Raw genomic sequence first — 60,948 nt, 5'->3', positions numbered from 1 at the left:
CTCTGGCTCCTAGGTTTTGAGGTTCCTGGATTTGAACCAAACACAGCCCCGGCCAGCAACCCAGCCCCACCAAGGCACAATCAGCGAATGGTGCCCAGGCCCTGTTTCCGGCCCGCCCCTTGGCTCCACCTTTATGAAGAGGTGGGGAGGGGGCCGTGTCGCCATTCCGGTCCTGGGGTCCTGCCATCCTGCCTTTACCCCTCTTGCAGGTGATGAACCCTTGGAGAAGCTCTTACCTGGGGGCCACAGCTGGGAGGCGAACGTGGAGACCAAGCTCACTCCAGGCAGAGGTGCGTGGTGATGGCCCAAAGCCCCACCCCCTCCCCAGGAAGGGGTCTGATTGGTGGAGGGCTGCGGGGGCGGAGCAGCGCCAGGGGTATATAAATGCCGAAGTGGGGGGCTGGAGTCATGCTGTAGGTAATCCCCTAGCTCAGGTAAGGCTGTTTGGAGAAGGGTGGGCTGCTTGTGGGAGCCTAGGTGGGGGTCCCCAGATTGGCCACAGGGTGGTGCGCGGCAACTTCTGAGCCCCGGAGTTGGCGTCTCTCCCCGTAGCGTGGAAATTTTGAGGGGACCCCACCTCAAATGACTCTAAATGAAGGTATTGGTCTAATCACATCCCCCCTCCGGGCCTCAGTTTCCTCTCCGTGAAGAAGGGGGTCAGTGGTCCTTCCAAGTATGCTGCTTCGGTGTGGGGTGAGGGGGGAGTTGGGGGGGCCAGAGGAGCAATTAAACTCCTGGGCTTTGAGGGTCAGGCAGGCCCCACATTTAAGTGGCCTTGAGACTTCCGCTCCTCACTTCCATGTTTGCGCGATGGGCATTGACCTAGACCCACCTACCGAGATAATGCCCTTAAAGAATTTAGCACAGCTCCAGGCACTTAGGAAGCCCTCCACAGGGGCCCTGTTGCTGCTCGGCTTCCTCCCTGGCCGGGCCTGGGGTGCCGGGATGGAGTGGGGGCGGGTGTGTGCTGCTGCTGCTGTGGGCCCCAGGGACTCTGGGCTTTTCGGGCCTCCTCACCCCACACAGAGGCCGGTTTCTGTCTGCTCCCGGCCCCGCCCCGCCCCCCCACCCCGAGTCTCCACGCTCATCTCCCCACCTCCCGGAGGTCCTCTGTCAGGCCAGCCTCATCAACCCCCTGGATTTGTGGGGGGCGCGGAGGCTAGGTGCTAAATCCGGAGGCTGCTTTCTCTGCAGGCCGTCCTGCCCCGCGGCACCGGCTCCCACCCGCTGTGAGATGAGCGACACTCAAGACTTGGCCACTTCGCCCGAGGTTGCCACCCAGGTGAAGCTGGGGGGCTGGAGCGGTCCAGGTGGGGGGAGTGCATCTGTCCATCAGCGCCCGCACCAGGAGCTCCAGGCCTTTCTCAACCTGCTGGGTGAGTTCACTTGGGGGCCGGCATGGAAGGGTCTGTAGGGCCCGGCACTGATATCCGGGTGAGAGGTGGGATCTCACTTGCCCACGCTCGCCTCTGAAATCTCTGTCCCTTCCCTTCGCAGGTGACCCCAGTGTGGCAAGGGGAAGGGAGGGGTCCTGGCAGAATATGGGTTCAGCCAAGGCTTGGGCTATGGAGCCCTGAAGCCGCTCTTGTCTCGTGGGGGCCGATGGTAACCCCAGTCCACCGTCTCTCTTCTCTACCGCAGAGCACAGTTTCCTCCAGGAATTCCTTTCCAAAGATCCCTGTTTCCAGATTTCAGATAAGGTGAGGTGACCCCGCGGGAGTAGAGGCCCCCCTCCCCCCGCACCCCCCTGGGCCTCCCTGTAACCTCTCCCCCTTTCTGGGTCTGCAGTATCTTCTGGCCATGGTGCTGGTCTACTTCCGGCGCGCCAAGCTGAAGCTCAGCGAGTACACCCACAGCAACCTGTTCCTGGCTCTGTGAGTGGCCAGGGCAGGCGGGGGAGACGCTAGCTGGGGGTTCTGAGATGCTGGGGGGTGGGGGCACCTGCTCATGGCCTCGGCTCGCTGCCCGCCAGGTTTCTCGCCAATGACATGGAGGAGGATGTGGAGGACCCCAAATGTGTGATTTTTCTGTGGGCCCTGGGAAAACACTGGCATCTCCAGGTGGCGGATTTCCTGCACCAAAGGGATAAGCTGTGGGCCCGGATGGGCTTCCGGGCTATGGTGAGCCGCGAGTGCTGTGAGGAGGTGAGGCCCCGCCATCGTTCTGGGGTTGGGGGGGGCCACAGGGCTGGACCTCCCACCCCCCATTTACTATACTCTACTCACGCCAGGTCATGGCCAAGGAGCCGTCCCACTGGGCCTGGACTCGAGAGCGGCACCCCCAGCACGGTGGGGCTCAGAGGGGTCCAAGGGCCCAGGTCCTCCTGCCTGGGCCCCCCAGCCCCTCGCCACCTCCCTGTTCCCCCCATGGCCCGCCCCCTTCCCACAGCCAGTACCGCAACCAGCCCCACCCCGTGCCTGTCTTATCCAAGTGCCCATCCCCAAACCCGGAGTGGCGTTGCCCTCCCCTCCAAGCTTGTCTCTCAGTGGCTGAAGACCCCTTGGCGGGGGGCTTCCTCATCATCCCGCCCCCCCAACTACAGCTGGAGCCAGGCACCTACACTCTCCACAGTGAGTTGGGGACAGCAGCTGGGGCTGGGCTTGGGAGCCTAGGAGGCAGGTGTGGGGCCTGATAAAATGGGAAGAAGGGACCCAGGACCTGGGGTCCAACAGGCTTGGGCCCCTGTCCCAGCCCTGCCACCTCCCAGCTGTGTGCGTGTGGTAAGTTTCTTTTCTGAGCCTCTTCGTCCTTTCTCCCCAGTCCTCCCGAAGCCTCCACCGTGCCCTGGGCACTGACACTTGAAGGGTGAAGAGTAGCCCACTTGCTCGCCCGCTGACCCGAGGCCCACTAGCTATAGGCTCCCCCACCCCAGTCTTCTGTCCTATTGACGTCAGGCTGGCCGAGCTACCCAGGCTACCCGAGCTACCCTGTCGCCTCCTCCCAGATGTACCCACTCTGACCCTGTCCCCCCTAATAAACTCGTGTCCATAGGACACCGACTGTGCTTAGGCCCTGGCCTGGCTCCTTGACCCAGGGCAGGGGTGGAGAGGGAGTGGGAGGAGAAGGGGGTCTGCCAACTTTAAGCGCAGTGGTAGAGACTCATGAGTACAGGCTCTGATAACAATTCCCTTTTCCAGTGACGACCAGTCACCCCAGCGTCCCTTTCCCTTCTATAACATCACCTGCGCATGGTGTCGGTGAGGTTGAATGACAAGAGGTATTCTTTTTTTAAAGATTTTATTTGTCAGAAAGAGAGAGAGCACAAGTAGGCAGAGTGGTAGGCAGAGGGAGAGGGAGAAACAGGCTTCCCACGGAGCGAGGAGCCCCATGTGGGGTTCCATCCCAGGATCCTGGGATCATGACCTAAGCTGAAGGCAGACGTTTAACCGACTGGGCCACCCAGGTACCCCTGTTGTGAGGGTTGAGCACAGTAATCCTAGAAGTGTTTAGAAGTGTCTCAAGCATGGAGCTCAGAGGCAAGCCCTGGGTGTCACCAGTAGAGCGGATGGCCGCCTGGGGAAAGTCTGGAGGGGAGGGTGTGTTTGGGGAGCGGCCTGTCTAAAGCTGGTGAAATCCACCAGGGTCAGACAAGGGGATCTGATCTGTACACCATTTCCCTGCACACCGAGTGGCTCCCAGGAAGCATGGAAATGAGAAAGCTGGGAGATTGCAGGCATTAAAAGCCAACACAAGGGCTACAAAGTCCTTTTCATTTGTTTTTCAGAGAGGTAATAAATTCACGTGTATGTTTTAAATTTTGAACTAAGAGTTACCTCCTATCCCCGGTTCCCCTTCCAGAGAAAGAGTATAAGCAGACCTAACCAAATGTGGTATGATAAAAGAAAAAAATGTATGGATTTGGTCTTTGTCCCCAGTTCCTGGTCCAGAGTTACTAAAATCCTTACAATGTTCTGAGTCACAGGAGTGAATTGTGTTACTCACGTTGAGCCCCTTTGAACCACACCTGAGTTCATGATAATGAAGTGACTCCATGTGGGACCCCTCCTTGTCCCAGAAAAACAAATCAGGAGCAGGAATTTTCAGCTTCCCCACCTCCTGCAGGGAGGAGAGGGGGGTCTGGAAATCGGAGCAGTTCTGGATGGGTGGACACAGAGGTGCTGGGACGGCGGACTGCCTAGAGAGGGCACAGAAGTTCTGTGTCCTTCCCTGCCATCCCTTGTCCTAGGCACATCTTTTATTTGGCTGCTTCAGAGTCTTTTAAAATAAAACTCCTAACTAAAGTACTTTCCTGAGTTCTGTGAGTCTTCTACCAAATGATCAAACCTGAGGAAGGGGTTGTGGGCACCCCAGGTTTGAAGATGGTTCCTTATCCATACATTCCTTTTGACGGCTGTATAGTATTCCTCCTCACAGGCATACCAAAATGTTGTTTGTTCCTTATCCGTAGACATTTAAGTTGCTTCCAGAATTCTGCTATTCCAGATCGTCCTACAGAGAGTCACCAAGACTTTGTAAGGACATCATTATTCAAATGTGAAAAGATACCTGTAGTAGGAATTCTTAGAAGAATTGCCCCAAGGCCACACCAAAATAGTCATTTTTACAATTTTTGCCAAATGGCCCTTTGTAGAGGCCATGCACATACCGAGCGCCACCTCCAGCAGTGCATATAAAGGCTGTTTTCCAGAACATTCACCAATCGGTGACATACCAGGGTTTTTTTTAAGGTTTTATTTATTTGACACAGAGATGGAATTCAAGTAGGCAGAACAGCAGACAGGGAGAGGGAGAAGCAGGCTCTGCACTGAGCAGAGAGCCCGATGCGGGGCTCGATCCCAGGACCCTGACATCATGACCTGAGCCGAAGGCAGATGCTTAACCGACTGACCTACCCAGGCACCCCGATGTACCAGATTTTTTTTTTAATCTTTGCCAAATTGCTAAGTGAAAGATGGTCTCTTGGTGAGGTTCCAATTTACATTTCTTTTGAGTGAGTTCAAGTTCATACGATTAAGAGCTGTTTGTCTTCTCTCTGAACAGCCCTATTCTTTGTCTGTTTCTCCCATTTTTTGTTTCTGATTGACATACAAGGGCTTGCGGGAAAAATAGCCCTTCAGAATGTCGGTTGTAAGTATTCAATTTCTTGCTGACTTTGCTGGGCAGGTTTTTTAATGTAGTAAAATAAGGGTTGGGTTTTTTGGTTTTTTTTGTGGCTTCTGGATTTTGTGTCATAGTTAAAAAGACCTTTTCCACACTGAGATGACTAAAGAATCTTTTCCCTTAGCTCTTAGCTGCATTTAAAAAATATATTTTATTTATGGGGCGCCTGGGTGGCTCAGTGGGTTAAAGCCTCTGCCTTCGGCTCAGGTCACAATCCCAGGATCCTGGGATCGAGCGCCGAATTGGGCTCTCTGCTCAGCAGCCAGCTTCCTCCTCTCTCTGCCTGCTTCTCTGCCTACTTGTGATCTTTGTCAAATAAATAAATAAAATCTTTAAAAAAAATTTATTTATTTGACAGACAGATTTCAAGTTGGGGGAAAAGCAGACAGAGAGAGAGAGAGGGGAGGAAGCAGGCTCCCCACTGAGCAGAGAGGCCCATGAGGAGCTCGATCCCAGGACCCTGAGATCATGACCTGAGCCAAAGGCAGAGGCTCTAACCCACTGAGCCACCCAAGCACCCCTTGGCCACATTTTTATTTTCATTTTTTACATCCAGATCTTGAGTTCATCTGGAATATATCATATGCAAAATTCCTTCCCATTTTCCTATTGCCTTTCATTTAAACCCATCTTTTCTCAACAGACTTGAAATGCTATTTTTATTAAAAACTAAATTCCTGTGTGCATTTGGATCTACTTCTAGATTTTTCTTTTTCCTTTTTCTTTTAAAGAAGGCTCCACTCCCAGTGTGGAGCCCATCCTGGGGCTTGAACTCATGACCCTGAGATCAAGACGAGCTGAAACCAAGAGTTGGATGCTTAAGTGCCTGAGCCACCCAGGTGCCCCCTACTTCTAGATTTTTCTAACTTCCAATGACCTACATGTGTCAGTACCCTTCTTTAATGATTACATCTAATTATTATGGATTTATTGTGCTCTAGTATCTGGTCGGGTTAGTCTCCATTGATTTCCCTTTGTTTTCAGAAGTTTCCTGGCTATTCTTTTTTTTTTTTTTTAAGATTTTATTTATTTGACAGAGATCACAAGTAGGCAGAGAGGCAGGCAGAGAGAGAGAGAGAGAGAGAGGAGGAAGCATGTTCCCCGCTGAGCAGAGAGCCCAATGCGGGGCTCGATCCCAGGACCCTGGGACCATGACCTGAGCCAAAGGCAGAGGCTTTAACCCACTGATCTGCTTTCTCTCACTAGATTGGCATCCTTTTCCTAGACTTCTCATAGAAGTGGAGGTATATAATAGGTACTCTTGTCTGGCTTCTTACACTTGTTATAATTATTCCGAGATTCATCGGGTCCTTTTTATAGCTGGGTCGTGTTCTACTGTGTATGTGTACCACCTTTAGTTGTATTCGCAATGCACAGATGAAGATTTGATCGGTTCTAGTTTGGCCTGTTTGACTAAAATCGCTATGAATAGCTTTCTGCTCTCTGCTCTTAGGGGGGCCTGGTGCGACTTCCTGGCTCGTCCCGAATCTGGCTTCATCTGGCACTATCTGCCTCCACCCTGCTGCCTGGGTTTGACCCCAAGGCAATCGGAATTGTATACCTGAGCTGCACTGGCGGGGAGGTCAGGGCCCCATCGGCGCTGGCCCCCCAGATTGGCCCTTGGGGTCTGTCCCCCCAGAAGACTGGAGATGACATTGCCAAAAGCAACTGGTGGTTACAAGGGACTGAGGATACGGACAGGACTAAGTGGGGGTGGCGCCTTTTTCTTTATTCTTTGTGTGTGTGTGTGTGTGTGTGTGTGTGTGTACAATCAGTTTTATTTAATTTAGTGAGTTACATATAATAACTCAGGCTATGATATTCCTTTGTTCATTGGTTGGGGTGGTACTTTTTGCCTCTGCCCTGATCATCAAAACCCTCAAGGAACCACCAAAAGACAGAGCAGGAAAGAATTACACCCAGTGGAAACATCTCTTTTGGACACTATCTATCCATCGACATTGCTGGACAGATACCCCACCGATCTTTAACTAGAATACTCGGGAGCCATTACAGAAATCATGGGGCTTGCTCAGTCTGTGGGCAGCGGGGTTGATGGCTGCCAACCTCATGACCACGGATGACGTCAGCAGTGGTGCGGTGGAATGCCCAGCCACGAAGAAGGATCCACGATCTTTTGACCACCAAAAGGAAAAAAAAAAAATAATCTATGACTATTCACACACAAATCTTGGTGTGGACATAAGCTTTTATCTCTCTTGGGTAAATGCCTAGGAGAGGAATAATGGGTCCTATATGGTAGGTTTATGTTGAACTGTTTCCTTTTCTTAAGACCGTTTTTTAAAAGAGTTTATTTCTTCATTGAAAAGAGGCAGGGAGTGAGAGAGAGGTAATAGTTTGTTAGGATTTACTCTTAATTTTGTACATTCTATGGGTTTTGACAAGTGCGTAACGTCATGTATCTACCATTATAATATACAGAACTTTTACTGCCCTAAAAATGGCCTATTCATCCCTCCCCTCCTCCCGCAAACCCCTGGCAACCACTGGTCCCTTATTTACTCTAATTTTGCCTTTTACAGAATGTTGTGTAGTTGGAATCACATACTATACAGCTCTTTTCTGGCTTCTTCTAGTGGATAACAGGCATTTGAGATTTTCTACCATCTTTCTGAAGCTCGATAGGTCACTTTTATTTATTGCTAAATATATGTTTAAGAAACATATTTTGAAGAAACTGTCAAACTAGTTTCCAGAGTGGTGATGTCATTCTGAATGCCCACTGGCAGCATTTCAGAGTTTCAGCTCCTCCACATCCTTGCCAACACGGTCAGTATTTTTCTTTTCAAGATTTTATTTATTTATTTGACAGAGATCACAAGTAGGCAGAGAGAGAGGGGGGAAGCGGGCTCCCTGCTGAGCAGAGAGCCGATGCGGGGCTCGATCCCAGGACCCTGAGATCATGACCGGAGCTGAAGGCAGAGGCTTAACCCGCTGAGCCACCCAGGCACCCCTCTCTCTGGTCGTTTATCTGCACCCCCTGCTTCCTCTCTTGCCCCCTCCAACCCACTCTCTTGCAGCCTCCTTCATCTGCACAAACCTGACAGCCTTCTACCTCTAGTAGAATAAAATGGAAACTCCTATGGTTTACCTAGTCCTGCTATTACTCTCTCTCTCTCTCTCTGCTCAAGTTACATTGTGCATATTTTAGTTTCTCCACTGTGCCAACGCAGTTCCCCAACCTGGCATCTCCCCTATCCTCTCACACCTCCCTTTGTCTGATTTATGCCCACTCTAACCCCTGGACTAGATAGGGCTTGGCATTAATTCTTCCTAATTATAGGAATCATGAGTGAGCCCCTCCTTCAGAGGGGGGTGTGGCCATGGGTCCTCACCATCTTAGGCTCAGGCCAGCCCAGTCTCTGCAGATACAAGGAGGTGGTCGGTGCCTATTTTGTGAACAATCAAAGGCAGTAGGAGTGATAGGTTTATGATAGGTTGAAGGTGATTCTGGGGACTGTGGGATACACAGGTCGACCCATGTACCTCTCCAGAGCTTCTTTCTTCTTCCAGGCCCCCTTATTCCCGGTCATCTAGTTACAAGGAACACCTGCTGTTCCCCTCATTGCCATGTCTTCTCCCAGCCTCCGGCCCTTTGCATAAGCTGTGTTCCCCCGGGACACCCTCTCTAGCAATTCATTGCCTAGTTAACTTCTACTTGTCCATCAGGACTCAACTTCCCAACCACCAAAACCAGGGGACCAGGAGAGCCCACTCCCCCAGCCGGGGCTGGTGTGTCTTAGTCATGGGTCTCTGCTGTGCAGAGGCTTTGGCAGGAAGGTTTAGCCAAGATTGGACACATGAATGCTGAATGGCGAAGAGCAAAGAGCCCTGGCTCCGGCCCCAGGTGGGGGGGCTCGGCAAGTGGCAACCTTCAGCCTCAGTTTTCCTCATCTGTAAAGAGAGGCTGTGAATGAGGTCGGGGTCGCACCCGTCTTGGGGTCGCGGGTCCTGAAATCCTAGGAAAGGTATGCACGTTTCCCCAACCAAATGCTCGTGTATACATGCTAGGAGAGCGGCAGCAGCTGCTGGGCCCGGCCCCCGAGGTCAGCGAAAAGCCCTGAGCTGGGGGAACGCCGCAGTCCTCCACGCTTGGGCTCCGGCTCTCCGACTTCTCGCAGCACCGCTCCGGAGGCCGGAGGCCGGAGGCGGATCTGCCGGTCTAGCTCGGACCCGCCGACCTGCCTGCAGCCTCTGCCGCCCCCTCCCGGGTAAGGCGGCACAAGGGCGCTCCCAGGTGGGTGGGCCGAGGACTTGGGGGCGCGGGCAGAGACGCCCACCTCTGGCCGGTTCCGGGTTCAAGAAAACCCCGAGCGCAGGAGGAAGATGGGTTCCCGCCATTGCCGGGCTCCGTCCCATTCTCGCCGCACACCCCCGGGAAACCGAGGCCGGGAGGGGCCGGGACTCGCCCAAGGTCGCGCCGCGAGCCGGGGCCGGGGGACGGGTGGCGGCGCGGAGCGGGGCTGCGGCGGGGCCCCGGCTGCCGTGTGGTCCGCGTCCGGCAGGGGTGCGCCCGCCGCCAGCCCGGCCCCTCCTCCGAGCGGCCGCCGCTGCCAGAGGCAATCTCGGCCCCGCGCTGGGGGCGCGGGGGGCGGCGGGAGGCGCGGCGAGCTGAGCCCCAGGAATGCCCTCCGGGGGCGCCGCGTGGGGTGGGGCGGCCCGGCCCTGCAACTCGAGCCGCTGCCCCGGGTTAAAAATACCCCCGGCCCTGCCCTCCCCCGCGCGCCCCTCCCCCGCCCCCGCGGTGCCCTTCCGTCTGGGCCGCCGCGGCCCCTCCCCTGGCACCGCTGTGCCTTTCACTAATCTGTCCTCGCGCGGGTTCGGAGGCGGTGGGAGGGGCGGGGAGACCCCGGAGAGAGATAGTGGGAGAAGGGGACGCCGAGATAAGGGGGAGCCGAGGGGAAGCCGGGTAGGAGGCCGAGGAGGAGCGGGAGGAGGGAGGGGGAGAGGAGGGCGGAGGGGCCGCGGGAGGAGGGCGGGGAGGAGCGCTCTTCCTGGTTGGGCCCTGCCCTGAGCCGCCACCCGGGAAGGCAGCCGCAGGGACTGCAGCGATCCCCCAAACACTGCTCCCCCAGGTAAGGAGCTGGGTGGCCGGGCCAGCATTTCCCGACCTCTGGCCACTGCTCTCGGGCTGAGGGGTTGCCCCCTGCGCCGGGTCTTCTGAGTGCCCGGGACAGGGGCGGCGGCTCGGGAAGCAGCTCAGCCCAGGCAGCCGGCCCAGCCTGCGCTCACCACTGTCTCCAGGGGCTGGGCTGGGGGAAGGCCGGAGGGGTCGCGACGGAGGCCCGGCAGCCCTGGATCACCCAGCTCGTCTCGGGGCGCTGGGGAGGGGGACCCTGGCTGCCTGGAGTTCTCAGCCTCCCAGTCGGGTAAAGGGGCCGGTGCCTAGGAGCTTGGCTGTTTGGGGAAGGGGTTCCTGTGTTATCTCCCGGCTCTGCCTTGCCCCACCTGCCTGGCCGGCGACAATGGGAGTCTGGGAAGGGGAGGTGTTAGCATTATGTAGGGTTGGGGAGGGGGTGGCCAGCGCACCGAGGGGCGGAACAGCTCCCCTCCTGGTTTCTGGGGGGCATAAGAAGGTGGCAGAGAGTCCTGGGTTCTGTGGGGGGAGCAGTGAGGTGGGGAAACCCCAGGTTTGGATAGCAGGGGTGGTCAGGGGCAGGCAGGAGGAGCCCCAGTTCTAGCTCTGGGAAGGCCTGAGTTCTGAGCACGCTGGTCTGTCCTGCAGGATGGCTGAGGAGCTCATCACCCCCGTGTACTGCACCGGGGTGTCTGCTCAAGTGCAGAAGCAGCGGGCCAAGGATCTGGGCCTTGGCCGCCATGAAAACGCCATCAAGTACATGGGCCAAGACTACGAGCAGCTGCGGGCTCATTGCCTGCAGAGTGGGGCCCTCTTTCGCGACGAGGCTTTCCCCCCGGTGCCCCAGAGCCTAGGCTACAAGGACCTGGGCCCCAACTCCTCCAAAACCTATGGTATCAAGTGGAAGCGTCCCACGGTGAGAGGGACCCCCTCCCCGGGTGGGACTCAGTTTACCCCTGTCCTGGGTTGGGAGTGGGAATAGGACTCCAGGTCCCTGGTGGGGAGTGGGCTGCGGTGGGGGCAGGCCCAGAGACAGGACTCGGGTCTCTTGCAGGAGCTGCTCTCGAATCCCCAGTTCATTGTGGATGGAGCCACCCGCACAGACATCTGCCAGGGAGCCCTGGGTAGGCCCTTGGTGGTGGTGGTGGTGGCGGGGGTTCTGAGTGTTTTTTTCCAGAGTAGTTCCCCCTGCCTGTTCCTTCCGGCTCTGCCCTAACCCCTCCCTCCCTCCTGCAAGCTCAGGCAGGCTCTGGCTATCAGCGCTGGGCTGGTTTGCCTAGATTCCTAGGTCAGGTCTCTTTGTTGAGGGACATGGTGCCCAGGGAATCCCAGATTCTCCCAGGCATGGGCACCCACCCGTGCTTCTTGGGGAGCAGATGTGCAGAGCAGTCCTGATTGGGTCCTTCCCATCCCAGGGGACTGTTGGCTCCTGGCTGCCATTGCCTCCCTCACCCTCAATGACACGCTTCTGCATCGAGTGGTTCCACACGGCCAAAGCTTCCAGAACGGCTATGCCGGCATCTTCCATTTCCAGGTGAGGAGACCCGGATCCACCTAGGACCAGGGCGTGGGGGGGGAAAGGGGGTAGCAGGCCCCAGAGGAGGTGAGGACCGGTGACTCACAGCACTCTGATGTTGGGGCAGCTTAAGTCCACACCCTGCGGGGATCGGTCCTCCCTCTAGAAAGAATTTGACCTCTTGATGCCATCTCAGATCCTGTCATGTGTGAAACGGCTGGGCAGGTATTTCGGCTGGCGGCTTTCCCGTGTGGTTGTGGGTATCAGGGGGAAAGTGCTCGGAGGCATCGAAAGATCTCTGTAGTCTTTCCTGTGGGACAAATGCTTTTCCTCCACAGGGTCTCAGTGTCCCATCTGAAGAATGGATAGTGTTCCCCTGGGGGAAAACAGACCAGCGCAGGTGGCCATCCCCACCGGTGGCACAAGTGCCCCCCCCCACCTCCTCCTGCACTTTGACAGCCTCTAGCCTCTGACAGAGCCCTGCAGAGAAGAAAGAAGGGATTAAATCTTTAAACCTGCTATCCCCCCCCTCCCTTTTAAAAGATTTTATTTATTTATTTGACAGAGAGATCACAAGTGGGCAGAGAGGCAGGCAGAAGGAGAGGGGGAAGCAACCTCGCTCCTGAGCTGAGAGCCTAATGCGGGACTCGATCCCAGGACCCTGAGATCATGACCTGAGCTGAAGGCAGAGGCTTAACCCACTGAGCCACCCAGGCGCCCCTGCCTGCTATTCCCTTTTTGCACACACAGCCCATTTCTCAAGTCATAACTAAAGAATTCTCAGTAAGCTGATGCTGGGAGAGAGAAACCCCCATCAACCCTGGATGAGAGCCTCTGGCCCCAGTGACCCTAGCCCTGCCCCAGGGATTCGGGGGCCCTCTCCCCTCTGGCCTGTTCAGGGGGTCCTTTTCCCTATTCCATCCTGTCCTGGGCCTGAGCGGAGCAGACCAGAGGTGCCTAAGGTTGCACCTGCAGGGTCCCGTTTGTAGGGGCGTGGCCTCGATGCCCCTCCCCCTTCCCTCCTCTTCCAATCCGCTCCTCCCTGGCCTCTTGATTGGCCTGTTCCATACATCCGCTCCCAAATCTTAACTACTTGGTCCCCTCTCCTCGCCTTGGCCCGGCTGTTCAGTACGCCTTCCCACCGCCCTGGCACACCGTGGCTTCTGGCCCCAGGCTCTCGATGTCTCTGGGCCTGGGAAGGCTGTCTCTCCCGCCATCTCTGTAGCAAACCCATGAATGCGGGCATCCATCTCGTGATCTAGATGCCACATTTTTTGATCCACACTTCATTTACATGTGTATCCTGTCACGTACCACCTCCAGACACACATCCGGACCTAGAATCACCTAGAATAAGACCTAGAATGCAGAGGGGAGGGGACTAGGTCCGCGAGAGCCAAGCCCCCAGGGCCTTCCAGCCTCTCCATACCTGAGAAAGCACCTTGGTCTGTTTCCAGAGTATCAGTAATGCTGCCCTAAAACCTTTTTAGCTTGGTGAGCATGGTTGGTTTTCCCTTGAAGAGGGCCCCACTGCTCCCTTTTCTGGCCAGGGAAACTGAGGCTCGGAGAGGCCGCCTCGTTCAGGCTCCTGGATCTGGGGTGCGCGGTCCGATATCTAGCAAATGGTAGGGCTCAGGTGCTCACTGCGCTCTTGTCCCCTCCAGCTGTGGCAGTTTGGGGAATGGGTGGACGTGGTCGTGGATGACCTGCTGCCCATGAAGGATGGGAAGCTGGTGTTTGTTCACTCTGCCCAAGGCAACGAGTTCTGGAGTGCCCTGCTCGAGAAGGCCTATGCCAAGTGAGTAGGGGCCATGGACTATGGCAGGGGACCCTGGGGTCCGGGGCCTTGCTTGTTGGCAGAGCACTGACCTGGGGCTGCCCGCAGGGTGAATGGCAGCTACGAGGCCCTCTCTGGGGGCAGCACTTCAGAAGGCTTCGAGGACTTCACAGGCGGGGTCACTGAGTGGTATGAGCTGCGCAAGGCACCCAGCGACCTCTACCAAATCATCCTCAAGGCCCTGGAGCGGGGGTCCCTCCTGGGCTGCTCCATTGACGTGAGTGCACCCAGCCTTGACCTCTGCGAGCCCCCCAAACCCCCACCCCCAGCAGCTGTCTCCTCTTCCGCGGTTTCCTTTTCCAGCCCAGCCCGGGGCCTTGTCCTGGCCCCAGACTTGGCTCCAGACCCATCACCTCACCCCATCGCTGGATTCTCACCCAGCCTCATCCGTCACCTCAGTCCCATCTGCCTCCTTAGTGGCTGGTGTCATTCCTGTCCCCCAGACCTCAGACAGACAGCTTTGCTTTCCTGCCCTTCTGCGGCCCGGTGCTGTCGGCCAATGCTGCTCACCAGCCCCTCTGCTGCTCTTCTGGCCTCATCACTTACCCTTGACCTCAGGCTCCTGCCCCTACACCACTGTGTCCTCAGCTCTAACCCCATCCCCACCGTCCCCCTTCTTCCCCAGTCCTCGCTGACTCAAGCCTCTCCTCACCCCCTTCTGCCCCTCACCGCATCCCTCCGCGCGAGGGCCTTGGGGCTCTGGGAGAGCACAGGCTGTGTGTGTGTGCATGAGTGTGTTTGCACGCTGTATGTGTGTGCTCGTGTGCGTTTGCACGGGGTCTGGCCAAAGCAGTGTCGGTGGGCTGCCCAGGCCCCCCGCCAGTGGAGCATTGGAGGAGTGACCCCTCCCCTTCCAGGGGTACAGAGTATGCGGGGGCGTTAGGCAGAGTCAGGGGCCCCGCCTGCCACTCTCAGTGGCTGTCATTTGTGCATGGGGGAATGTCTGGGACCTGCGATGCTTGGGGCTCACCTCCTGAGTGGGGATGGGGGTGCCCGTGGTCCCTGGAACCTGGCCCCTGACCACGACACTTGCATTGCTGTGCAGATCTCCAGCATTCTGGACATGGAGGCCGTCACCTTCAAGAAGCTGGTGAAGGGCCACGCCTACTCTGTGACAGGGGCCAAGCAGGTAGCATCCCACATGGGGGCCTTCCCTGGGGGGTGGTTCCTGCCTCCTCGCTTGCCTTTGCCTGTTTGGCCTGTGACCAGGGTGTGGGGGAGGGGCTGGCTCTTAGACCTCCCAAGGCATCTTATTTTTGTGTCGTGGTCCCTGATCCTGGGACGTTTATCTTGGTCTGTCCTGATTTTTGGTAGCTTGTGTGCATAGCTGCCTCCCTCCTTGGTAAATTCCTAGAGAAAGGGCTGTATTTCCCCTGCTGCGGTGCTGGGCGCTGAGCAGGGCTCCTGAGGGTGAGGGGGCGGGAAGGGACGTTTGCCAGAAGCGGACGCTGACGGGAGCTCTGGGGAACAGGTGAACTACCAGGGCCAGATGGTGAGCCTGATCCGGATGCGGAACCCCTGGGGCGAGGTGGAGTGGACGGGAGCCTGGAGTGACGGGTGAGGGGCAGCGGACCCTGGCTGGGGAGGCTGGGGGAGGCTGGTCGGGGCTGCTGGCGTCTGTGCTGGGGCTGTGTTCAGGACTGACCGGGGGGCCCATCTTTGTGTTACTGGCTCTGGGGTACTGTCCCGACACAGTTCAGGCCAAGCATCCTTGGAGCTGGCCCTCCTGTGACAACCCCTGGAATTGGGACTTTGGGCTGGGCCACGCAGAGGCCTTCTGACCCAGACATAGGGAGGACGGGCCCCGGGGACGGAGGCTGCGGGTCAGTCCTGCCAGCGCCTGGCAGCGCCCTCTCCCCCCAGCTCCTCGGAGTGGAACAGCGTGGACCCTTATGAGCGGGAGCAGCTCCGGGTGAAGATGGAGGATGGAGAGTTCTGGTGAGCGGCCCCTGCCCCGTCCGGCCCCTCTGGGGGCTGTGCTCCAGCTCCCGAGCCCCATGAACCCCACACCTGCCCCCTCCCTCTGTGCCCTGGCTGGGGACCAGGGCTCAGCTCTGTTCCGGGACCCCAGGATGTCCTTCCGGGACTTCATGCGTGAGTTCACGCGCCTGGAGATCTGCAACCTGACGCCCGATGCGCTCAAGAGCCGGTCCATCCGCAAGTGGAACACGACGCTGTACGAGGGCACCTGGCGGCGGGGGAGCACCGCGGGCGGCTGCCGGAACTACCCAGGTGACCCGACTTTGCGGCCTGCGGGGCACCCCGGGGGGGCCCAGCTGACTCCTGGCTCGCTCACCGTGCTCTCTGCGCGTCTCCTCCCCAAGCCTCGGTTTTTCTCATTTGTGAGATGGCGTGGTTGTGCTGACCTCTGAGATTTGCCTCGAGGAGCATCCTTTACTCCTCATTCTGGAACCTTCCCTCCTGGCTTGCTGTCTTCCTGCCTGGGCCTCCAGCTCTGTTCCCCGGGTTTCTGAATCCATGTGGGTGATGTGGGCCACAGCCCGGGCTCTCCATTCCTCCGCATCCGCACCTGCAGCGACCCTTTCTTCTGCCTTAGTTCGGGCACCCCCCAAAGGCCCGCCGGAGCCTGGCCAGACCTCGCAGCCTGACCTCTGCTGTGACCCTTTGGGCCCCCTCCTCCCGCGGCCTTCAGCCTTGCCTAACCGTCTGGTCTGTGAAGCCCACTGTTGCTCTATCCTTCCCCAGTCATTGTGTCATCTTGTCCCCGCAGACACTCTGGTTTCTGGCTCCTTCTGCCCCCACCCCCGCCCCCCCAGAATCCCATCTGAACCCTCTCCATCAGCTGCAGGACCACTAAGTGGGGCGGAGGGAAAATCACATAACGGGGGCCGCATTTTCCCTGTAAATTCACAGCCGTGGCCCTCAGAAGACCACCTTGCATGGTTCCCGCCAATTCCCTTGCCGGTTAGGAACGTTTCCACTCCCTCAGACTTGCCTCCGCGGTTACTCCTGTCTGCCGACCTGGCCTTGCACTTGAGGGATACCTGTCTTCCCGCAGGGCGCCTCTGGTGTTCGCCCCGCCTGTCTTGGCCTGTGCCCATCATTACCGCTCTCTTGACTGTGACAGACTGCCCGTGCTCATGGGGGGCCACCCCTGCCCTGGCTCTGGCTCCCCTTCTCCCACGTGTCTGAAAGCCTTTGGCTCCATCATCCGTCACCTCCGGCTCCTGTTCTTCGTTATGCAGAATCCCCCGTCTTAGAGCAGCTCTCTCATGACTGCATTTCCCCACCCATTGCTCTGCTCCCCTTTGAAGCAAAATGTTCCCGTTTGCTACATTCCCCGTTTCCTTTCCTGCTTCTAGTTCAGTTTTTTAACCCGCTGTGATCTAGCTTCTGTCCTCACTGTGCGACCTCTTTGGAAGACATAAGCCATATCTTTGGCTTAGCCCGAACCCCCCCCCCCCCAATGCTCTGTTCCCATGTCCCGTGTCCTTCGTGTTCCCAGCATGGCTCACAGCCCTGTTTTGAAGCATTTTTTCCTCCTTGTGGGGATCCAGTTCCAGTTTTTCCTCAAATAGGTAACAGCTGTGCCCTGCATCATTTATTAAGAAAACTCTGTCCTTTTCTCCCTGCGGTGATGCTCCATCCGATAGTTCCCATATCTGTGTGGGTCTCCTTCTGCACTCACCATTCCATCCCTTGGTCTTCCCCTTCTGCGGATAGCATGTTGATTTCATTGCTAGAGATCCGCAAGAAGTCCTTTGGGGGTGGGGCGAACGCCTTCCAGAGTCTCTTAGCTATTCTTGCCCCCTGTTTTCCTGTATGAATTTTAGAATCAGCCACTAAGCCTTACAGAGAATCGGTTTGAGACTTCACGTGGAATTGCGCGGACACTATAGATCGATTTGGAGAGAACTGACATCTTTACAGCTTTGAGTCGTCTTATCTAAGAATGTGGCATATCTCTATTTATTTTGGTCTTCTTAGTGTCTTTCAATGAAATTTTATAATTTTCATCTAGAAGACTTACATACCTTTGAGATTAATTACTAGATACTGTATCATCTTGTTGCTGTTATAAATGATGTCTTTTAAAATTCTGTTTCCCAAATAATAGCTGCTGATACAGTAACATGCTCTTGACCTTTTAAATTTATTTTGTATCCAGCAAACTTTTTTTTTTTTTTCGATAGTGCATGGGGCAAGAGAGTAGTTGGGGGGTGGGGCACAGGAACAGAATCTTTTTTTTTTTTTTTTTAAGATTTTATTTATTTGACAGAGAGATCACAAGTAGGCAGAGAGGCAGGCAGAGAGAGAGGAGGAAGCAGACGCCCCACTGAGCAGAGAGCCCGATGCGGGGCTCGATCCCAGGACCCTGAGATGACCTGAGCCGAAGGCAGGGGCTTAACCCACTGAGCCACCCAGGCACCCCACAGGAACAGAATCTTAAGCAAACTTCATGCCCATAGGGCTCGATCTCATTCATGACCCTGAGATCATGACCTGAGCTGATATCAAGAGTCAGACACTTAACTGACTGAGCCACCCAGGTGCCCCTCCAGCAAATTTTTTAAACTATAATTTTTTAAAAGATTTTATTTATTTGAGAGAGAGAGAGTGACAGAGATAGTTAGAGAGAGCATAAGCTGAGAGGAGAGGGAGAAGCAGGCCCCCTGTTGAGCAGGGAGGCCTATGTGGGACTCGATCCCAGGACCCTGGGATCATGACCTGAGCTGAAGCAGATGCTTAATGACTTAGCCACCCAGGCACCAGTGATTTTTTTGTACACCTGCAGTGTTGGGCCATCACCACCACTATCTAATGCCAGAACCTTCTCACTACTCCCCAAAGAAACCTCGTATCCATAAGGAGTCGCTCCCTCTCTCCCTCTTTCTCTCTAAGCCCCTGGGAACCACTACTCTACATTTTGTCTCTGTAGGTCTTTGTCTTCTAGGCATTGTTGTAAATGGGATCATACAATGTGTGGCCTTTCGTGCCTGGCTTCTTTCCCTTATCGTAACGTTTTCAAAGGCTGTCCCTGTGGCAGCATGCCCCCAGTACTGGATTTCTTCTTTATGGCTGAAAAATACTCCATGGTGTGAATAACACCACATTGCGCTCATTCAGTCATCAGTTGTTGGACATTGAAATTGTTTCTAGTTTTGGGCTCTTACGAGTCGTACTGCCGCGAACATTCATGTACCTGTATTTGTGGGAGCAGATGTTCCCTTGGGTCTCTTCTTAGGAGGGAAATTGTTGGGTTGCATGGTAACCCCATGTTTGACTCTGAGGAACTGCCACCCATTTCCTAAAGTGACAGCACCGTGATACATTCCCGCTAGCACTGTCGGAGTTCCGGTTTCTCCACATGCTTGTCAACACTTGTCATTGCCCAGGTTTTTTATTGTAGCTGCCCCTGTGGGTATCAAATGGCATCTCATTGACAATTTGTATTTCCCTAATGATGAATGATGTCGATAATGTCTTTTCATGTATTCATTGGCCACTTATGTATACTTTTCAGAGTTGCTATTCAAATAATTTGATCATTTTAAGTTAATTTAACTTAAGATTTTAATTATTTGATGGAGAGAAGGAGTGAGCACAAGCAGGAGGAGCGGGGCAGGCAGAGGGAGAGGGAGAAGCAGGCTCCCTGCTGAGCTGGGAGCCCAATGTAGGGCTTGATCCCAGGACCCTGGGATCATGACCTGAGCTGAAGGCAGACGCTTAACCAACAGAGCCACCCAAGTACCCCTCTAGAAGGATTTCAGTTAACTTTGCCAAGATCCATCAGAGGAATCACTATCTTCCTTACAAAATGTATTTCTTAAGTAGGAAGACTTGAAAGACTTAAGCAGAAAGACTTGAAATCACTCCTCTATCCAGCAACTGCAGAGTAGGTAGTATGTTAGACATGAAAATAACATTAATCTCATTGTGTGTCCCCATCAGAGTTCTTGGGTGACCAGGTGGATTGTCATATTTCGAAAGGAATCTTATGAGCAGGAGATCTCAGCAGTGGTCTTGAAATGTTCGTAAATTATGTTATAAACAGACGTGCTGTCGCACAGGCTTTGTTATTCCATTCAAAGAGCACAGCTGGGGGCACCTGGCTGGTTAAGTAGGAGGAGCGTGCAACTCTTGATCTCCGGGTCGTGAGTTTGAGCCCCAGGTTGGGTGTAGAGATTATGTAAAAAAAAAAAAATAATTTAGAGGGCACAGACAGAGTAGGTTTGGCATAATTCTAAAGAGCCCTAGGATTTTTGGAATAGTAAATGAGCGCTGCCTTCAACTTTAAGTTACCAACTGTGTTAGCCCCTAATGAGAGAGTCAGCCTGTTCTTCGAAGCCTTGAAACCAGGCATTGACTTCTCCTCTCCAGCTATGAAAGTCATAGATGGCATCTTCTTCCAGTAGAAGGCTGCTTTGTCTACACTGAAAATCTGTTGGTTAGTGTAGCTGCCTGCATTCATGCTCTCAGCGTTATCTGCTGGGAACTTGTTGCTGCTGCTCCTACTTGTTGTGTCTCCTGGCACCTTCATGTTACGGAGTTGGCTTCTTTTCTCAAATGTATGAACCAACATCTGGTGCCTTCAGACTTTCCTTCTGCAGCTTCCTCACCTCGCTCAGCTTTCCTGGAACTGGAGAGAATTAGGACCTTACTCTGGATTAGGTCTTTGCCTAGGGAATGTTGGGGCTGGTTTGATCTTTTGTCCAAGCCACTAAAACTTCTTATCAGCGATAAGGTTATCTCACTTTCTTATCATGTGTTCACTGGAATTGTGTTTTTATTTTTTTTAAGATTTTATTTATTTTGAGAGAGAAAGTGCATACAGGCATGAGCTGGAGAGGGGTAGAGGGTGAGGGCGGACTCCTCGCTGAGTGGGGAGCCTCATGCGGGGCTCAATCCCAGGATCCGGGGATCATGATCTGAGCCAAAGGCAGACGCTTAACTGACTCAGCCATCCAGGTGCTCCTGAAATAGCCCTTTCTGTTTCCTTCAAGAATTTTTCCTTTGTAGTCACAACTTGGCAGTTTGATGCAGGAGGACTAGCCTTCTGCCCCTTTTGGCTTTTGACACACCTTCCTCATTAAGCTTAATCATTTCTAGTTTTTGATTTAAAGTGGGAGCCATGGGACTCTTTCATTTGAACACTCAGAGGCCATTGTAGGGTGATTCACTGGTCTCATTTCAATATTGTTGTGTCTCCAGGAATAGGGAGGCCCCAGAAGAGGGAGAAAGGTGGGACAGCCAGTGGGTGGAATAGTCAGAACACGCATGGCATTTGTCTAAGTGGGTACAATTTGTGGTACCCCCAAATAAGCACAATAGTAGTGTAAGAGATCACTGATCACTGTAGTACCATGTATGGTGTGAGATAGGTGCCCAGCTGAATTCGTGTGCGTGTGGAAATCAGTTGTTTCAGCATGATCTGTTGAAAAAACTATTTTTTCCCCGTTGAATGGTCTTGGCACCCATGGCAAAAATCAGTTGGCCATCTATGTATATGGGTTTATTTTTGGACTCAGTCCTTTTCTTTTAGTTTATATATGCCTTTTTTATTTTAAGATTTTATTTATTCATTCATTCACTCATTCATTCACTCAGAGAGCATGTGTGAGGGAGAGAGAACCCCAAGCAGACTCCATGCTGAGCAAAGAGCCCAACGCAGGGCTCACTCTCACAACCCTGAGATCATGATCTGAGATGAAATCAGGAGTCGGACGCTTAACTGACTGAGCCACCCACACACCCCTCTATATCCATTCTTAGGCCTGTACCACGATGTTACAGTTACTGTAGCAATTACTGTAGCTTTGTAGTGAGATTTGAAATCTGGAAGTGTGAGTCTTCTACCTTTTGCGTTTTTTTCGTAATCATTATGACTTCTGAGCCCCTTATAATTCCATATGAGTCTGAGGATAATGCTTTTCCACCTCTGTGAAGAAAGATGTTGGAATTTTGGTAAAGATCACATTGAATCTGCAGATCACTTCCAATAGTGTTGACATTTTAATAATACTAAATTTTCTGATCCATAAACTTGGGGTATCTTTTTATTTTTTCATGTCTTTAATTTCTTTCAGCAATGTTTTGACGTTTTCAGTGTTAAGTTTTGGGGCGCCTGGGTGGCTCAGTGGGTTAAGTCTCTGCTCAGGTCATGATCTCAGGGTCCTGGGATCAAGCCCCACAAGGGGCTCTCTGCTCAGCACGGAGCCCGCTTCCTCCTCTCTGCCTGCCTCTCTCTGCCTACTTGTGATCTCTGTCAAATAAATAAACAAAACCTTAAAAAAAAATTCAGTGTTAAGTTTTTTAGCCCCTTTGTTAAATTTATATCTAGGTATTTTATTCTTTTGCATACTGTTGTAAAGGAATTATTTTACTAATTTCCTTTTTCAATTGTTCATTGCTGGTGCATGGAAACACAATGGATTTTTGTGTCTTGAGCTTTGTAATCTGCAGCTTTGCTGACTTTGATACTAGTTCTAGTAACCGTTTTGTGGATTCTTTGTTTTTCTATATACAGGATCATGTTATTTGCAAATGGAAATAGTTTTCTTCCTTTGCAATTTGAATGTCTTTTTTCCCCCTTGACTAATTGCTCTAGCTAGAACTTCCCATACCGTGGTTATATAGCAATGGTATAAGCAGGCACCCTGATCTTAGGGTGAAAGTTGCAGTCTCTGAGTGTGATATTACTGCCTTTTCTATAAACACTCTTTGTCATATTAAGGACATGCCATTTTGTTCCTAGTGGGTTTTTTTTTTTTTAAGATTTTATTTATTGATAGAGAAACAGTGAGAGAGGGACACAAGCAGGGGGAGTGGGAGAAGGAAAAGCAGGCTTCCTGCTGACCAAGGAGCCCGACATGGGGCTCGATCCCAGGACCCTGGGATCATTACCTGAGCCCAAGACAGATGCTTAATGACTGAACCACCCAAGCGCCCCTATTTTTAGTTTTCTGAATTTTTTTTTTATCGTGAATGTGTATTGGACTTCATGAAAGGCCTTTTCTATATCAATTACGATGATCATGTAGGTTTTTTCCCCTTTGTTCTGTTAATGTAGTATATATTACATTGGTTGATTTTCTTAAGTTGAACTATCCCTCATTCTTGAGATAAATCCTATTGCATGGGGTCTAATCGTTTTAAAATACCTTTGGATTTGATTTGCTAGTATTTTGTTGAGGATTTTTACTTTGTAATAAGTGATGTCCTGTGATTTTCTTGTGATATCTTTATCTGGCTTTGGTGTCAAGGTCGTGTTACATAGAATGAGTTAGTTTATCAAAAAGAAATGATCATGTAAATGAGAAATCATGTAGAATAGTAACTAAAACACCATGTGCCTCTTTAGAAAAAAAAAAAAAAAAAGAGGGCGCCTGGGTGGCTCAGTGGTTTAAGCCGCTGCCTTCGGCTCAGGTCATGATCTCAGGGTCCTGGGATCGAGTCCCGCATCGGGCTCTCTGCTCGGCAGGGAGCCTGCTTCCCTCTCACTCTCTCTGCCTGCCTCTCTGCCTACTTGTGATCTCTCTCTGTCAAATAAATAAATAAAATCTTAAAAAAAAAAAAAAAGAAAAAAAAGAAAAAAAAAAGATCTGAGATCAATAACCTGATCTTCTACCTTAGGAATCTAGTAAAATTGCAAACTAAACCCAAAGCAAGCATAAGAAAAGAAATAATAAAGATGAAAGTCCAAAGAAATGAAATAGAGAATAGAGAAACAATAGAGAAAAATCAGGGAGACCAACAGTCAGTCCTTTGAAAAGCTCAGCAAAATTGGCAAACTTTAGCTAAACTAAACAAGAAAAAAAGAAGACTCCTGTTACTGAAATCAGGAATTAAAGAGAGAACATCACTACGAACCCAACAGAAATAAATGGATTATAAGGAGATACTGTGAATAATTGTGTGCCAACAAATCAGCTAACCTAGATGAAATGGACACGTTCCTAGAAAGAGACAGGCTACCAACATTGACTTAAGGAAAACAGAAAATCTGAATATGCCAGTAATGAGATTAAATCTATAACCAAACCTCCCAGTTATAACCTAATTCTTGTTTTATTGTTGATTTCTCACTTAATTTCCTTGTAGTCAGAAAACACAATCTGTATGAGATCATTGCTTTGAAATAAATAGAAGCCGGTTCTACAGGCCAGCACGTGGTGAGTTTTCCTCCGTGTCTCCACATTCTCAAAAAGACTGGCCAACACTTACCTGTTTTGTATTATATGCCAAGCATTCCTCTAAATATTTGAAGTGCAGTAACTTACTTAGCTTCCACACTGACCCTACGAAGTAGGTACTTTTATTCTTTACGTGTTTAACAGTTAAGGAAGGTGAGTCACTAAGAAGTGGCAGAGCTGGGATTTGAACCCAGGATTGCAGCCCTGCGGTCTGTTCTCTTGACCATGACACAGTTCTGAGTGCTAGGGGGAATGCTTTATAATTGTTCACCATATGAAACTTAATCTGTTAATTACTGGAAGAGGGAGGATAAAATCAAACCCCCTCCTGATGGTTTTGCTGATTTCTCCCTTTGTATCTATCAGTTATTTTTCTCTACATGTTTTGCGTTATGATATTAGGTGCATCAGGCTTAGAATTGTTTTAAGTTGCTAGTGAGTTGAACCTGTTTTGTTGTTATTTAATGGCTACCTTTTTTGGTAACAATTTTTTTTTTTTTTTTAAGATTCTGTTTATGTATTTGACAGAAAAAGAGAGAGCAAGAGAGGGAACACAAGCAGGGAGAGTGGGAGAGGGAGATGCAGGCTCCCCGCAGAGCAGGGAGCCCGGTGCGGGGCTCGATCCTTAGACCCTGGGATCATGACCTGAGCCAAAGGCAGATGCTTCATGACTGAGCCACCCAGGCTCCCCCTTCAGTAAGAAATCTGTTAGTTTTAAGTCTATTTCAGTCGATGTCACTATAGCAATTCCAGTTTTCTTCTGGTTAGTAATTTTATAATATGTTTCATTATACTCTGTGATGTCTAATCTTTCTACAGCTCGATGTTTTAGTTGTTATCACTTGTAAACAGACTAGCTGGCTTTTTAATAATCTGTTGGAAAGATTTTGCCGTTTGATTAGAAAGTTTAATCCACTTACAGTTAGAGTGATTACTAATAACTTTGTATTTATTTCAGCAGGCTTACTGCACATTTTCTTTGTCCCTCCTGTTGTGCCTTACTTTGGATTGAATTCTTTAACCTTTTTCTTTGGAGGCTTTTCAGTCTATGAATTTGGAAGATATACGTTCTTTTTTTTTTTTTTGAAGATTTTTTTATTTATATATTTGACAGAGAAAGAGACACAGCAAGAGAGGGAACACAAGCAGGGGGAGTGGGAGAAGGAGAAGCAGGCTCCCCGCGGAGCAGAGAGCCCGATGTGGGGCTCTATCCTAGGACCCTGGGATCATGACCCAAGCTAAGGCAGACGCTTAACGACTGAGCCACCCAAGCAGCCCCGAAGATACACGTTCTTAATACATTGTGAAGTTAGTTGATCAATACCTTTACCCTCCTCCTGAATGATGCAAAGACCTTAGACTACTTAACTTGGCTCACTCCTCCCTTTGTTTAATATGCTGTTTTTAGATTTTAATTCTAAACACTTTTCTTAATATCTTAATATTTAATTCTTAAGCATCATCTTCATCATTACTTGATACAGTCCATATTCATTAGATTATCCACATAACAATTTTTTTCTCACCATTTTCACAACTTTCATCTGGACCATTTTCCGTCTCCCTGAAATACACCCTTTGTGTTTCTTACTGTCCTTCATCTCCTTCTCCCTCTCCTGTAAACGTTCTCAGTATCTCTGTAAAAATGTCTTTATAGAGTGTTTATTCTTGATAGTTCTCTGAACACAGAATTCTGGATTGCGTGACTTTCAGCCCATTGAAAGAAGTTGTTACTCTTTATTCTGCTTCTGTTGCTCTGGGAGTCAGACTCTGTCTCCCACGCCTCCCGCAATGCTTTGTCTTTTCTGTTTTAAGATTGTTTACCTTTCATACTCTGACATTTCACCATGATGTACTGAGGAGTAGATTTCTTTTCATTCCTCTTTGGAGTCATTGCGCTTTCTCCGTCTGCAAATTGATGTGTTCGAACGATTCTTGGACATTTTTAGTTTAGAACTAATTTAGAACTAAATTTTTAGTTCTAGAATAGCAGCTCTGTCTTACACTCTTCATTTTTTTCCTTTCAGAAATTCCAGTCTAGTGTAAGCTGGAACTTCTCGTTTAGTCATCTGTGTCTCTTAACATCGCTTCAGTTTTCCATCTAATTTCCCTGGGTCACATTCTGGATAGTTCCTTCCATCCTCAATTCTCTAATTGTTTAAAAATTTATGTCTTGAAGTTCTAACGTCTCTTTTTTCAGATCTGTTCATTCTTCCTCATATTTTCAAGTTTTTCATTTATTTCTTTAAATATATAAGCCTCGCCTTTTTTATATTCTGTGTCTGATCATGGCAATATCTGAAGTCTTGGTGGGTTGGTTTTTGTCCACCGTGGCTGCTGGTTTTCACTCCTCGTGCCTTCTTTCCTTGTGAAAAGCTTTAAAACATTTTATTTGTCAGCATAAGCAGGGGAGCAGCAGGCAGTGAGGGAAGCAGGCTCCCCGCTGAGCAAGGAGCCCCATCCCGGGACCCTGGGATCATGACCTGAGCGAAAGGCAGACAGACGCTTAACTGACTGAGCCACCCAGAGGCCCCTATATTGTGAGATTTTTGACCCTTTTGGCTTACAAGTTCATGCGTGGGAGGTCTTTGAGTCCTTGGGGGAAGTTAGGTTCCTCCAGTGTTCCTGTCAGTCCCCTGGGATGCTGCCAACCCCCGACTCTTTCAAAAACAAATTCTCTCCTTAAGATTTCCTTGACCTCACAGGCAGCATGAAGTAAAACCGTAAGCTCGGGGCGCCTGGGTGGCTCAGTGGGTTAAAGCCTCTGCCTTCGGCTCAGGTCATGGTCCCAGGGTCCTGGGATCGAGCCCCACGTCAGGCTCTCTGCTCAGTGGGGAGTCTGACGCGGGGCTTGATCCCAGGACCCCGAGACTGTGACCCGAGCCGGAGTCAGACGTACAACCTGCTGAGCCACCCAGGTCCCCCACCTCATGTCCATTTTTTAAGAAGGCTTTACTGAGATGTAATTCACATACGATACAATTCACCTACTTCAAGTATAAAATTTATAAAGTATAAAATCACTGTGCGTTTTCATATATTGTAGATCTATCACCACATCAATTTTAGAACATTTTTTAAAAAGATTTATTTATTTGACAGAGATCACAAGTAGGCAAAGAGACAGTCAGAGAGAGAGAGGAAGGGAAGCAGGCTCCCTGCTGAGCAGAGAGCCTGATGCGGGGCTCGATCCCAGGATCCTGAGTTCATGACCTGAGCCGAAAGCAGGGGCTTTAATCCACTGAGCCACCCAGGCTCCTCTAGAACATTTTTTACCCCCCAAAGAAACCACACATCCCATAGCTGTCTCTCCTGAGCCCCTCTTCCTCCTCGTTCCCACATAACCACCAGCATACTCTCTGTCTGCATGGATTTGCCTGTTCGTACACTCATCCATGTTACAGTGTGATCCGGGCTCCATTCCTTTTTTGTTGCTGAATAATATTCCATCATTTGGTTATGCCACAATTTTCCTATCCGTTCCTCAGTTGACGGACAATTGGGTTATTTCTGCATTTGGGTATTATAAATAATGCTACTAAGAGCACTCACATGCCAGTTTTTGTGTGGGTGTACATTTTTGCTGATCTTGGGGATGTACCTCTGAGTGGAAGTGCAAGGTCATAGGGTCATTCTGTGTTTAACCGTTGGAAGAACTGGCCGACTGTTCTGCGCAGTGGCTGCCCCGTTCTGCACCCCCCACCAGCCCTGTCGGAGGTTCTGCTCTCCACATCCTGGCTGGCACTTGAGTGCATCTCATTTTGGTTAATGTCACCTTGTGTGGGGGAGGGTAATGCTGTGGCTTATTCGTGTCTAAAAAGCGGTTTCGAGTATCGTACCCAGCACCTGGTTGTTCTAGGGGCTGTGGGCCGCTGAATCCCCCAACTGCCAGAAATGTCTTGGTCACCCTTGGCAGCTCTGAGGCCTCCTGTCACCCCCTGCTTTCTCGTTTTCTTTCCCAGGTCATTGTCCACACAGCAGTCACCCGAATCTGTTCGGGCCCCTTCCTGGCGCAAGCCTGTTGGGGGTGGGGAGGTCCTTTTGCTCTTGATTCAAATCACACTCCTTCATTTGAATATATTTGAATCAATTTGAATCGGTTCAAATCCCACCCTGCTCCTGCCCCTTTGCCATCTTTCTGGATCCCCAGTGCTTGCTGGAGCCGGATGCTGCCGGAGACCCTGGCTGTCCCTCATGTGTGGGGCTCCTGGTTCTCCTGCTGCCCAGGGTCTTCCCAGGGCTTCTCCTTCCCATCTCTGTCAATTATCACCTCCTCGGAGATGCCCGGCCTGACCATCTCCAGCTTGCTTATTTTTGTAACTGTTCTGTCAATTACACTGACTTGCTCATACTTTGCTCCCCTCCTGGAACGCGAGGGTAGCGGGGCTGTCATGTGGCACACGGTGCACACTTAGAACTATTTATTGGATGAGTGGGTGAACAGACACACGCGGAGGGGCCACTCCGCGCTGTTCCTCCTCTGATTCCTGCCGACCACCCGCCTCCTGCAGCCACCTTCTGGGTCAATCCTCAGTTCAAGATCCGGCTGGAGGAGACGGATGATGCAGACGACGACTACGGGGGTCGCGAGTCAGGCTGCAGTTTCGTGCTCGCCCTCATGCAGAAGCACCGTCGCCGCGAGCGCCGCTTTGGCCGGGACATGGAGACTATTGGCTTCGCAGTCTACGAGGTGAGCCCTGTGGGTTGGCCCAGATCCACCGGGGAAGCCGACCTCCTGGTGCGCTGCCGGCGAGTCCCAGCAGGGGGCGCCAGAGGACCCTGCCGCCATAGCGTTCCGGCAGGTGGCCTGGGACACTGTGTCCCCCAGAGGCACCTGCTGAGGTCGCTCTTGGGCAGAGGGATTTGGCTTAGTTGACAACTGGGAGGTGGCTTCTAGGGGACAGACTTGGGCTCGGCTTCAGAAAGAAGTAGGCATGTGCGTTGTCCTGGTGGAGTAGTGAGTTCCCTGTCTTAGACGTATATAAGCAGAGGCTGGCTTGGGAGGGCCCTGCTTCACCCCTTATGTTTAAGACAGAAACTTCTGGACCTTGCTGGTAGGGACTGCAGTCTTGGCTCAGGCCCAGAGCTCCTGGCCGCAGACTGGTGTAGACCTCTGATGTCCCTGGTTTTTGGGGCATGGCAGCTGGCCACCTGGGCTCTGTCCTGGGTTCTCTGACTCAGAGTTAAGGCCCAGGGCGTTCTGAGGATGAAGAGAACCCTGCCTCCTGCCTGAAGAGGACCAGGCCTCCTTTCCTGAGGTCCTACGATCCCGCTCTGCTGTGACAGTGGCTCTGGGGCCACCAGTGGTCCTAGGCTCTGCCTCCTGGTGTCTTCATCCCATCATTCTTAAGTACTCAGGGCCTCTGCCCAGCAAATGCTGCACCACCCCCCCCCCGCCCAACCTCTGGGCCAAGCACACATCTCTTAACTCCTCCATCTCTCTGGCAGGTCCCTCCGGAGGTAGGTGTGATGCCGGAATCACCTGGATTTCCATACCCCTGAACACAGAGGGCCTGATGGTGCCCAGAGGGGAGCAAGATGGCCCGCACGTAGAGAGTTAAGAAGTCATCTCCTCTTACTGCTCACAAACTGCCCTCCTCCCCTCTCCCGGGGCAGGTAACCAGTGAGGGAGCTGGATTTGAACCCTGGCCCTCAGAGCACCCCCCCCCCGCCCTCCCCCCAACACCTGAGGCTCTGCCTGTCTTGCTGTTTCCCCTGAGTGAGCGCTGGCTGCGGCTGCCCAGGACTAGCTGAGTACTCCTCAGCTCTGAGCAAGCTGCCTTAGCTCCAAGCCTCAGTGTCAGTGTCTGTCCAATGGGCACAAGAATACCAGCTCCCATGGCCGGCGCGAGCTTTAAAAGAGCCCCCCCCCAGAACGTACCAGTGTTGCGTGACTTGGGGAATAATCGTGGGAATGTTTCTTCCGTGGTGCCCTAGTATCCCCGTCCACCTCCAGAGTGCCTCCTCGCTGCCGCCCTGTGCGGTAGGCAGGGTTGTCGCCTACGCCTGACCCATGAGGAAAGAGATGGAACCATTTTGTCAGGGTTGTCGGGGGTCTGGGTCATGGGCAGCTGGGGGTGGGGGTGGGGTGGGCTGGGGGCGTGGCCAGCTGCAGCCCCGCCCCCTCCTTGCCTCCCGCCAGCTGGTGGGCCAGCCCGCAGTGCACCTGAAGCGGGACTTCTTCCTGGCGAACTCGTCGCGGGCGCGCTCGGAGCAGTTCATCAACCTGCGGGAGGTCAGCACCCGCTTCCGCCTGCCGCCCGGGGAGTACGTGGTGGTGCCCTCCACCTTCGAGCCCAACAAGGAGGGGGACTTCGTGCTGCGCTTCTTCTCGGAGAAGAGGGCTGGGACCCAGTGAGTAGAGGGCCTCTCCCCAGTGCCTGCTCCCCACCTGCCCCGGGTCTCCCTGCGCGCTCCTGACTGGCCCCGCTCTCTCCCCACCCCTGCAGGGAGCTGGACGACCAGATCCAGGCCAATCTCCCTGATGAGGTGCGTGTCCTACCCACCCCCGCCCCCCTGCCCCGTGCCTTCCTCCTCTGCCCTCACCCTGGGTGTGTCGTGGGGACCTGGGTGTCTTGGCTCCTGCAAGGTGCCGTGAGAGGGATCCTGACCCCTCATCGGGCTAGCACTTGACAGTTTGCAGAGGCTTTTGAGGTAATAGTGGTGTGAGATCCCTGAGCTCTTGTCTCTGTTGGGTCTGTGTTGAGTTCCTTACTTGGTCACCCCATTTCCTCCATGACAACCGTGTCAGGATGCCGTCACCCTCTTCCCCTTCAGCGAGAAACTCAAGTTCAGGGAGGTTCGGGAACTTGCCCCCTCAATCACAGATCTGAAGGGTACCCAGTTTGGGCCACAGAGCCCTGGGCGGGTGGAGGGGGGGGGGTTCTAGAGTCCCACTTTCCAGGTGAGAAGAGTGAGGCTCCGAGACATGATGAGGCAGGCAGGTGGCGACGAGTAGTCCCAGCCTCGCCCCTGACCCGCTCTCCCCTGCTCTCCATCCAGCAAGTGCTCTCAGAAGAGGAGATTGACGAGAGTTTCAAGACCCTCTTCAGGCAGCTGGCAGGGGAGGTAGGCTGGGTGGGCTGGGGGGAGGGGCTCTGGGGCACGGGGGGGTGGGGGGGGCAGCCTTTCCCCAGGGTGGGTGGTGCCGTCCTCCGTCTCCCCCCAGGACATGGAGATCAGCGTCAAGGAGCTGCAGACCATTCTGAACAGGATCATCAGCAAACGTGAGCGTCCCCGCACCTCTCCGCCCTGGGTCCTCGCTTCCTCTGAACTCCACAGTCTGGGCTTCTGCTCCCACGTTGAGCCAAACCCAAGTCCTCAGTCTTCGTGGGCGGGGCAAGCCCCCACTGCCTTTGCGAGCCCCGCTCACCCCACTTTCCTCTCGGACTCCTTCTACCATCTGGCAGGTCCCTGTTCTCTATGCCCGAGTGCGGGGCTCGGTGTTGTTCTAGAAGCCGAGCTGCTGACCAGCACCGTAGCATGAAGGAGCAGCCCCCCCCCCCAGAAGATACACCCCAGGGCCAGGCCAAGTGGCATCGAGCAGAACGAGGCTGGCTTCACCCCCCACCCCCACCCCCGTGTGCACGGCCAAGGGCAGCTCCCCCCAACCTTCCCTTTGCCCCCACCTCTGACCTCTTTCCACGCTGCTCCCTCAACCCAGAGCCCTCTCCTTTGGCCCCCCTGTGGGGTCCGTGGCAAACCCCAGCCCTGCCATGGCCACCTTGGCCTCACGTTTGTACTGCGTCTGTCCCACTTCTGTTTGGGGCTGACTCCTTTTCATTCGTGGCTTTTCCGTGGCAGAGACACAGCTGACGGGACACCAGCTTGATTGTTCTAGTACTTTAAACCGTGCTAACGATAAAAATGACTTGATGCACCCACTTTGCTAGACTTTTCCATGCCAGGCGCCAGGAATCATGCTCCCCCAGTCCCCGTCCCACCCGGGGCCCCCTGTGTGGTGCCGCAGAAGCTCACGGGTTGAGCTGTTGGAACTGGTTTTCTTGCAGACAAGGACTTGCGTACCAAGGGCTTCAGCCTGGAGTCGTGCCGCAGCATGGTGAACCTCATGGATGTATCCTTCGCTTCTATTTCCTGAGGCTGCTTTGGGTTGGGCAGCACGTGGGAGAAGGACGCCCTGTGACCTTTCCCGGGAACAGTGCTGAGAAAGGGACAAAGCCCTGTCTAGTGTGGACAGACCAGCTCTTTGCCTCGGGCAGCTTCCCGTTGACTGGGAAGGGGAAACGGAGGCACAGGCTTGTGTTGAGCGAGTGATAGAGCCGGGTCTAGGTCCTTGAGTGACCTTCAAGTTGGTGCTTTTTGTATCCCTCCAAACCCAATCTCCCTGGCTTTGTAGGTTCCTGCCTCTTCCCATCTCCCCTCACCTCGAGGTCAGTCTCCCCTTCTTCCTGGTTGCTTCGTGCCCTGTGCCTGGTTTAAGCTGCCCTTTTTAAAAAAGATTTTATTTATTAGAGAGCGAGGGTGCACGCACACGCGCGAGCGGGGAAGAGGCGGAGGGAGAGGGAGACGCAGGTTCCCTGCTGAGCAGGGAGCCTGATACGGGGCTTGGTCTGTGGACCCTGAGATCATGACCTAGGCTGAAGGCAGACGCTTACCGGAATGAGCCACCCACGTGCCCCTGGTTTAAGCTTCTTAACAGTAGCCCCCAGCGGGACGGCAACGGGAAACTGGGCCTGGTGGAGTTTAACATCCTGTGGAACCGAATCCGGAATTACCTGGTGGGTGGTCCCTCAGCTGTACTGGTGCCCGCCCTCTGCTGTGGCCTTGGTCCCAGGCAGGGCCTCCCCCCCCCCCCAGGCCACTTCTCCAGATCCCAGGCCCTGGCCCGCCTTTCGGGTCTTTCCCCTGCACCCTCAGCAAGCCCCCACCCTGGGGGGGGGGGGTGGGAAGGGCTGGGTGCCTCCCTCGGCCGGGCCCTCACCCTCCACTCCCCGCTCCAGTCCATCTTCCGGAAGTTTGACTTGGACAAGTCGGGCAGCATGAGCGCCTACGAGATGCGGATGGCCATCGAGTCTGCGGGTAAGGCCTGAGTGCCGGAGGCCGATGGCCCCAAGCCGATTCCCCACTGGTGACCCGGGGTGGCAGGCTAGCACACTGTCCTTGTCCCTGGGGTGGTGGTGGTGATGGCTTGTGGCATCCTGTGGGGCCTGAGCTAAGTGCTTTATCAGCATTTCCTTTTGCCCTTGCTGCGGCCTGACTGGGTGAGAGTATCTTACTATCTTCACTGTGTGTGGAAGAAAGTAGGGCTCAGAGAGGGAAAGCGACTGGCCTGCAGCCACACAGCCAGGGAGGGGTGGAGCTGGTTGCCTGAGCCTCCAGTGAGAGAGGTGCGTGTCAGGATGAGGCTAGGGCTTTCCGCACAAATAAAACTGGACCCCTGGGCCTTCTGGCCCCTGATTTCCTGGGGGTGTCAGGCCCTCGCTCCCTCTGGGGCTGGCACTTGCTGGCCCAGCCCCTCCCAGCAGCGTGCCCTACTCAAGGAGGCCTTCAGGCCTTGGAGCTGCAGGACTCACCCTGCCCCCTGCCTCCAGTCCCCCTCCCTGTCCCCTGGGGCCAGGCCAGGCCATGCCTCCCTGGCCCTTACCCACTCTCCCGGGCCAGGCTTCAAGCTCAACAAGAAGCTGTATGAGCTCATTATCACCCGCTACTCGGAGCCAGACCTGGCCGTGGACTTCGACAACTTTGTGTGCTGCCTGGTGCGGCTGGAGACCATGTTCCGTGAGTGCCCGTGGGCTCCTGCCTCTGGTTCTGTCTCTCGTCAGCTGTGGGGGGAACGGCAGGGCGACGGGGAGAGAGAGGACATACGTGCCACGGCGTGGGCCAGAGGCGAAGGGCGCCACGTGGGACCCTGCAGGCTGAGTGCCAGGAGGTTAGGGGAGCGGGGACCTGGCAGCAGGGGGGCTCGGGCAGCAGGAAGAGCTGTTTCCCGGCAGGCACCGGTGAGGGCTTGGGGTGCTGTGGGGATGGGGAATGAGGGGCAGGGTAGGTCCTGGTCGTGCGGGAATTCCTACTGGGTTCTCACTGCCAGAACATCTTCTTTTCAACGTAGGATTTTTCAAAACTCTGGACACGGATCTGGATGGCGTCGTGACCTTTGATCTGTTCAAGGTGGGCACTGCCCTTGGCTCTGGCAGGGGAGGGCGTCGGGGATGGTGGAACTTTCTTACCTGCCTGGGGTAGCCGCCTAGGGCTTCAGACGCAGCCCCAAAGGCCAGGCCTCCTCTGAGTCCTGGAAGGATGGGGTGGGGTGGTCTGGGTCCTGGGAAGGGAGCAGGAAGGGAGGGCCAGGCTCCCGGAGGTCTCTGTGGCCCTCCTTCCCCCAGAGGGTCCCCTCCCACCTGCCCTCAGTGGGTGAAGCGACAGTGGCTTTCAGGGCGGGAGGCTGCACTTGGCGTTTCTGCTGTCCCCGCCTGACCCGACTCTCCACCCCCCCCCCCCCGCCCCCGGCAGTGGTTACAGCTGACCATGTTTGCATGAGGCAGCGGCTCAGGCCCCCCTCGCTGTGTTCCTCTCCCTCGTCTGCCAAGCCATGCCTTCCCGCCATGCCACAGCAGGCCACACCAGCTGCAAGTGCCTTCCTCGGAGCGGGAGGCTGCCTCGTCCTCCTGCCCCTTCACCTCCCAGCTGCCGCGGCTCATCTGCCCTGCGCAGAGCCGTGTGGCCTTCCCCGCCTTTGCCCGCTGTGGGCCCCGGGGGACTCGTCCGCCCCTCCTGTCGCCAAACAAGGCAGCTTTCGCTTGTCCCTGCCTCAGGATGGGGCTCCAGGGGGAGCCGACATCCCCAGGCCTCCCGATGACGTGTGCTCTCCCCTCACTCCAGAGGCCATCCCCCCCCCCCCCAGCCCTGCCACCCAGCGTCACCTGCAGACCTTCAGTCACCTGTAGACCTTCAGTCAGAACCACTAGCTCTGCACAGTTACAGCCCAGCTGTGCGGGGCCCTTCCCAGCCGAGGCCACCTCCCGGGCCTGGGAAGGCCCGTTCCTTCCTGTGCAGAAGCCCGTGCCCCTCGCCTCCGTGGCCTGCCCCGCCCCCACCTGCCAGCCAGGAGTCGCCTGGCCTGAGGGGTAGTCAGACGCTCCCTCACTCCTTCCTTTTTTATATTGGTGACTTTAACGGGGACTTTTCAGGGACTGGTGTACCAGTCATGGGGGTGCTAGAGGCACCTGGGTATGGGGTGGGGTGGGGATCTCACATTTCCATGCCGAGAAACCCCAAACAATAAAGGAAAAGGCCCCACACCTGTGTCCGGAGTGTATTTCTGCCCCAAGCTGCTGCCCAGGAAGGCACCAGCAAGCCTGGAGCTGAAGGGACAGCCCGGGGCCTCCCACCACCCCTGCGCTGCGGCTCCTCCTGGGGGCTCTCACCCCTGCTGGGTCCCGGGCATCTAGGAAGCTGGGGAGGATGGGGCTCCCAGCTTCAGGGGCAGGGCCATACCGGAAGGTCCCCTTGACCCTGCTGGTCCCCTTCGCCCTCCTCACAGCCCCGGAGGCCTGACCCCTGCCCTCCATGTACCGGAAGGTTCCGGCTGCAACCCGAACTCCCACTGAGCACAAACCTGACCCCCCAGGAAGCTTCCAGAACACAAGGGCCTCCTTCACCCAGACACCTGCAGCTTATGTAAGCTGCTCAGCTCCTCTGGGTCGCAGCTGTTCTTACCAGAGATAAGAGTGGCTTTTAGTGAGGGTAGAAGAGAGAGGACAGTAGGAAGCAGGGCGGTGGCGGGGGGGGGGGGGTAAGCCACAAACTAGGGGGGCGTCCACAGGGCACTGCTTGCCACAGGCTGGTGCAGGGCCTGGACCCCCTATCCCGAGCCCGCATTTGGCCCCCAGGAGTCCTAGAGCTGGTCTTGGGCCTTGGCGTCCCGTCAGAAAGGCGGGGGGTGCCTGTGACCTGCTGGGAGTCTGGGCTGGGGTGTGAGGGGGCCAGGTGGGGGGGCTGGGAGGACAGTCTCGTGCCCCCACACCCCGGAGTTCTCTGTGTTGGGGTTTCGTTTGAGAGCAGGTTGAGGTAATGGTCTGGTGGCCCTACCCGCCCACACACCCCACGCTGAGGCCGTGTGCCTGCGACCCAGCGGGGAGACCCGGGCTGCCTCGTAGTGCCCCTGCCCCACCATCCCCACCCCGGCCCACCCCTGTTTCTCCTGTGCAGCCTCTTCTTGGGGGCTGGGGCCTAGGGACTGGGTCCCCTACGCTGTCTGGATCGGGCTCTGGAAGGTGCCTCGCGGTGGCCCCCGGGAGAGAGGGGAGGATGGTGATGGGTGGCAGTGACTGCTGGGGTCCCGCGGGGGGGCGGGCGGATTCCGGCGGTGGGCTGCAAGGCAGCGCTCTGGGACCCCTGGTTTTCTAACTGGGAGCGGAGATGGAGAGAAGTGAGGACCAAGGCCCTGGAGGGAGGGGGAGCCCTGCAGGCCTGGGGACGTCCTGGGCCTCCTGTGAGGTGTAACCGGACCCCTCTGACCTGCCGGACGCGGGGCCTGCGGTCCTGACCCGGGGCCTGTTCCTCCACCCCCCGGGGGCCCACCCCTTACATAAGGCCTCAGCAGGCTGGGCCATTGCCCGTGGCCATGGCCTTCACGGACCTGCTGGACAGCCTGGGTGGTGTGGGGCGGTTCCAGCTGGTCTACACGGCCCTGCTGCTCCTGCCCTGTAGTCTGCTGGCGTGTCACAACTTCCTGCAGAATTTTACGGCCGCTGTGCCCGGCCACCACTGCCGGGGCTCCGCCAACCACACCATGACCGCCACCAACCACTCGGGGGCCTGGCTGAGGGCCACCGTACCCCTGGACGAGCTCGGGGTCCCCGAACCGTGCCGGCGTTTCACGGAGCCTCAGTGGGCCCTCCTCATCCCCAACACCTCTGTCCACGGGGCAGCCACGGAGGGCTGCAAGGACGGCTGGCTCTATGACCGCAGCACATTCCCGGCCACCATCGTGACAGAGGTCTGCGGGGGAGCCACAGAGGTGGACGGGTAGGGGGGCTGCTGCCGGAGGCCGAGGCTGGAGCGCCCCTCTCCCTCTCTCCCCTGCAGTGGGATCTGGTGTGTGAGGCTCGCCCCCTCCGCGACCTAGCTCAGTCCATCTACATGGCCGGGGTGCTGGTGGGCGCCGCCGTATTCGGCAGCCTCGCGGACAGGTGAGCCTTGACGGGGAGGGTCCCAGCCACCTGAGCCTCATCATTCATTTTACTTTATTGACGCTAATTGGTAGAGAGATGACGCATTCGCATGGCTCACGGTTCCAGAAGGTGTGGGAGAGTCTGCAGGGAAGCGTCCCTTTCCCACTGCCGCCCCACTGTCCACTGATTTCTAGAGGGCAGCCTGGTTTCTGTGTCTCTTTCCAGATCTATTTTATGATTTTTTAAAAAGTTTTTATTTTGTCGACGCAGAGAGAGGGAACACAAGTAGGGGGAGCAGGAGAGGGAGAAGCAGGCTTCCCGCCAAGCAGGGACCCTGATGCGGGGCTCCATCTGGGGACCCTGGGATCATGACCTGCGCCAAAGGCAGGCGCTTAACGACTGAGCCACCCAGGTGTGCCCCAATATTTTGTGATTTGACGTCACCCGTGCCACCAGGTACATATGCTCGGTCTATCAATGCTGGTGCACCCCACGGGGGCTTCTGGACGTGGCTTTTACTTCCCCTCGAGGCCTCTGCATGTTCCTTTAGAAAGAAATTTCCGGTCCTCCCTACTGTCCCTGCTGAAATTCTAGAGTATGGACGACCAGAACTAAGCAGAACGGCCCGTGAGGGTAGCCAACAGCCCTTCCAGAGGGACCCCAGGAAACCCAGCCCGGTTCTGATGGAGTCGGTTCCGCACCTCCTGTCCTCTTTCCTCTGCTTTCCAGCTCATCCACCCCTCCCCCTCTCCCCGTAAGCTCCAGGGGTTCCCCTACCCACAGTCCCCCCCACCGCCGCCCTGTACCCTGGAGGGCCGACTGCCCCTCCCCCCGGGCTGCATTCTTCAGGCCCCTGGTGGGCAGCTCGACCATGACCATGGTCATACTAGGTCACGGCACAGCCCGGCCTTCCCGTGGATGAGCTTGTCTCTTACCCACGGTGTCCCGTTTGTCACCAGCCCCCAGTGCAGGACAGTTAGTGACCTAGAGGTGATCGAGGCATGTTTGCGTCAGAGAATGAACGCGTGGTCGAGTGAATGGGTCAGGGGGTGGCAGTGTGCGGCCCCCTTCCCGGCCTGCTGCCCTCCCAGCCGCGCCAGCGCTCTGGCCCTGGATCCTCACACATGCAGCAGGGCCAAGGCCAGACTGGGATAACCCTGCTACCCTGAACCCTGACCTTCGACCCATTTGTGCTGTGACAAGCCCCCGCCCGACCCGGCCTGCCCCAGCATGACCAGCTCAAATGAGGACTCGACGCTGGGGTCCTGCTCCCACTGGCCCCTGAGTCCTGGTGTGAGGCCTCCGTCCAGCCAGAAGTTCACTCAGGGGACCTTCATGACCACAAGCCCCAAAGATTAGGAGCTGGGTTGGGGGGGCGGCAGATAGACTCCCTGAGGGAAGGAACAAAAGAGAAAAGACAAGTCTTCGTGTCCAGTTTTCCCTCCCTGACCCTCGGCCGCCAGCGCCTAGGTCCCAGCAGGTGCGTCTGTCTGGCTCTGTTGGAGGGACTGGCCCGGGGGAGCCGCTTCCTCTCTCCCTCCCCCGGCTGCTGCTCCTGAAGCTAACCCAGCCCTGCGCCCGGCTCAGGCTGGGCCGCAAGGGCCCCCTGGTCTGGTCGTACCTGCAGCTGGCAGTTTCCGGGGCCGCCACTGCCTACTTCGGTTCCTTCGGTGCCTACTGCGTCTTCCGGTTCCTGATGGGCATGACCTTCTCTGGAATCATCCTCAACTCCCTCTCCCTGGGTGAGTCCAGCCAGGGAGGGCCCTAGCGGGGCAATGGGCTTGCGGAAGTGGGGGTCACACCCGATCAGAGGACATCTTTCCTGTTGTGTTGGGATTCGTGTCCAGTGACTTCCACTCAGAAACACTCGCGCCCCCCACCCCGGGGTTTTCGGGCGATCTGGGCTCTCCCCACCGGCCGTAAGCCACGGACCCTGGTGGCAACGTGTCCCCCCCTATGCTGAGAGGCTTGGGTTGTTCCTGTGTGCAGTAGTCCCCGGGAACCACTTAGTAGGCACCTACTGTATGCCAGGCTCAGTGTGGGGTCACGAAGGGAGCTGAGATGCCGTGGTCCCCAAGGCTCCAGGCTGTCCTAAGATGCTGTGGCTCCAAAAAGGGCAGAGCTCACCCAGGCTCCTTAGCCCCATGGTGGAGACCTGGCCCCTTGGGAGCCAGGTGGGAATGTCCCCCACTCCCAAAGGGACAGGGTCAGTCCTCACTCCAGGCTGGTTTCCGGCAGCTGCTGGTCGCTCCAGCACGGAGCAGCATCAGGCAGTGGAAAGCCCATGGTGCACACAGGCCGGCCACACGCTTGTGCTAAGGGCTTAGTTGGCACCTGGGACACTACCAGGCTCAGGGAGGGTCTGAGGGATCCAGACACTGCTGCCGAAGACGGGACGGGTCCTTCATTTCAGGGCTGGGGGCTGGGGGGAAATCTTAGGGCTGGAGAGCCAGGCCGCAGCAGGCTCGCACACCTGACACCCCCCTCCTTGAATCAGGACCCTGAAGGTTGTTGATCTCATGCATGATCCGGACAAATCCCAGCCCACTGGCCTCAGCCTCCAGGGCCGGCGTCCAGCCACAGCTGGTAGGATCGGAAGGCAGGATCAACATGTGCGCAGTCCGCATCGTGCTAGAATTGCCTCTGTGAGACACACCCCTGCAAATACACAGACACTCCTACCTGTGCACGCACCCGTATACGCACATCCCTGCTCATGCATGCACGCGCGCGCGCACACACACACGAACACACGCACCCCGTACTACCACTACATACCAGATGCAGTTCTGAGCACCAGAGATGGAACAAGGTACAAAGCAGATTTCTGCTCCCACGGAGCCTCTGTTTGGTGCAGGAAGAAAGACAGGCGCGCCAACAGGTGGCTTATACCTGTGCGAAGAGCACTCGTGCCGCCAAGGAAACTAAAGCCCAGAAAGGGAATGGGCAAGCAGGGAGCCGGGGCGGGGACGGGGGAGTGGCCAGGGGAAGTTCTCACTGAGAGGGGTCACTGGGCAGAGCTTGCAGGAGGGAGGGAGTGTGCCCCGGGGCTATCTGCGACAGGAACGTCCCGGCAAAGGCCCTGAGGGGTGTGTGTTTCTAGTGGGCTCAAGATGAGGGGGTTCTTTTTTTTTTTTTTAAGAATTTATTTATTTAGTTGTCAGAGAGAGAGAGAGCACAAACAGGGGACCAGCAGGAGGAGGGAGAAGCAGGCTCCTCGCTGAGAGAAGGAGCCGGATTCAGGACTCGATCCCCAGACCCCCCCGGATTATGACCTGAGCTGAAGGCAGGCGCTTAACTGACTGAGCCACCCAGGCATCCCGAGGAGGGGGTTCTTGTGGCGGGAGGGTGGGAAGCAGGGAGTGGAGCGGGGACAGATGAGGTCAGGGAGTTGGGGTGCAGGTCCTTAGGGCCTGTGACCACTTACAGACTTTGGCTTTGACTCTGAGCAAGACAGGAGCCCCTGGAGAATCCCAAGCCGAGGAGAGGCCTGACCTGATCTGACTGAGCATTTGCTACCACGGAGGCCAGTTCCCAGCCTCGTGCCTCCCCGCCAGCCAGCGGCAGAATGACTTGGCTGCAGGGGTGGGGTGGGGCGGTTGGGAGCGATGGCCCTGGGAGGGTGCTAGCAGGAAGGGCTGGACTGGATTCTGTTGGTAGAAGGAACAAGATTTGGTGATGGGTGGGACACAGGAGCTGGGTGCTCCTGGGAAGGGGGAAGTGTCCTCGTTAATGTACTACAGTAGCCTTGTAAGAACGCGTGTGATTTCTTAACTAGTGCCCCAAGCATGGACAGCTAGGTTGTTTCCAAGTTCTGCTATTTAAAAAAAAAAAAAATCATATAATTAAGAGCCATAATATTTCCTTTCCTACCAACTATTTACATCTTCTGCCTGTTTTTTGTGGGCCTTTTTCTTTTTCTTTTTCTTTTTCCTTTCCTTTTTTTTTTTTTTTTTTTTTTTTTTGCCTTTTGGTGGTTTTCCTATAGATATGTAAGAGCCCTTCCAATATTAAGGAAATTTACCTTTTATCTATAATTTGAGTTGCAAATTTTTTGTTTGCATGTTTTTGCTGACATTATGACTTGATTTATGGTGCTTGTTTGTTTTTGTTAAAGCCAGTCAAGGTGTTTGTTTTTATATGCAGACACTCTCATTTTTATAAAGTCAAGTTTGTTGATCTTCCCTTTCATTGCTTCTGGGTTTTTTTTTTTTTCTGGGTTTTGTGGCATTTTTAGAAAAGACTTTCCTGACTCTAAGACTGAAAAAAAAATTGCCATGATTTTTTCTAACATTCTTGTGGTTTAATTGGTTATATGTATTTTTAAAATTTTTTTATGGATTTTTAAAAATTTATTTTTCAGAGAGAGAGAACACAAGAAAAGGGAACGGCAGGCAGAGGCAGAAGCAGGCTCCCCGCTGAGCAAGGAGCAGGTGCCGGGCTCCATCCCAGGACCCTGGGATCACCACCTGAGCTGAAAGCAGATGCTTAACTGACTGAGCCACCCAGGCGTCCCCTTCCTGGTTATATTTAGTTCTCGGGTGCACCTGTGTCTCAGGAGAGCTCTGGAAACATTTCAAGTGGCCACAGAGTCTCTAGGGAGGGCGCAGGTGGATTAGACAACCGTGGCGGCTGTGGGTCCCACTGATCCTGCCCTGATTCCCTCTGCAGTCGTGGAGTGGATGCCCACCCGGGGCCGGACCGTGGCGGGGGTCTTGCTGGGGTACTCCTTTACCCTGGGTCAGCTCATCTTGGCCGGAGTGGCATACCTGATCCGCCCCTGGCGCTGGCTGCAGTTTGCTGTCTCTGTTCCTTTCCTCATCTTCTTCCTCTATTCTTGGTACGTCCCGACAGAGAGGGGGGTGGGAGGGTGCACCTGTGTGACTGAGCCCCCCTCGTGACCATCTGGGGCTATGTAGTGACTGGGACTTGCCGGGCGTGGTGGGGACTTGAAAGGGGGTGGATGCTTGTGGGGACCACGGGCTCACGGGCATTGCCCACGGCTGTCGGGAAGCTCTGATAAAATCCCTTACATTGATACAGGGCTCTAGAACGTTCGAGTGGTTTTGCCTCGTCAGTTCCTTTGCAACTCACAACGGGAGGGGAACTGAGACACAGCCCAGAGGGGGCCATGACTTATTCAAGCCACACGGCGGGGTCAGAACCAGATTCAAAACTGGATCTGTGACCGTTTTTAACTGCCCTTGAGTAGGTCCCTGTCCACTGTGCTTTGGGAGAGGGGAGCTGGTGTGTCCCCCAGTCTTCCCGAGTCTGGAGGCAGCCGGAAAGGGAACGAAGGTGTATTTGGGGTTGGAGAATGGAAGGAGCTCTACCCGCCCCTGTCGTCCTTCGTCCTTCTCTCGGTCCCAGGTGGTTGCCAGAGTCATCCCGCTGGCTCCTGCTGCATGGCAGGTCGCAGTTAGCCGTGGAGAACCTGCGGAAGGTGGCCGTCATGAACGGGAGAACGGAGGAAGGAGAGAGGCTGACCAAAGAGGTAGGCGATGCGGCTGGAAGAAAGGGGAGGGACCGTTTCTAATCTGGCTGGTGGCCTCAAGATGTGCCGGGACTCAGTAGCTTGCCGGGACGCGCCCACCATCCCGGAGGCAGGAAGGTATAACCATCGAAGGGCTGGGCGGTCTGCGAGGAATCATTTAACTTTGTTCATCGGTCCATCCATCTCTGCCATGGGAAAATCACCCCATTCCCATGGACACCTAGCTGAAATGTAAATAAAATAATAAAGTGAAAATATTGAATTAGAAGCCCTAAAAGGAAATTATCAAAGAATCAAAAATAGAGGTACCCTTTATGATAAATACCAGCATCAGAGAATTACCATTTGTAAGATCATCACCATTTACTATGAGTAAGTAGGGTTTCTCGAGCCCGGTGCTAGGCACTCTGCTGAGGGCTTTATGTCCATGATCTCATTTAACGTGTTACTTTTGCGGTTGAGGAGGCCAAGGTTGAATGGACCTGGTCATTTGCCTAAGAAAACACAGAGGGAAGTGGCAGAACCCCTCAGAACCCCTGCCCTGAACCACGGCCCACGCCTATCTCGGAGTCTCTACCGGGAGTGAGGTGTGAGATCCCTCGAGAACCACAGGGGGCAATTTCAGCCTAATCAGCAGGCAGCCCAGGAGCCCTGGGACTCACACTGGAGCCTCTGTTTCATCCTGAAGCTCTGGAAACAATCTGTTGAGAGCCATCAGTCCCAGGATGCAGAGACTAGAACCAAGCATCTTGCCGGGTACCACAGCCTTGACCTTCCTCTCCCCAGATGAAGGGACTCCTCGCAGGAAAACAGGGTCCCAGATCCTTTCCTTTTGCTGACCAAACGTTCCTTGTCCAGGTGGTGAACTCCTACCTCCAGAGTGAGATCGCAAGCGTGCGTACTTCCAACTCGGTCTTGGACCTCTTCCGAACCCCGGCCATCCGGAAGGTCACGTGCTGTCTCATGGTGGTCTGGTAGGTGATGTGCTCGAGCCCGCGTCTTTGACCTGAGGCAGGGCCAAGCCTCTTATCCCCCTTCCAAACTCTGTTCTCAAATACACTTAATGCAATGAGCAGGTGAGCCTCGTGAATTCAATCTTGTTCCCTACCCTTTCTCTATGGTCCTCTGGCCTCTGCTCAGCGCTGAGATGTGGTCATAGATGAGACATTTGTGCTGACCTGAGGACCCCACATCTGGACAGTGGGTCTCATCTTGGTGGGGGTGGTCACGCCCATTGGAATCATCCATGCAACTTTTCCAAAACGTACCTTGTCCCCGCCTGATAGGCCCTTGGGGCTCTCCAGGAGATTCTGGGAAGTGTCCCACTCTGGAGAAACACTTGTGAGCCAGAAAGGGACAGACAGGGAGACAATAATGTCAATGAGGTATGACAAGTGTCCTTCCAGCAGTTCTCCTGACTGGAGCTGCCAAGCACTTCCTGTGGGAGACGGCATCTAAGTGAGTTTTACGAAACCAGTCGTGGAGTTTGCCAGGGGAGCAGGAAGGAATTCAGACTGGCCATCTAGATAAACAGAAAGTGTAAAATGGATCAAACCACAAGGGAAACTTCTTGTTCCTATTAACACAGACTGGAGCTGGCAAATCCTAAGATGAGGAACGGATTTAAAAAGGGGGCAGAGGGCATTTTAAGGACCAGGATATCCTAGGTATGGAAATAGCAAGGGTTGATATTTGTGAAGTAGGGAACACAGGCTACAAGTCGTCTGTTCTCAGGAGGAGACCCAGCATTCTTGTTCAGTAGTTACCGGCCAGGCTGTGGTGGAAGATTGGACGACCTGGGTGACCTTGAGCGAGGCAGCCAGCCCCCTGGTGCCACAGATTACGGCTTAGAGGCCTACCACTAAGGTCCTTTTGAGAACTAAATGTTTAGACATGTAACCCCCACACCTGGCTGAGAAGTGCTCAGGTAGAGTCTAGTCTCTGATTTAAGTTTGGAGCCGTGTCCCCTCTACACTGGAAACGTGGGATTGTCCACCACTCTGGGCCTTGGGCAGCCAGAGGGCTTCTCAGAACCCAAGTTGGGGAGGCGATGCTCCACCATGAGCAGGCCCGCCGGCCTGCCCCCTGCTTCGCTCTCCTCTTCCCACCGGGAAGAATCATCATGAATGAAAAATTCCAGGGTTGAAAGACCCCTCTTGGATTCTTCTGGAGAGAATAAGCTAAGGCCTGTTTCTGTTCGAAGGAAGTAATTCAGGCAGCTAGGGACTGGGTCAGCGGGATGGAGTTTCCGCAGGCAGGTAGGGAGATTTGGGAGGAGGAAGAATTCTGAGGAACTGGTAGGCTTTCACAAGCTCCTGTTGTAAATGCCTCCCGTAACATGGATTTCTTTTTCTGTACTGGTTGGTTGTATTTTATTCCTAAATTACAAAACCACTGCATACTCATTCGGAAAAAGTTTGTTTTTTTCAAACAATCCAGAAACATAAAGACAGGATCATGTATTGGTTGTGAGGCAGGACTCAAGTGTAGTTCAATTTAAAAAAACAAGACAAAACAGGGGCACCTGGGTGGTTCAATGGGTTAAGCCCCTGCCTTCGCTTCAGGTTGTCAGCCCAGGGTCCTGGGATCGAGCCCCGCATCGGGCTCCCTGCTCAGCGGAGAGTCTGCTTCTCCCTCTCCCTCTGCCTGCCACTCTGCCTACTTGTGCTCTCTGTCTCTCTCTGTCAAATAAATAAATAAAATCTTAAAAAAATAAAAACAAAATAAAAATTTAAGCCAAGACAAACCAAAAGGCAGGACTCTGGAACCCGACTGCTTGGATTTGAATCTCAGCTCTGCCACTTATCTGCCACAGTTCTGTCTGTGTCATCGTGGGAGAGTTCCTTAACCGCTCTGTGCCTCGGTTTCCCCACCTGTAACACTGATATCATAATAGTACCTACCACATAGGGCGGTTGTGGAGATTAGAAGCATTCACCTATAGAACAGTATCTTGGTAAACTCAAGACGTGTTCCTGTTATCACTGTGCGGAACAAAAGCGAATGTCCCTCCTCCCACTCTGCTCACCCCACCTGTCCAGCAGCAAGCCCTGCCAAACACGAGTCCGTATCCTTCCAGACCTTAGTACACAGAAGACGCCACATGTATCCTTACAAAAATGGGTCAGTACCACACATATCCGCTACTTGCTTCTAATAACGCAACCATATCTGTAAACATCTTTGCGTGTTACATGAACCCAGACCTGCCTAGAGTCAACAAGAATTACTGTATCAGCTTTCTAGAAGGGTCTTTTCTTCTCCGTCTCTCCTGACTCATGTAGCTGGGGGTAGGTGGGAGGACGGGAGGCGTTTCTCAGTAAGCACTAAGGGGGCAGAGGCCGGGGTCCTGCTTGGAGAGAGCCCCCTGCCAAATTCCATTTTTCCACCTCCCCCCGCCCCCCAGATGTCCCAGATCTTGTGTTGGCATGAGGTGTTGCAGGGAAACGTAGCCAGGCCGACCCGCTGGGTGCATGAGGGCCAGTCCCACCCACACTTTTATTGTTAAGTGGGCTAAATGACACGTAACGAAGTTTGGGATGGCGACGGTTGATCACCGTGCAGTTCAACGCCTGCTTCCTCCTTCTGAGGCTTGAGTAATTACCCGCATTCCCCACGTGCTGTTTATCTACCCATCAGTTGATGGACACTTGGGCTTGCTTCCACCTTTCCGCTCTTGTGAACAATGCTGCTATGAACACGGATGTACAAATACCTCTTTGAGACACTACCACAGGGACATTTTAAATTTCTCTAGAGCCCTCCCCCTCCCCGTGTGGGAATTCCAGACCTTCGCCATCAGACTGACTGTAAACCCGCCTTGGCAGAAGCAGCCATCTACAGGTGTAGACTTCTCCGTAAACATCGGGAGACGCTGTGAGGGTCCGACGGGGTCTTCGCCTGGTTGGAAGGCTCTCGTTTTCTCCTTCCAGCTCTTAGATGTGAAGCGCAGATCAGCCGCTGAAGGGAGGAGGAGGGGCTGGAGCAGTGCAGATAGGGAAAAAGACTCACACTCCAGAGCCCACACTTGGACTCGGGGAGCAGGTGCCTAAGCAGGGACCTGGAGGGAGGAGCCTGTCTCTAAAACCAAGTCAGAGACTTGGATTTGGTGAGGGGCAAGGGAGGGGCATGTTAAATTCAGGGGATTTTCACTCCCTGAAATTGGAGTCCTATGTCATTCATCCTGTGTGCCGTCCCCTGGGTCCAGAACGGTGGACCTTGGGCTGAAGCAGGACCGTTCTGCTGCCTCTTCCAGGTTCTCCAACTCCATGGCTTACTACGGGCTGGCCATGGACTTGCAGAAGTTTGGACTCAGCGTATACCTGGTGCAGGTCCTGTTCGGGGTCATAGACGTCCCGGCCATGCTGGTGGCCACCACCACCATGATTTACGTGGGCCGCCGGGCCACCGTGGCCTCCTTCCTCATCCTGGCCGGGCTCATGGTGATCGTGAACATGTTTGTGCCTGAAGGTGAGCCATCTGCTCCTGCCGTGACCGCCCGGGAGTCTCTGGGGTCTGGTGGGCCTTGACTACAACAAGGGAACAGGGCTGAGGGATGTTCTTCAGGATCTGGAAAGGAAGTGACTATCTATTAGCAGAGTTGCTCAGTATCAGGGTCGCAGTGGAGAATTGGCAGAGACAGGAGTCTTTGCCCCCAAGGCATTTACCATCTTGTCAGGGAGATCAGGTTGATGACCTTTGAAATTCCCAGTGCCCAGGGGTTGCAGTGTCAAGGAACGGGACCCAACTGTAGGTATCTAATAAGCAGTCCAGTGATTCCACAAGAAGCCGGGGTTGAGCATCAAGGGTCCTAGAGCTTGTGTGAAGCCAAGGGCTCATGGCCTTGGGCAACTTGTCTGATTTCTCAGTGTCTTATCACCTTCCTGTGGAATGGTAGATTACTACTATTGGTATTTTGACATATTTTCTCCCAATCTTTTTTTCTTTTTGTAGATTTTGTATTTGACATAATTGAGATAATATTTTATGTGTGTATACATATGATTATATTTATATATGTGTGCATATCTTATTTATATATATAAAATATATCCTATTTCACTACATAACACGAACGTGCTTTTTCATTTTATTTATTTATTGTTGTTATTATTATTTTTAAAGCTTTTTTTCATTCAGTTTAGAGAGCGTGCCAGAACATGGTGGGAAGAGCAGAGAGGGAGGGAGAAACAGACTCCCTGCTGTGGAGGGTTGACCCCAGGACCCCGAGGTCATGACCTGAGCTGAAGACAGTTGCTCCCCCGAGCCACCCAGAATCCCCTATTTATTATTATTTTTTTAAGTAGACTCCATGCCCAGTGTGGAGTCCAGCATGGGACTTGAACTCATGACCCTGAGGTCAACACCTGAGTTGAGACCGAGAGTTGGATGCTTAATGGCCTGTGCCATGCAGGCGCCCCAAGATGCTTGTTCCTGTTCGTACAAATGTCCCATGACCCCAGTGATGTATTAGTGTATGACAGTTCATCCAGATTGGTGTTTCACAACTCTGGCTGCTTGTTGGAATCTCCGAGGGACCTTGAAAGAAATACCCAAACTTGAGGCTCTCCCTAAGAGACTTTAATGTCATGGAGAGGGGGTAGGGCCCAGGTGTGGGTATCTTATAAGTCTCCCCTCCTGGACCCAGTGCGCAGCCGGAGGACGTACCATAATTTCCTTGACCGTTGCTTGGAGGTTGGGCGTGCCGTGAGGGTTTTACTGTTCATAACCAACAGCAGGACAAGTTAATAATGGTAAGAGCAAACACTGAGTGAGCGCTGAGCCCTTTGCACTCCTGATGTCATGGAAACTTACAACCCGGCGAAGCAGGTGCTGGTATTTTCCTCATTTTATGGTTGAGGACACAGAGGCTCAGAGAGGTTAAGTGATAAGTGACCAAGATCACCCAGCTGGGTCAGAGCTGGGGTTTGAACCCAGGCCTCACTCCAAAGTTTGTCTTGCCTTGGAAAGGGGAGAAGGAGGCAGAAGTGAGAGAAGGGCAGGGTGGCGCATTCCGGGGCCTCACTGGGAACATGAGGTGTTGTGGATTCCAATCCCTGCCGCCCCGCTGCCTGGCCTCCCTCCTCCCTTTTCGGGCTCTGAGCCTCAGCCTCAGCCTCTTCCCCGTATCGCGTCCCCTCCCGAGCACCCCTGCTCCCACTGCTACCCCTCTGCCTCCCTGACCCCTCTGGGGCTCTGAGCTGCCCCTAACCCCTGGCTCTGTGCACCCCTCTACAGATATGCAGACCCTGCGCACGGCCCAGGCGGCACTAGGCAAAGGCTGCCTGGCCAGCTCGTTCATCTGTGTGTACCTGTTCACTGGAGAGCTGTACCCCACAGAGATCAGGTGGGTCCTTAGGGTGGGGGGAGCAGAACAGCACCTGCCCCAACCTGGGAGACCCCGGAGCTCCAGGCCTCCGCACCTGCTGAGTTTGCTGAAGCAGGACCCCTCCTCCTTTCCATCTGCCCCCTGACACCCGGGGCCCAGCACTCCCGGCCCTCTAGGCAGTCTGGGCCACCGCCACTGACCAGTCTGCACTTTTTAGGCAGATGGGGATGGGCTTCGCCTCGGTCAGCGCCCGCTTTGGGGGTCTGGTTGCACCCCTGATCACCACGCTCGGGGAATTCAGTGCCATCTTGCCCCCCATGAGCTTTGGGGCCACTTCGATCCTGGCCGGGCTGGCTGTCTGCTTCTTGGCTGAGACCCGCAACGCGCCCCTGGTGGAGACCATCGAAGCCATGGAGAGGAGGTAAGGAGCCTCTGGGCGTGGTGGGGAGGGCGTGGGGATGGCCAAACGGGCTGCAGGTTCCTGTGAAATGACCTGGGGCCATGAGGGTCCTCCCGCGGCTGTACCAATGTCACAGCGGGTGGGTGGGAGCCACGCAGGGAAGACCAGCCTCGCCCACCCACTTTTGTTTAAGAGGCTTGGCTTTCATCAAGGACAGACCCAACGGAGAATGGTGACACAGAACAAAGAATAAACTGGAGACCAGGCAAAACAGGGACATGAGTTGAGGTCAAGCCTGGCAGAGACGTGGAGATGATGGTTTTTGGGGAGGAGAGGTGCCACATTTGGAAGCAAAGACAGGCCTGTGTGGCTGCCGGGGTGGCCTTCCAGTTTGGCCCAGAGCAACAGAAAGGGAGACCCCCTTAATGACTTTTGTCATATTGTCAGAGAGGAAAAGCGCTACCAGTTCTCTGCGGAAAGTGAAACTTTCCTCAACAATTAACACTGGAAGAAATTTCTCTCATGGGTCTCCTCGGGGAGGTCACTGAGTAAGGTGATGTCCTTGAGGATCTTTCTGAAAATGCCAGGTGTACTTGGTGCATTTCTCAGCAACAGTGGGGTCACCGAAGACCCTTGGTTGTGGGGAATGGGACGGGGGAAGGGAACAGGGCCCGAGGCTGTTGCTTCCTCGGTGTCCAGCTTGAACCCCGGAGCCGTTTCTCCAGGGACCTGTGAGGTGGACTGTGTTTGAAATCCTAGCTCTAGAAAAATCTCAGTAATGCCAAATTAATTCGAGTTTTGGGTAACAGAGCTCCCCTTGATCCTGCCAGGAACATTTGTTATAAAGCTACTGTATGTTGTTACAGATGTGAACCAATTACATGATGGAGACCATTTAATAAGACTAATTTAAGTTAATTTATTGAGAAAGAGAGTGCAGGGGGAGAGGGAGGGAGAGAGAGAACCTCAAGCAGGCTCCATGTTGAGCACGGAGCCAGACATGGGGCTCAATCCCACAACCTTGAGATCACGACCTGAGCTGAAATCAAGAATCCAATGCTTAACTGACTGAGCCACCCAGGTGCCCCTAAAAATAATTTTATTTTTTTAAATTGTTGAGGGGCACCTGGGTGGCTCAGTTGGTAAAGCATCTGCCTTTCGGTGAGGTCATTAATTCTGGGGTCCTGGGATCGAGCCCCAAATTGGGCTCTAGGCTCCCTGCTCAGCTGGGAGTCTGCTTCTCACTCTGCCTGCCGCTCCCCCTGTGTTCTCTCTCTGTGTCAAATAAGTAAGTAAAATCTTTATTTTTTTTTAAAGATTTTATTTATTTACTTGAGAGAGAGAGAGAGTGCAAGAGAGGGGAGAAGGTCAGAGGGAGAAGCAGACTCCCCGCAGAGCTAGGAGCCTGATGTGGGACTCGATTCTGGGACTCGGGATCATGACTTGAGCCGAAGGCAGTGGTTTAACCAACTGAGGCACCCACGCACCCCAGTAAGTAAAATCTTTAAAATAAAATAGTTGGGAGCAAGCCATTCTTTCTCACAACGATTTGCTGATCAGATCTGACCTAGCTGGTCCTACAGGAGCCCAGTCATCCCAGGGGGTGTGGAGACCTTGACCACGAGGGGAAACTAACCAACATCCCAAACCAGGGCGTTCTCTGAAGCTTCACAAATGCTTCAGAGTCATCCCAGATTTTGTATGGTTTTATCGTTTATTTTTTTAAGTTAACGTACGTTTGAGGGTGTTTGCGTCTGCATCTGTGTTGAGCGAGGTCTGGGGCAATCTCAAAAGTACATTCTTTGTCTGAACCCTGGGAAAGAATGTTGTGGAGACCCCGTCCGCCAAATACTCTGCTGTGTAATTCTCTCCAACAAGGATGTTCTGTTACACAACCTCAGTGGAGCCATCCCAGTCAGAAAGCTAATATTGATACATGATTTCCATTTCATCCTCTGGCCTCTGTCAAGTTCTGCTCGTCTTCCCCACCCCCATCCCTGGCCTCACCCCAACATCCTATAGAGCAAGAGGAGGTGGTTCGGAATCAGATGTCTGCCCTCTGGTCTCTGTCACAGGCTGTCAGCATGAAAGGGAGATACCGAAATCTCAGGGAAGCCTAGGCACACACACCTGTTGAGGGGTTTTCTTGGTATCCCATTGGTCACAGCTAAAATCAGGTTGTAGAACCAGGTAAACCAACTGCACACCATAAACTCATAATTTTCAACAAACCATACTAGACGGGCTGGGAGAGGCGGCCTCCAGAGGGAGAGTCCCACTTTGACAGCTCCTGATCAATTACCAGCTAGTCCAGTTCATCCTTGCTGTGGTCCATGATCATCGTCTTGGCTCCAGATGTCTTTGAAGTTGAACGCGGAGCTGCCACAGACTAGCTGTGAATTCACCATGATCTTGACTGTTTTGAAGATGCCAGACCAGTTCTGTAGATTTTCCCCCGATTTGGGGTTTTCTGATATTACCGGTTGCAGCTTAAGACATCTCTGGCACTGTTATCACAGGCGTGAGCCCGAGTCCTGCTCATTGTATCCCATCAGCTGGTACAACCTTTTGACTTCCGTGTTCTTTCACAATTCTTTCAGTATGTCTGTTTTCTGGATAGTGCAGGCTCATTTCCCCATAGCTGTCTTGGCAGCAACACTTTCCCTGACTTCTTGGTTCATTTTAGGAAAGACTGGTATTTAGAAGCCAAGGTCCTTGGGGCGCCTGGGTGGTTCAGTTGGTTAAGCGTCTGCCTCTTGATTTTGGCTCAGGTCACGGTCTCAAGAGTTGTAAGATGGACCCCCCCAACACTGGGCACAACAGAGAGTCTGAGATTCTCTTTCTCCCTCTACTCCTTCCCACCCCCCCAATAAATCTTAAATTAAAAAAATCCAAGATCCACGTATGAGGGACTCATTATTATGGGTTTTTTCCTGCTCTCAAGCCCTCTCAGCAGACAGAAGTAAGGAATATATGAATATACATATAGATACACAGACCCGTACATCTTTTTTTCTATATCTGTAGATCGTACTGAAAACCATGAGTCACACCATTACTTCCAACTCCAATCCAATAGCACCCACCACCAGATTTATCCCAGTTTGGTCCCTTTTCATATTTAACTCCCTTCTCTGACAAGGAGAAACCTGCCTTCCCTCAGCCTTAACCTAGTTGCCTATCTCATCAATCCGCCAGCATGTAACTCATCCCTCTCCTCCACCGACCCCTCTATTCCCCCATTGGGCTCCAAAACCCCATCCTGGGCCAGCCCTCTTTGTGGACACCGACCTTGCTTTGCCCCACATGATGGCTTTAAGATCGCATTGTTCAGGAAGAGAAGGGAAGAAACGTTTTTCCATATATTCTTGATGAGGTTGTCATTGTCATAAACAAATAAAGGACAATCCCCCTGACCTCCCCACTCTGCCAACCTCACGCTCCTCTAGACGCCTCCTTGAGATTATAGCAAGTATAACAAAAAGGTAGACCAGCCACATTCAGAGCCCTTGGCTTCTCATATAAACTTTTGCATAAGAAATCTAAAGCTGTGACTGATTTTTTGGTTAAGATTGTGTTTAGTCATTTGAGAGAGAAAGAGAGAGAGCACGAGAGGCAGGAAGGGCAGAGGGAGAGGGTGAAGCAGACTCCCCACTGAACATGGAGCCTGACGGGGGCTTGACGGGGTTCGATCCCACGGCTCTGAGTTCATGACCTGAGCTGAAGTCAGATGCTTCCCTGACGGAGCCACCCAGGCGCCCCTAAACCTGTGATTTATTTTTTTATTTTTATTTTTAAAAAGATTTTATTTATTTATTTGACAGACAGAAATCACAAGTAGGCAGAGAGGCAGGCAGAGAGAGAGGAGGAAGCAGGCTCCCTGCTGAGCAGAGAGCCCGATGCGGGGCTCGATCCCAGGACACTGGGATCATGACCTGAGCTGAAGGCAGAGGCTTTAACCCACTGAGCCACCCAGGCACCCCTTAACCTGTGACTTGTTAAGGAGGAAATAGCACGATGCTTTTTTAGCAAATAGAATGGGCTAACGTCTTGGGGAATAAAACCTGCTCTTGGGTTGGAGCTGGACGAGAAGTTGCTTTAGGGCAGTTTCTCAACCATTTCTCATTATCGCCCCTCCCGTCTTTCTATATATACATATATATTCTATATATACTCCCATCCCACCTTTCTATATATACATTTCTTTCCCCCTAATCACACCCCCACCCTCCCAATAACAATGTAATACCACAGATACGCTGTGTATCTGTTGACATACTGTGGCCCTTTGGAGGGCCACAAACCATTTAATATCTCGGATTTTTTGTGTCCCCTTCCTCCCCCCACCAAGAACCAGTTTTTGCCTCCTGGGGACAACGTCACCCCCGTGAAGAATGAGTGTTCTTCGTGATTACCTGTTCCAACAGCCATGGGACCTCTTGCAGTTAGGATTTTTTTAAAGGTTTTTATTTATTTATTTATTTGAGAGAGAGAGTGAGAGAGAGAGAGCTTGAGATGGGAGAAGGTCAGAAGGAGAAGCAGACTCCCCATGGAGCTGGGAGCCCAATGCGGGACTTGATCCCAGGACTCTGGGATCATGACCTGAGCGGAAGGCAGTCGCTTAACTAACTGAGCCACCCAGGCACCCGCAGTTAGGATTTTTAGAGCCCCCGAGGGGCTTATAATCAGATAACACATTTAATATGCTCCTGCATGATTCTCAAGGGCTCTGATCTATGTTCTTCTTTAATAACCTCTCCGGGGTTCTTCTTGACAATTCCCCCATAACCAAATAAGAGACAGAAACAACTCGACTTGTTTTGGTTTCATAGGAAATGGTGATGTTGGGGAACAGGAGGCAAGAAACAGCCTCTCTCATGAGTCAGTCAAGCGGAATTTTCGATATCTCAACAATAAGAATTCAAGAACTGCTCAGCCCATTTCATTTTTCTCCATTTCTAATTTCATCAAATAATTGTAAGTGCTAGTCCCAGGCCTGGGGTGTCAAGGATTTTTTTTTTTTTTTTGAAGTATGCAGGTCACTTATTTTTTTTTTTTTTAGATTTTATTTATTTATTTGTCAGAAAGAGAGAGAGAGCACACAAGTAGTCAGAGAGGCAGACAGAGGTGGAGAGAGAAGCAGGATCTCTGCTGAGCAAGGAGCCCGATGCGGGACTCCATCCCAGGACCCTGGGATCGTGACCTGAGCCGAAGGCAGCTGCCTAACCCACTGAGCCACCCAGGCATCCCGCTGGGGTGTCAAAGATTAGGATGAGAAGAAAATGTCTCTTTCCGGTTCACGTTACCCATCTCCAAGATGGTGGCAAACCAAGAGGGATCACCTTCTATTACTGGTTCCTGCGTTATGTAAAGATACAAGGGAACTTCCTCCGTGTTTACTTCACAGGCTGCCAAAAATCCGTTTGGTAATAAATTATTTCTATGTAAATTGCTCCCATCCTTCATGAATCACAAGACCAGATACTGTTTCTCCAGAATGGTCTGTATGCCTGGTGTGGGGCCGGGTCAGCCTCCGTGACCCAGTTGGGCTTGTGCCCCAGTTTGTTGGGGCAACACAGCAAAGAAAGAGTGGACTCACCCCGCTCAAAAAATCCTCTTCTGTGAGAACAGAACATTCACAAAAGAGGAAATGCTGATAGAAAATAAACCGAGGAAAGCTATTCACGTCAGTCATAATCAAATAAATGTAAATTAAAATGGGAAAGAGGTCATTTTTAAATATCCAATAAGGAAAACGTGTAAAACATAGTAGTAGTCAAGGAAGATGTATAGACAGGAAGGAGGAAACTCCTGCAAGTTTCTTTGGCATTACTGATCATGAGATAGAAAATTTTTATATACTTCTAAGTAGCAACAACATTTGCAGGACTCTGCCCTAAGCAAATAAGCTGAAATGTGGACAAAGGATATTGACAAGGATATTCATCACCATATTTAATACGCGCAGAAAAAAATATAAACTCTCCAGCTCTCCAACAATTTCAATCAGTTATAATATACTGTGCAATAGTAAAAAGTTATGTTGATGAAGACTTTTTTTTTAAAGATTTTATTTATCCACTTGACAGAGATCACAAGTAGGCAGAGAGGCACGCAGAGAGAGAGGGGGAAGCAGGCTCCCTGCTGAGCAGAGAGCCCGATGTGGGACTCGATGCCAGGACCCTGGGATCATGACCTGATCCGAAGGCAGAGGCTTTAACCCACTGAGCCACTCAGGCGCCCCCTGGCTACTTTACATTTTTAAAAATTATCTCCAGGGGTACCTGGCTGGCTCAGTTGGAAAAACATGAGACTGAGTCTTGGGGTCCTGAGTTTGAGCCCTGCACTGGATAGAGATCAGTTACATAAATAAAACTTTTAAAATATTTTAATAGGAAAATTATCTCCAAATTGTCTATATTGACCAGGCATTCTTTGGTAACCAAGGGGGAGAGGCACACAATGAAAACAATTATAAGAATTCAGTTAGGTCGGGGCAACTGGGTGTCTCAGTCATTGAGTGTCTGCCTTCGGCTCAGGTCATGATCCCAGGGGTCCTGGGATAGAGCCCTGCATTGGGCTCCTTGCTGGGCGGGGAGCCTGCTTCTCCCTCTCCCACTCTCTCTGCTTGTGTTCCCTCTCTCGCTGTATCTCTCTCTGTCAAATAAATAAATAAAATCTTTTAAAAATTTAAAAATTAAAAAAAAAAAGAATTCAATTAGGTCATTTCCCAGACACAGGGAGCCCTTCTCAAGGCCCAGAAGCTAGGGATGGATCTGGGAAGAGGTTAATGCTCCTTAAAGCCTGCCAAGATGGTGGAAAGACCCAGATGAGAGGCCACAGGGCCTGGAAAAGTTTGTGAGTCTCCACTTAGTGACCTTCCATAGAGTTTTTCCCACTGGTCGTGGGGGCTTAGAGGTGAGGGGTGGGGGATGGGTTGCAGCCTTTCAGCAGGAGGTCTGACGCTCCACCAAGACTAAAGCCCAACCCATTGGTCAGCTGGGACCTCCTGCCACCGTCTCACGCATGGTGAACACCAGCTGCCTGGCTGACCCCAGCACATTTTTAATGCTTATTGTATTATATCCCAGAATTTAAAAAAAGAAGACCATGGGTTTTAGGTCCCACAACAGGTCTTCTGGTCATCTTTGCTTATATGATGAATTTTAAAAATGGCGTTGAGCCAGTCTAACCATTGGAGCAGTTGAATCTGGAGAATGTCTGCCTCTGGGTTTTTAGGAATTGACTTTGGAAGGGATGGGGAATCAATGGGTGAGAGTTGAGGAGATAGAGGCAGGCAGGACAGGCTTCTGTCCCTCAACCCTCACCCTGCAGGCACACAACGGGTAAAACCAATAAGCTGAATGGACCCAAGAGACAGAGTCAGAAAGGCTACAAAGCTTCAAGTGCAGAAAAGAGAGACACGGAGGACAGTAGAGGGAGAAGAAAGAGACGTTTCTTTGGGATTATGTAAAGAGATAATCACACCCCAAAATGGCTTAAACCATTGGACCAAAAGGTTAGAAATAAAAGAGTTACAATTCAGGATGAAAACTCTGATAAAACATCTGGAACATTGAAGCGTTCTCAAACCGGAGCCAGCGAAAGTAGACCGGAGAAACTGACGAGAGGTGTAAATGATGAAAACGAGAAGAAAATGAAGACTAACAAAATTATGTAGAACAAACCATTCTCGGGCTGCACAATTCCAGGATGAAATAAAAGAGACCAGAACATGAATTATTTCAAAGATCAAGGAATACAATTGAAAAAGGCAAAACGGCACCTGTTCAAGGGACAGAAAGCCCCATGGGGCAGCCCTCACACCGTTTGGGAGGCCCAGCCTCTGACTCTCCTCTCTGCTCCTGCCTGACTGATTCTCTACCTTGGGCAGAGGGAGAAGGGCCTTGGCAGTGCTCTGTCCCCCCTACGGTCTCTGCAGGTGCCCTTGGTCCGCAAGGGAGCCAGGCCCAGCCCCAGCAAGTTCAGTGAGCCTGGTGCCCCATTCACTAGTAGAGAGACCTTGGGTGTGTGTCTGGCCTCAGATCTTCATTGGAAAACTTTTAAACCTTGTAGTCTTTCCCTGAGGGGCCCCCATAAGAACTAGGGTAAGGGCCGCTGTGGCTTCTACCATCCTTGGGGGTTTGAGGATAGTAGAGACCCAGGTCTTTTTTTTTTTAAGATTTTATTTATTTATTTGACAAACAGAGACTACAAGCAGGCAGAGAGGCAGGCAGAGAGAGAGAGAGGAGGAAGCAGGCTCCCTGCTGAGCAGAGAGCCTGATGTGGGGCTCGATCTCAGGACCCTGAGATTATGACCTGAGCCGAAGGCAGAGGCTTTAACCCACTGATCCACCCAGGTGCCCCGAGACCCAGGTCTTGAAGGCTGTGCACATACCACCTGCTTCTTGCCACCTCCTTTCTGCCTTTTTGTCTTATTTTTCCTTTTGCCTTTTCATTTCAACAGAGTCAGAGGAAGTTTTTCCAAGAAGGATGCAGAAGAGAAGCGGGAAGAAATTTCTCTCCAGCAGCTGGGAGCTTCTCCCCTCAAAGAAACCATCTAAGCTGCCAGAAGCCTGGTGCTGGCTCACAATACCTCTTTGGGTGTCCAGACCCCCCCACAGCTGTTCCTGACCCTGATGGGGGTGAGGTAAGCCAAGGACCGTGGTGACTCTTCGAGTCCATCCCAAAGAGCCAGCCATAAACCAGGGCTCTGGTTCCTGGAAAGAAACCGATCACCAGCCGCCAACTGGCATCACAAATGTGTAGAAAAGCAAGAGAGACCCTGTCCAGGTACCAAACATTGTGTCTTTGCAAGGTTAGGGTGGCTGACATTTGTGCCCCTGGTTGTCCCTGGGACAGCCCCACCCAGCTTGTCCTCGCGAACTCACTCTGCTCCACGCCTTTGGCATTTATGCTGTCTTGCCCGTATATGCAATTAACCTCTCTTCCCCTAGTTGGTATGACTTACCTTCTCGACTAGCAAGTGTGGGATTGCACGTGGCACGTGTTTAGTAAGCGGTTGGCTGACTATGTGATGAAGCTGGACTCAGGCATTGGATGAGGCAACTACCCCTCCCGGGCATTCCTGGCAATACCGCTTGCAGAAACAGGATGTGGCTTGGTTCTCCAAACATCTCACAGGGAGGTGAATTCCTGGTATCCCTCTGACTTCAGATCCACTTCCAGTCCAGATGTTGGAGAGGTGCCTGCACCCCTGACCTTGGCCTTCACTGTCATTCAGATTGGATTCATGAAGGATTCAAATCCTGGTTCACTGAGTAGTCCTGAGCAAATTTCCCTGTCTGATCCCTTCCCCCTGGAATTACCAGAGAATCGATGAGATCAGGGCTCCACCCCTAAAGCTCTAGACAAAAGGACAATCTGAGAAAAAAGTAAGAATATCACAGTTTGGGCAGGAACCACTGAAACATGTCATTTCGCCAAGGTCAAGTTTTCAGCAGCTTATACTTTGGAACAGAGCTTGAAGGAGAATCCTCCAGAAAGCTGTCCCAAGGCATGAGCCCTGATGCACCAAATCCTCAGTCTCTCCCATAGATCTCACCTCTCATTCAGCGATCTTTGATGTGAGTTTCCTTTCTGAGTGGTTCTCAACCCACAGCCCTCAGCGGATCAGTAAATTTGAAAGGCAGAAGGCTGCTGTCCTGCCTTAAGATCCACCATGACAGTCCCTGCCTCCAGGCAGCAGCATTCCCCGACCTTCCCTGCCTGCCTCTGGGTGATTCCTTCCTCACCGTGTTGTGGTGGATTCATTACAGGCTGACCTAGCCTAGTGGCTCCTTGAAGACCATTATGTCAACTTTATGTGTAGCTACCATGGTCCACTCATAGCAGGAACTCAGTTCATGTTGCTGGAGTGGATGAAATGGTCATGAGGTCATGAGGATTTTTTTAAAAAGTGATATGTAGGGCGCCTGGGTGGCTCAGTGGGTTAAGCCTCTGCCTTTGGCTCAGGTCATGATCTCAGGGTCCTGGGATCGAGTCCCACATCGGGCTCTCTGCTCTGCCGGGAGCCTGCTTCCTCCTCTCTCTCTCTGCCTGCCTCTCTGCCTACTTGTGATCTCTCCCTGTCAAATAAATAAATAAAATCTTTTAAAAAAATGATATGTCACTGCTGAACTCTGAGGGAGGAGGCAGAAAAACAAAATGGAAGACCTGAATAGAGAAACAAGATTTTGTACAAGTTTTATTGAAAAGCAGAATTTGGGGGCACCCGGGTGGCTCAGTCAGTTAAGTGTCTGCCTTCGGCTCAGGTCATGATCTCCGGGTCCCGGGATCGAGACCCGAATCAGGCTCCCTGCTCAGTGGGGAGCCTGCTTCTCCCTCTCCCTCTGCTGCTCCCCTTGCTTGTGCCCTCTCACTCTATCTCTCTCAAATTTTTTTTAAAAGGCCAGAATTTGAGTAAATTTGAAGGTCTCATTGACTTTATTCAACATTTCATGAATCAGGCAACAGCTCATCCAGAACACAGAAAGGAGCTCTGAGGATCTACACAGAATGGAAAGCTTTTGTGGACAGAAAAGGACAGGGATTCAGCAGTCATAAACAAAAGAAAGGATTATTTCAAGAAGGTCACCTTCCTTTAGGAAAGGACAGGGTGTCGGGGGGGCTTTCTCAAGCAGATGACCTCACTGGGGTTGATCAGGAAATTCCAGACTGATTGGTTCCAGCCTCTCCCAGAAGAAGCTAAAACTGCCATTCGGTTAGGTATTAAGTCTTGGTTCGTTGGTGTGGGGTTTGGCACAAGTGACTCTATTTTGGCTTGTTGTTCCTTTTTTAAACGATTCTGCCGTTTTGATTAGACTCCCAACCTGAGAGGATGGGATCAAAGTTTAAGGCATGGTTGGCACTCTCAGCGACGGCTCTGTACTTGTCCCAGCGTGTACTGATCCTGAGTGACATAGAGGCCCCAAGTCGGCATGGTTTTTGCAAGGTTTTTTACCGAATCTCCGGTATTCACAAATCATGACTTCAGGTTTACAAGTTTTTACTCTTTCTGATGTTCCAGTCTTCGAGAGATCATTTGCTTGGTGGTTAGTAGCTGCCAACATGCGTTTAAACTTTTGAGAGAGGGATGCCTGAGTGGCTCCGTCGGTTAAGCATCTGTCTTAGGCTCAGGTCCGGATCCTGGGGTTGAGTCCAGCATCAGGTTCCTCGCTCGAATTTTATTCTGGTTACCTTCGCCTTGTGTCCCTTTCTTTGCATAACAGCCTCGACATGCAGTCCCCTAAATTTGGCACTGTTAACCAGCAACAATGAAATGGACCAGGAGGTCTCTGGCATCGTAGATAGGTCAACGTTTTTTTTTGTTTGTTTTTAAGACTTTATTTATTTATTTGACAGGCAGAGATCACAAGTAGGCAGAGAGGCAGGCAGAGAGAGAGGAAAGGAAGCAGGCTCACTGCTTTGCAGAGAGCCCGATGCGGGGCTCTATCCCAGAACCCTGGGATCATGACCTGAGCTGAAGGCAGAGGATTTAACCCACTGAGCCACCCAGGCACCCCAAGGTCAGAGTTTCTGATGACCAATCCGGCAGTCTGAAAGATTAGCACCCCCTGCCCCCCGGTAATGGCCTGGGAGATCCCGACGATGGTGTTGTCTCTTCAGGCCAAGGCCAGAGTAAATGAAGAAAAGAAGGAAGGATTTCATGTGTAGCTGAACTTCAAAGTTTTGACTCAGCATCTTGGGTAGACGCACTCAACTTCAAGGTCAGCTGCTTCTCCTCCTGGTCAGTTCACTTTGGAGGTCTCCCGGGTCTGCACAGGACCACACGGACCTGGGAGAGTCCCTTTGAAAGAGGTTCAAGGGCGATTCCAGATGGGGAGGGTGGGAGAAAATTAGAAATA

General features: G+C 53.0%; 3 protein-coding genes and 1 long non-coding RNA gene across 6 annotated transcripts; 3 read left to right on the top strand and 1 right to left on the bottom strand.

Moving 5' to 3' along the window:
• Nucleotides 1–227: 227 nt before the first annotated feature.
• Nucleotides 228–2,959, top strand: SPDYC (speedy/RINGO cell cycle regulator family member C). Its single transcript, XM_046015761.1, has 7 exons — nucleotides 228–290; nucleotides 1,195–1,376; nucleotides 1,642–1,700; nucleotides 1,789–1,874; nucleotides 1,973–2,144; nucleotides 2,231–2,570; nucleotides 2,895–2,959. The coding sequence occupies exons 2-7, from the start codon at nucleotides 1,235–1,237 to the stop codon at nucleotides 2,957–2,959; spliced, it is 864 nt and encodes a 287-aa protein (XP_045871717.1). The 5' UTR covers nucleotides 228–290; nucleotides 1,195–1,234.
• Nucleotides 2,960–9,487: 6,528 nt separating this feature from the next.
• Nucleotides 9,488–34,979, top strand: CAPN1 (calpain 1). Of its 2 annotated transcripts, none has more exons than XM_046015602.1 (22): nucleotides 9,488–10,051; nucleotides 10,868–11,135; nucleotides 11,274–11,343; nucleotides 11,635–11,753; nucleotides 13,400–13,533; nucleotides 13,621–13,789; nucleotides 14,618–14,701; nucleotides 15,044–15,129; nucleotides 15,436–15,510; nucleotides 15,644–15,804; nucleotides 28,238–28,416; nucleotides 29,175–29,186; nucleotides 29,869–30,080; nucleotides 30,176–30,215; nucleotides 30,729–30,794; nucleotides 30,895–30,952; nucleotides 31,736–31,800; nucleotides 32,396–32,464; nucleotides 32,687–32,765; nucleotides 33,348–33,464; nucleotides 33,796–33,854; nucleotides 34,197–34,979. In XM_046015602.1, the coding sequence occupies exons 2-22, from the start codon at nucleotides 10,869–10,871 to the stop codon at nucleotides 34,221–34,223; spliced, it is 2,148 nt and encodes a 715-aa protein (XP_045871558.1). In that variant the 5' UTR covers nucleotides 9,488–10,051; nucleotide 10,868; the 3' UTR covers nucleotides 34,224–34,979. The 2 variants fall into 2 exon arrangements, with proteins under 2 accessions (XP_045871558.1, XP_045871557.1); XM_046015601.1 differs by lacking the exon at nucleotides 9,488–10,051 and adding an exon at nucleotides 10,060–10,217.
• Nucleotides 34,980–36,309: 1,330 nt separating this feature from the next.
• On the top strand, nucleotides 36,310–59,035 carry LOC123948009 (solute carrier family 22 member 20). The gene is made up of 10 exons (XM_046014404.1): nucleotides 36,310–36,684; nucleotides 36,774–36,877; nucleotides 38,447–38,601; nucleotides 41,531–41,699; nucleotides 42,230–42,353; nucleotides 43,212–43,327; nucleotides 46,609–46,823; nucleotides 48,591–48,699; nucleotides 48,899–49,102; nucleotides 57,549–59,035. The coding sequence occupies exons 1-10, from the start codon at nucleotides 36,310–36,312 to the stop codon at nucleotides 57,643–57,645; spliced, it is 1,668 nt and encodes a 555-aa protein (XP_045870360.1). The 3' UTR covers nucleotides 57,646–59,035.
• LOC123948010 lies at nucleotides 37,169–40,412 on the bottom strand. Of its 2 annotated transcripts, XR_006819905.1 has the most exons (4): nucleotides 40,287–40,412; nucleotides 39,638–39,703; nucleotides 38,481–38,681; nucleotides 37,169–38,250 (listed from the first exon to the last, which is right to left on the bottom strand). It is a non-coding gene; the product is annotated as an uncharacterized LOC123948010 (long non-coding RNA). The 2 variants fall into 2 exon arrangements; XR_006819904.1 differs by having other exon boundaries at nucleotides 38,481–39,703.
• Nucleotides 59,036–60,948: the final 1,913 nt, after the last annotated feature.

Source organism: Meles meles, chromosome 8, assembly GCF_922984935.1.
Source record: "Meles meles chromosome 8, mMelMel3.1 paternal haplotype, whole genome shotgun sequence".
In the NCBI taxonomy this organism is placed as follows: domain Eukaryota; kingdom Metazoa; phylum Chordata; class Mammalia; order Carnivora; family Mustelidae; genus Meles; species Meles meles.
Note: the sequence above shows the minus strand (reverse complement) of the source record. Positions and strands in the feature narration are given on the sequence as shown.

Bases quoted from the DNA above. Each gene is read 5' to 3' on its own strand.
- LOC123948009 (XM_046014404.1), top strand. From the start codon at position 36,310: ATGGCCTTCACGGACCTGCTGGACAGCCTGGGTGGTGTGGGGCGGTTC. The intron at 41,700-42,229 runs GTACGTCCCGAC...TCTCGGTCCCAG, and splicing joins ATCTTCTTCCTCTATTCTTG to GTGGTTGCCAGAGTCATCCC. The intron at 49,103-57,548 runs GTAAGGAGCCTC...TCATTTCAACAG, and splicing joins ATCGAAGCCATGGAGAGGAG to AGTCAGAGGAAGTTTTTCCA.
- SPDYC (XM_046015761.1), top strand. From the start codon at position 1,235: ATGAGCGACACTCAAGACTTGGCCACTTCGCCCGAGGTTGCCACCCAG. The intron at 1,701-1,788 runs GTGAGGTGACCC...CTGGGTCTGCAG, and splicing joins GTTTCCAGATTTCAGATAAG to TATCTTCTGGCCATGGTGCT. The intron at 1,875-1,972 runs GTGAGTGGCCAG...GCTGCCCGCCAG, and splicing joins AGCAACCTGTTCCTGGCTCT to GTTTCTCGCCAATGACATGG.
- CAPN1 (XM_046015602.1), top strand. From the start codon at position 10,869: ATGGCTGAGGAGCTCATCACCCCCGTGTACTGCACCGGGGTGTCTGCT. The intron at 30,795-30,894 runs GTAGGCTGGGTG...GTCTCCCCCCAG, and splicing joins TCAGGCAGCTGGCAGGGGAG to GACATGGAGATCAGCGTCAA. The intron at 33,855-34,196 runs GTGGGCACTGCC...CGCCCCCGGCAG, and splicing joins TGACCTTTGATCTGTTCAAG to TGGTTACAGCTGACCATGTT.